Source organism: Mirounga leonina, unplaced genomic scaffold (assembly GCF_011800145.1).
Source record: "Mirounga leonina isolate KUSES-001 unplaced genomic scaffold, KU_Mleo_1.0 Mir_101609, whole genome shotgun sequence".
Classification (NCBI taxonomy): Eukaryota; Metazoa; Chordata; class Mammalia; order Carnivora; family Phocidae; genus Mirounga; species Mirounga leonina.
In genome coordinates, this window is record NW_023270164.1 from 2,265,713 (window position 1) to 2,337,801 (window position 72,089).

The 72,089-nt window shown below is 40.7% G+C and overlaps 1 protein-coding gene and 1 pseudogene across 1 annotated transcript; both read right to left on the minus strand.

Annotated features, from left to right (window-relative positions):
- Window positions 1-13,983: 13,983 nt before the first annotated feature.
- LOC118008573 lies at window positions 13,984-30,079 on the minus strand (annotated as a pseudogene).
- A 7,886-nt stretch (window positions 30,080-37,965) lies between these two features.
- On the minus strand, window positions 37,966-38,434 carry LOC118008575 (60S ribosomal protein L23a-like). Its single transcript, XM_035002153.1, has 2 exons — window positions 38,303-38,434; window positions 37,966-38,178 (listed from the first exon to the last, which is right to left on the minus strand). The coding sequence occupies exons 1-2, from the start codon at window positions 38,432-38,434 to the stop codon at window positions 37,966-37,968; spliced, it is 345 nt and encodes a 114-aa protein (XP_034858044.1).
- Window positions 38,435-72,089: the final 33,655 nt, after the last annotated feature.

Below are 72,089 nucleotides of genomic sequence, written 5' to 3' on the forward strand. Positions count from 1 at the left end.
GTTTTATGAAGGGAGAACAGTTAATTATGTCATGACAGGAGCACTAGCCTTCCTTTATTATTTGTGAGTCTTATGAAAGGCTGAACTCTGGTGATGATTTTTGCTGATTTATGATCATTTTGAAACTTTTGAATTATGGCATTCAGTATGACTTATGAAAATGAAATCTCCCATTGTTCACGTCCTGCCTGAATTTACTAAGAATAAGGACATTTGATTCTATGACTGTAATGCAGTTATCGACTTCACATCAGAAAACGGAGACATAAAAATCTGAGTTGTTCAAGGTCACAACTTTTCTTATCTGTAAAAAGAGGATGACAATGGAGCTTTATAAGTTTGTTATAAACTTAAATGTGTAATACTTACAAAGCACTGATAAAGTTTTATATAGTTGTTTTTTAAAAATACCTAAATCAGTTTCTTTTCTCTCTCTCTCTCTTTTTTTTTTTTTGGCTTTCTATTCATGTTAGATGCAAAAAGGAGCTATGACGTTTTCTACAAAGATATTGTATAAATTAAAGGACATTAATTTTTGCCTAAGGTGTATACTTTATGACATCATTAGAACCTTCCTTGATAACAGTCGTGAGGTACTGGCTGGTGTGTTAAGATGAGTTTGAGTACTGCCCTATTTCAATAGCTGGTTCTGTGAAATGCAGCTTTCCAGATTCTCATTCACATTGTCTGTCTTTAAATGCAGCCAAGTGCTTTAATGGAAAGAATACTAGATGATGACCTTGAGTTAGTCCTGTTCAGTCATTATTGGCCTTGGGACATCAGGAATTCTGTCTTTCTCTCAGTTTCTGTAGTCTCTGTGGAACTCTGCAAGTTACCTATAAAATGAACTGATAAATTCACAAAGATCCCTTCTAGCTCTAGCATTTGATGTTTTGTACCTGTGAGTTTTTGTGTTTTGGTTTGGTTTCTGTGTTAGTCGACTCAGGCTGTGATAACAAAATGCCATAGACTACTTAAACAACAGAAATTTATTTCTCCTAGTTGTGGAGTCTGGGGGAGGCCAAAGGTCAGGGTACTGGCAAGGTAGAGTCGATTTGAGACCTCATCTCTTGGCCTGAAGGCAACTGCCATCTCGCTACGTGCTCATATGACCTATTCTTTGTGCACACAGAGTGAGAGAGAGCAAGCTTTCTGCTGTCAGTTCTTATAAAGGCACTAATCAGGTCATGAGGGACCCATCATCTAACTTTAATTACCTCCCAAAGGCCCCATGTCCAAGTACCATTACATTTTGGGTTAGGGCTTCAACATATGAATTTTAGGGTGACATAAATTTTCAGTCTGTAACAATCTCTTATATGATTGATTCTGTACCCAGTTTATAAGCCTCCTTGGCCTTTTTAAAAATCAGTTTCAATTTACACCTCAATGGATTTGATAACATGTAATTAATGATGAGCAGCTCAGGTCTCTTGGCCACTTTGTATCTAGGTGCTCAGTCTTTACAGGGGTCTAGTAGCACACCAGGAGCTCACTTGTGGGGGGGGGGTTATTTTAGAGAAATAGTTCTTTGCTATATAGAATATAGTGTATTTTCAGAACTCTAGGGCTCTGCTCTGCAACTTTCCTATGGCGGGTTGCCAGAGACTTGACACAGTATCATTATCCATACTGAATACCTCTAGCATCATCAGATCCAAGTCATATGACCCAAGTGTTAATGCAACTTGTTCCTCACACTGAACTTGCTGAAAAGCCCTCTCTCAAAATGGACCCCACTCAAAACAGATGAGTCATCACATATATGGATAGCAGCAATGTCCCCAAGTCATGTATGTGCTGAAGCAACAACATGCAGTGCTTTGTCCTCAGTAGCTAGAATACACAGAAAGTAGCATTGGCCTGTTTCATCATCACTTTCACTGACCTACTTGCGAAATCTTTAACTCTGCCAGATTAGACTCTCCTAGTTTCCAGAGGGGGAATAAACTAACAGGGACATCATGAAGGAGGGGAATTGCCAGATTTAAGCATTAAGCTTCCCTTGAGGTTTTTCTTAGGGACACTGAAGGGTAATGAATTTGAAATATGAAACGAAGTGTCTTGTTGACAGAGAACAAATTTGAATTCTCAGAAGAGAGCAGCCTGTCAGGAATCTGTCTTCCTTTTTGTCCTTGAAGATCTTTAGGAAAAGAATTCTGTGCAGATATTTATATTACCATCAACACTGTTACATGTTGAGATGAAACAGAGGTATGGCTTAGCTATTGTGAAGTGACCAAGAAGCAAAAAATATCAAGGAAATCAAAGAGTATTAAAAGCATTGTGCGAATGGCCTTGTGATCTTGACTCTTTTAAGGGTTTTCTCTACAAGTCTGGATCCTGGTTTAGGGACAAGAAATAAACTAATTTCCAAAGTTTTTTTCAGGGCCAAATCAAGTTGAAACATTCTCTGGGGCCAGAGAGCAAATATAAATGTCTATTATCTTCTGTGTCATTTATTCTCAAACTTTAGTATGTATCTAAATCATGGATCTATTAAAATATAGGTTGCTGGATCCTACATCCAGAGTTTCTAATTCAGTAGTTCTAAGGTGATGCTGAGAATTTGAAATTCTAAAATGTTTCTAGGAGATACTTATGTTGCCAAACTGGGAGCCAAACAATGGAGGGGTAATATTTTATCTGAATCTAAGACATCATTTTAAGATCTATGATTAAAAGGATAAAAGTAAGGAATTCTCTTACTGAATATCCATGGGAGACTGTCAGAAGAACAAATGCGAAGTTTAGAACCAAGACTGTTCTAGAAAGATTTACAGTGGAGTGCTAGAATAATTGCCCACTTAGTTTCTTTGAACATTTGAAAATTATATTTTTAAATGGGTGTTTCATAAATAGCTAGCAGTTGCATTATGAATCTCTATAAATGGTCCATCTTACAGCAATTTTTTTTCTGCTACGCAGGCATAAAGTAAATCTTTCTGTAAAACTATCTGGGTGGATTAGCTGAAATATTTTTTTAAACAGCTTTATTGAGTATAATTGGTATACAAAACTACACATTTAATGTTTATGACTTGATAAGTTTGGAGCTGTGCATATACCATGAAATCATCACCACAATCTAAGTAATAGACATATCTATCTTTTGGCTTCCTTCTGTTCCATGGAGGGGGGAAAGGACGCTAAAGCATGTATGTACCTTTTTTTTTTTCATAAGACAAATCTGATTCCCTCAAGCATTTCTCTGAATATCTGTTGTGAGAAATCAAAGAGGCATTGAAAAATTGCTGTTTGGAATTATCAAAGCAATAGCAGCTGTATTGTAGGATTGGATTTGTCTTAAAATATAGACTACATATGAGGCAAATAGTTCTTTACTTCTATGATTCAAGGGTGTTAGGTGAAAATGGGCTAAGCCAATGGTGTGTATCTTGACTGCATATTAGGGCTTTTAAAAACTCCAAAATCCTGGCCCCATTCCAAACCAATTAAATCAGTCTGGGGATTAGACCCAGGCATCAGTGTTTTTAAAGACCCCCAGTGATTCCTATGAGCAGACAGATTGAGAATCGTTTATCTAAAAAGAAAACAGGTCAGTCTGTTTCTGGGGCACCTGGGTGGCTCAGTCTGTTAAGTGGTTGCCTTCGGCTCAGGTCATGATCCCAGAGTCCTGGGATCAATAGAGCCCCACATTGGGCTCCTGCTCAGGAGGGAGTCTGTTTCTCCCTCTCACTCTCCCTCTGCCCCTCCCCCTCGTGCTCTCTCTCTCTCTCCTCTCTCTCTCTGTCTCTCTGTCTCTCAAATAAATGAATAAAAATGGTAAAAAAAAAAAAAAAAAAAAAGTCTGCTTCAGGACCAGAGTGCCATTTTGCATGAAGACAAACTTTGACTTTCTAAAGAGAAAATGTTTCCTTAAATTAAAACAGCTTCACTAAATTTGTTGAAACACTTGAAAAACGCTGAGAATATATTTTCATAATGACCCATGGGGAGTGGAAAGATGTGTAAGAGCTAGGGACTGGGAAGTGGTGAGGCTCTACGTTCAGGCTTGTAGGACTTCCTCAGGATTGGGGAATAAAATAAGTAATAAAAAGAAAAGTCATGATAAAGAGATCAGTGGAGCTTTGGAGAACAGGTAGGCCCTTGAACGACTGTCTAGTTAGGAGTGAATGGCCACAATATTGAGGCATTGTTAAATTGCACAGGAACCCTGTTGAAACTGGGTCCTCAGCACCCCCTGCCAAGCCCCTAATTTCAAGGCACCTTAAATTTTGGGGGCCCTGGGGCTGAACAAGCACCTGAGGAGGACTCCTTTTCATCATAGCTGTCACTTCACCTAAAGATCTCTAGTAGAAGTGATGCATGTTTATGCTCTTAGTCTTCTTGTGGTCCACATCCAAATTCCCTGCTATGGATACTTCCATTGAAACCTCTCGGAAATCTATTTCCTAGAACAAGAAAATGGGTCTTTTGTTTAACCGACAGGTTGTCATGATGGGAGAGAGAGCCCAGCACCCATACTTCAAGCCACCTATGAGGTAGGGAGGTAGTGTGAGAATCCCCTAAACCAGGTAAAATCAAAGTACAGTCATTCTCTGTTTTCCTTTGCAAGCCCTCTGCTTTCCAAAGAAGAACGATCTGAAGTGAATTATTGGCTGGGTGGTATATGGGAGAGTTCCTGAGTGAAAGGATAGAAATTCAAGGATCTTGGGTGCCTGGGTGGCTCAGTTGGTTAAGCGACTGCCTTCGGCTCAGGTCATGATCCTGGAGTCCCGGGATCGAGTCCCGCATCGGGCTCCTTGCTCAGCGAGGAGTCTGCTTCTCCCTCTGACCCTCCCCACCTCATGCTTTCTCTCTCTCTCAAATAAATAAATAAAATCTTTAAAAAAAAAAAAAAGAAAAGAAATTCAAGGATCTTAAGCCAAAAGTTAGACTCAAATGAAATATAAAAACAAAAAAATGAAGGAGGGGAGGGGAAAGCTGATGTTGGGAGTTCCAGGATGGTGCATGGCTGGGGCCAGGGTTGAAAGGGGAGGCTGCATAGAGGGAACCGTGGGGCCCTGGGCTTGGTGATGTGGCCGGCTTCCAAAAAGGAATGTTGTGTCAGAAAAAAGATGTTTATGGGTATAAAGGACATTGTTTCCTGGGTGCCCTGCCATTTTAAGCAGTGGTGTTCTCTCCCTTCTTTTTCTTCATAGCAGAACCTGATTTCATAAAGGACTTTAGCAGTCATTAATATTGGGGGGGGATTTAATCTCAGAATGTTGGCTCTGTGAAGATTATATGCATGGCCACTCCTATCTTAAAGTTATAGAAGGAAATCTTCATCAGTTTTAAAGCAATTTTAATTGCCAATACACACTAGAAATGAATTTTGAGAGGAAAAGAGAAAATTTCCCAAATATCCATTACATTTCTCATCAGTTAAGAGGTTGTATGGATTAATTTTTTTAATTATTTTTACAAGGGCGCCTGGGTGGCTCAGTTGGTTAAGCGTCTGACTCTTGGTTTCAGCTCAGGTCAGGATCTCAGGGTCCTGGGATCAAGCCCTGTGTCAGGCTCCACGTTCAGGGGGGAGTCTGCTTGTCCCTCTCCCTCCCCCTCATCCTCACCCTCTGCCCCTCCCTCTTAGCCCCCCCCACACACAGTGTTCTCCTGCCAAGTTGTCAGATTAATAAATAAATAAAATCTTAAAAAAATATTTACAAAAAAAATGCACCTACAGACTTGAAAGTATGAGAACTGTTTGAAAAACCAAATTTATTTTTAAAAGATTTTGCTCTATAGAGGAATAATATGTAATGAGGTTATCAAAGAAGTTTTAATGTTCTCCCAAGAGTCAGAAAGATGTGGAAATTTGCCAGAAGGTTAGATATGTACACATGCATTTCTAGTTTTCAGTTTGGGAAAGCAAAAAAGTGATATGATCTACAGTCTTGTTAGAGTGATATCATTAGAGAGTCAGCCATTATTATAGATAAATAATAGGATTTTTAAATACTGTCATTTTTTTTTTAAATATACTTTTTAAAGTCTGCCCTAATCACTTAGGGCTCTTAGATTCACTAAGAATAAATTATAAAAGTCAAATTTATTTTTTTTGAAAGAACAACTAACCAGATACAAAATCACCTAAATATATGATTATTCAGCTTTAGTTTTACTGTTCTTTCTTCCCTAAGAGAATCAGATATATTACATATTCTGCATTTCATTAATCTAGTTGATGCCAACTGTGGGGCTTGAACTCACGATCCCGAGATCAAGAGTCGCATGTTCCACTTCCTGAGCCAGCCAGGTGCCCTTCATATTTTTGTTTTTTAATGCTACAGAGAAATAGTTTACACTTGAGGTCAGAACTGATTAAGGGTAGAATGAATTGCCCAAAGAGGTAGTGAGCTCTCTGGCATTGGCTGAAGTGTAGTTTGATTAAATCCAGACAGTGGTTATAAGAAAAATCAAGAAGTAACAACATGGCTTAATTAGCCGACTTTAAGGCCCCTTCCACTTTTGAGAATGTTAAGTATTTCTGAAGCGCCTACCATGAATGGGTCATTATTTCCATAGTAGGTGGATTCAAACTAGCATAGAGCCTTGGCCTTTAAATATCTCACAATTAAGCTGTTCCACCAGCGTACCCTTCAGAAGATATCCAGCATTTGAGCACTGCTCAGCACGTCCACCTTCACCAGCCTGGTCCAAGCTCCTCTCTGGTCTGAATTCCTGTCCCTGAACAGAGCTCTCCACTTTTTCCTTGTCCCCTTTAGTCTGATCTCAAGAAGGCAGCTTGCTTACTGTTCCTCCCAGCTCAGGACCTTTGCTTTTGCTGTTTGCTTTACCTGAAATGTTCTGCCAGATACCCGCATGGCTCCGTCATTTCTTCCTTCATGTCTTGACCAAAAGTCCCATCTTAGGGGCGCCTGGGTGGCTCAGTTGGTTAAGCGACTGCCTTCGGCTCAGGTCATGATCTTGGAGTCCCAGGATCGAGTCCTGCATCGGGCTCCCTGCTCGGCAGGGAGTCTGCTTCTCCCTCTGACCCTCCTCCCTCTCATGCTCTCTCTCATTCTCTCTCTTGAAAATAAATAAAATCTTAAAAAAAAAAAAAAAAGTCCCATCTTAGTGAAACCTTCCCTGGCCACCTGAACTCTCCATACTGACACTTAATACCCCCTCTTTTATTTTTCTCTTTAACAGTTAACACTACTTAATATACTACATATATTAATTTAAAATCCTACCTGTGTACATCCCCACCAGCATGTAAGTGCCATAATTTTTTATCTGTTTAGTTTTCTGCTCTATTCCATGTTTAAAACAGTGCCGGGCAGAGTTGGCAATCAATACATATTTGTCAAAGGAACAGAAGAAGTGATAAAAGTCCATAATGGGAACAGCCATGTTTATTAAGCACTCATTAGGGGCTTGACACAGAGCTAAGCACTTTGTATGCTAATGTGGCCCCGAGTCCTCATGACAACTGAGCCACAGGTAACAGGGAAGAAAACCAAGGTTCAGAGAAGTCAGGTAACTTGTTCAAGGTCACACAGCTGGTCAGGGCTAGGCCAAGATAATGTTCAAGGGTCCACAGCCCCATCATTGTCCAGCTCACACAATCAAAACATGTCTCACCTTATGCTTCTCCTCATCCTCAACTTAGAGGGGTGAGGCACGTGTCTTCTAGAGAGAACAGGCTATTGACCTTGATTCTTTTACAGGGGAAGATTGAAGGAATTTTCCAGCATGAATTTAGTAGATTTTACTTGGTGCTGCATCTCAGGGAGGTGAAGACCTTTGGGTTGCCATGGTAACGGAGAGCAGGTGCTTGTAAACTCATTTCCTGTGGAGTGATGATCCCTTCTCCTTAGTTTCAGCTGGGAACAAATCTGGTAATTTATGATGTGTCTGTCGCCGGTGCTGCTGGTTTTGTGTAGACCTATGTCTGATTTTTTTCTTTTCTCTTTTTTATTTTGAAAGTTAATTAACCACATGACAGAAAATTTGGAAAAAAATAAGAGAAAATTCATAATCCCTCAACCCAACACCACCTCATCATCATTCCTTCTTCCTTTTATTATTGAAATATAATTCATAGGTCATAAAATTCATCATTTTAAAGTATAGAAATGAGCAACTTTTCTTATATTCAGTGTATTTCTACAAGGTTCCGCAGAACATTTTCACCATCCCAGTGAGAAACTCTGTACTCACTAGCAGTCACTCCCCAGTCCCCCCTTCTCGAAGCCCCTGGCAGCCATGGATCTATTCTCTGTGTCTATAGATTTGTCTATTCTGGAAATTTCACATAGATGGAATCCTACACCATGTGGTATTTTGTGACTAGCTTCCTTAGCATCATGTTTTAAGGGTTCATTTATGTTGTAGCTTGCGTCAGTACTTCATTCCTTTCAATTGTCAAATACTCCATTATATGGATAGACCACACTTGTTAACCATTCCTCAGTTGATGGACATTTGGGTTCTGTCATTCATTCGGATGTTCATTTTTTAGAGAGCAATGCTGACTCCGCCATCTATTAGCACTTTCGCATTGGGAAAATGTCTTCATGTTTATGAGACAAAATAAATCTATTCAACTCTTAATGATACTAATCCTGCTTTCATAAGATTTTTGTTTAACTTTCTCTATTTTTTTTTTATTTCTGAGAATTAAATGAAACGAAGTATGCAAACAGTTCGGTGTGCAGTGGATTCCTAGGAATCCATATGCCTCCCCCATACATTGTCTTCTTTTCCATTAGTTTGTTCTCTGCCCTGCCACCCAACAAATACCACTGTTCCTAGTGAGCTCTCTTAGAGATACGTTTGAATTTTTAAATTTTCACAAGGTAGGATGTGATCAATAGACGGGCAGCACTGGTATACAAAAGCTGAATCTCTCCCCATGACCTTGGCTTCCCCAAATGCCATTCTCTTATAAAACCTCTGTCTCTTTGCCTTGTTAGTGCTGAGGGCACAGGGCATCTCTGTGTCTCAGAGCCAAAGCACCACCTGAAGCTCATGGGCCCATCTTGCCTACCTACACTAAATTTATCACTATTCCCTAGAACTCATTTACATATACAATTCCTCATGTCCTCTACTCTGTTCAGTCTCTTCAAAAGCTCTGAAAGCTAGCATCTCAGCTCTGTCCCTTATTAGCTGTATGAACTTCAATCTCTTTTTTCCCTCATCTGTAAAATATAGATAACAGATGTAAGTTCATAGCTGTTGTTAGGATTAAATGAGATAATGCACAAAAGTGCTCCACAGCAGGATGCCTGGGTGGCTCAGTCAGCTGGGCATCTGCCTTCAGCTCAGGTCATGATCCCAGGGTCCTGGGATCGAGCCCCACATCGGGCTCCTGGCTCAGCAGGGAGCCTGCTTCTCCCTCTGCCTGCCACTCCCCCTGCTTGTGCTCTCTCTCTCTGACAAATAAATAAATAAAATCTTTAAAAAAAAAAAAAGGTGCTCCACAGCATAGTTGACAAACTATGCAAGGAATGAACACCTGAAGCCTCAAGAGAGAATAGAAGGAAAATCTTACTTGTCTTCTCTCACTATTCACCCTTGTTTTCCTTCACTTACAGACTATTTTGCCTGCTTCTGTTCTTCTTTATACTTCTTTACAGAGAGGGAAGCCCTTAGACCATTCTCCAGTTTTTAGTCTCTAGTCATTTCCTGTATTCTATCATACACTCACATGCACACACACCCTATCTGGCATCTTATTTTATACTATTTGATAATTTCCTGTAAGTCTGGTTTTGTGTTAAGAAAATCTGTTCCTTGGAGCACCTAGGTGGCTCAGTCAGTTAAGCGTCCGACTCTTGATTTCAGCTCAGGTCATGATCTCAGGGTCGTGAGACCAAGCCCCACATCAGGCTCCACACTCAGCGGGGAGTCTGCTTGAGATTCTCTCTCCTCCTCTGCCCCTCCCTCCACTCACATGCTTGCTCTCTCTCTCTAAAACAAATAAATAAATATTAAAAAAAAAAAAACTATTCCTGGGCGCCTGGGTGGCTCAGTTGGTTAAGTGACTGCCTTTGGCTCAGGGCATGATCCTGGAGTCCCGGGATCGAGTCCCGCATAGGGCTCCCTGCTCAGCAGGGAGTCTGCTTCTCCCTTGGACCCTCACCCCTCTCATTCTCTCTCTGTCATTCTCTCTCTCTCAAAAATAAATAAAATTTAAAAAAATATATTAAAAAAACTATTCCTATTCATTCTTATTTAGCCAGTCACCTTTTGTTGAATAGTTTGATTGTTTTACCTTCATAAATGTTATTATGATGAACAACCTTGTAGCTAAAGTTTGTGCACATTCATAATTATCTACTGAGACTAAATTGTCAGATTCTAAATTTCTTAAAGGGCACATATATTTTTTTAAGTCTTTTGATAGCGCACTGAATTGCCTTTCAGAGAAATTGTACCAATGATCAACAAATAAGAGATTGTAACATCTGTCTCGTTCATCACCCACCAAAAGGGAGCAATGAAGTATTTGCTGTTTTTATAGGCAAATGTAATTAAATTTTGATATTATTCTATGCTTCATAATTAAGACTGAACATATCTTCATATGCTGATTGGGCATTTGCATTTATTCTGTCAGGAATTGCCCATCATTTTTAAACCCATTTTTCGATTGGGATATTTTCTCTATCCCTTTTTTTCCTAATAGATGTTAAAGATACTGAATACTGAACTCTTTGTTGGATATCATGCTGGCTTCTCTAGAAGTATCAGTGAATCAATATGCTGAGGATTGACTGGCTGCCTTCATTCTAGGGATTGTAAATAAGTTGTTCACAGGACAGGGTAGGGTATGTGTGAAGCACTTGCTGGTCAATAATTTTAGATCTGGAAAGAAAATGCTTTTAACAACACAAAGATAACATATAATTTCAAGCAAATTTTTTATATGAGTGAATTTTGACTTCATTCCCTTATACCAAAAATACTACACACCTTGTAGGTTACCAAACACAGCTCTTGGCACTGGTTGTCTTCAAGAACATCAGTCAAGCTCCCTCCATTTTTTGAAGCTTAATTCTAGTAGAGGCTCATAGTCCTCAGTGCTCACATACTTCCTGCTCTGTATCCTGCCCCAGTTTACTGATATCCCTCTCTTGGGTCACATCTTCATAGGATTTTTCTTTTCTTTTAAGATTTTATTTATTTATTTGAGATAGAGATAGAGAGCATGAGTAGGAGGAGGAGCAGAAACAGAGGGAGAGGTTGAAACAGGCTCCCTGCTCAGCAGGGAGCCCGAAGCGGGGCTCGATCTCAGGACCCCGAGATCATGACCTGAGCTGAAGGCAGAGGCTTAACCGACTGAGCCACCTAGGTGCCCCAGCATTTTTCTTTATGATCTTGAACTCAACACTGAATCCAAACTATAACATGCCTAAGAGCGTTGCCATTTCAAAAACAATTGATTCAGCAAATATTTATTGGGTCCCTGCTGTTTTCCAGTCTCTATATTATCATCTCTTTGTACCATGTATTTATTCCCACAGGGCCATCTACAAAATAATACTTTAACCCAAAGGGCATTGGTTGAAAAATTAAGGCAGGCTGGTAAAATATACTCAGATTGTGCAAATAGGGGAGCAGAGGAGGGTAAACTTTTTACGATTGTATTTTAAACCTCCTTACTTGGCATTACTTTATTTCACAATGGATTTCATAGCCCCTGATGCCGTATATCTCTTTGAGCTGGAGGACATGATGGCTATGATCAGTGACAGAGGAAGCAAATGAAATGATCATTTCTAAATTCAAAGAGGATTATGCCATTCCAAAATAAACAGGAGATCCAAAATATTCACATGGCATTTGTTTAAACTATGTTTGCCTAGTGTACAAAAAAAGGCAATTGTTGCCAGTAGAGTTATTAATCCCTTGCCTGAGACATTAACTTGAGGAATCATACTGTTACCAATCAAGTATCCATCTTGAAAATGCCTCCCCTGCGCTGAAATGGTGACATATAACACTGCAGGCTAAACTCATTCCACTGGCATTTGGGGTTCTGAAATCTACCAGACAGTAAAGATTTGATCCCAGCTTCTGTCCTCATAGAAGAGTTGATGAACCAGGAGCTTTTCTAATAATAGGGAACACCACATAAATGGAGTATTCACAACATAAGTTCTATTGTTGATAGAAGAAAATCACTCTGAATAAATAAAACTCTCCTATCATTGCTGCTTGAGCACTACCTCTTTTATGTGTTGAGGTTATAGTAAATTCGTATTGCTTTCAACTTATGTGGACTGCTTTCCTGAGAGTAAAAAAGTTATTCAGCATCCAGATTTTTTCTAACAACAATGTGAGTTTTGGCAGATTGTGAAATCATGTGGTATTTGTCTTTCTCTAGCTCATCCATGTCTTTGCAAATGGCAAGATTTTATTCTCTTTTGATGGCTGAATAATATTCCATTACACACACACCGACACACACGTACATACATATCACATATGCTTTATCCATTCATCCACTCATGGACACTAAGGTTGTTTCTGTATCTTGGCTATTGTAAGTAATGTTGTAATGAACATGTGGGTGCATTGATCTTTTCAAATTGTGTTTTCGTTTCCTCAGATAAATACCCAGAAGTGGAATTGCTAGAATATATGGTAGTTCTATTTTTAATTTTTTGAAGAACCTCCATACTCTTTTCCATAGTGGCCGTACCAATTTACATTCCTACCAACAGTGCTCAATGGTTCTCTTTTCTCCATATTCCTAGCAACACTTGCTATTTCTTTTCTTTTTGTTGATAACCATTCTAACAGGTTTGAGGTGATCCCTCATTGTGGGTTTTTTTTTAAGATTTTATTTATTTATTTGACAGAGAGAGTGAGCGCAAGCAGGCAGAGGGGCAGGGAGAGGGAGAAGCAGGCTCCCCGCTGAGCAGGGAGCCCAATATGGGACTTGATTCCAGGACCCTGGGATCATGAACTGAGCCAAAGGCAGACGCTTAACCCACTGAGCCACCCAGGTGCCCCCCCTTGTTGTGGTTTTGATTCATATTTCACTATTTGATTAGTGATGCTGAGCATCTTTTCATATATCTGCTGACCATCTGTATGTCTTCTTTGGGGAAAAATGTCTGTCCAGGTCCTCTGTCCACTTTTTAATTGGATTGTTTTTCCATCCCTTTGCTTTTAACCTATACGTGTCTTAACATTTAAAATGGTTTTCTTAGGACACCTGGGTGACTCAGTCGGTTAAAGCATCTGCCTTCAGCTCAGGTCATGATCCCAGGGCCCTGGTATTGAGTCCCGCATCGGGCTCCTTCCTCAGTGGGGAGTCTGCTTCTCCCTCTCCCTCTGCTGCTCCCCCTCCTTGTGCTCTCTCTCTCTAACAAATAAATACAACAAAATCTTAAAAAAAAAAAAAGTGGTTTTCTTATAGACAACATATAGCTAGGTCTTATTTTTTGATCCACTCTGACAGTCTCTGTCTTAATTGGTGTATAGTTGGATTAATATCTATCATGTCACTGTTTCTATTTATTGGTTCTTTTTGTCTTCCACTTTTTTCTGCCTTTTGTGATTTTAATTGAGTGTTTTATGTGATTCCATCTTCTCTTCTTTCTTAACACGTAGATTATACTTTTTTACAGTCTTTAGCTGTTGCCCTAGAGTTTGTAATATATATTTACAATTAATACAGGTCTATTTTCAAGTAACACTATACTGCTTCACATGTAGTACAAGTACCTTACAAAGACAAAATATTCTTGGAGCACCTGGGTAGCTAGTTAGTTAAATGTCAACTCTTGGTTTTGGCTTAGGTCATGATCTCATGGGTTGTGAGATCGAGCCCCACATCAAGCCCCACATTGGGCTCCATGCTCAGTGGGGAGTCTGCTTGGGATTCTCTCCCTCTGCCCCTCCCCCCATGCATGCATGCTCACGCCCTCTCTCTAAAATAAATCTTTAAAAAGAAAAAAAATTATTTCTAAATAATGGATCACTTATTTCATTAGGTTCCTTGTAAGAAATTTAGAACACCAGTTTGTAAGGGTAAACTCCACATGTGAGAGAAAACACAGAGCAAGGTAGCCCTGGAGCTGAGGAACAGCTTTGATTTTTGGTAGGATTTGCGAGTACACAGATTTCTGATCAACTTCGCACCGCTCCGTAATCTCTTATTTCTCTTTCTCTCTGTCAAAGATCTCACTTTCCTGGTGTCTGGGTTTATACATCATCATCATCTTGAAGTGAGAAGCATCAGTGAGAAGTTTGGGATTTTCACACCCCTGATATAATTTTGGTGGAGGTGGCAATGACAAATTTGTGTTGTGTTCCACACAGAGGAACTCGATTGAGGGCCAGAGGTCTGGTCCCAAGTAGCAAACCACTGCTCAGCTGCTTCAGGAAGACCGCCCTCTTGCCTCTGTGGTGCCCAGTGAGAATGGTCAGAATGGTGCCAGGAGTGATGCCATTTCCAGTTTCCTCACATGCTAACTGAACGTTTTGGTTTTTTGTTTTTTGTTTTTTTGTTTTTTTACTGTCATTCAACAGCTTTCGCGGCGCATCTTGAGTAGGATAAAACCCAGGCATTTTGTGAAGTTTAACCACTCAGGTTCCACTGTTCTTGTCACCACCAACTGGCTTTGTGACAGTAGCAAGAACTGGATTAATCCTGGATTGAACAGCTGAATACTTCCTCTTGTACATAGCCTTTCTGGAATACATAGCTGATTGGGAATATCTAATCTCTCTGACTAGGACTGGGTTTTGGCTGCAGTGGGGCTGCTCTTTCTTGGCGTTTTAGCCTTGAGGTTGCCCTTCTTAACCTTGGCACCAGTGTCAGCCTTCTTGGCTTCAGGTTTACTCTCCTTGGTATCTGACTTCTCAACTTTCTTACCTGCCACCTTGCAAGATGGGAAGGAAAATGAAATTTCTTAATTCCTCCCTCCAGTTCCTTGTATAATTGGAGTCATTTCATTTCACCTATATGTAAGCTTACATAATAGTGTGTGTGTATATATGCATACATAGTCAAATACACTGTTGCTATTATTATTTTTAACTGTTTTTCAAAAGATCAAAAAAATTTTTTAAATGTTTTTATTTTAGGGACACGTGGGTGGCTTAGTTGGTTAAGTGTCTGCCTTTGGCCCAGGTCATGATCCCAGGGTCCTGGAATCGAGCCCCACATAAGGCTTCCTGCTTAGTGGGGATCCTGCTTAGTGGGGATCCTGCTACTCCTTCTCCCTCTCCCTCTGCCTGCCGCTCCCCCTGCTTGTGCTCGCTCGCTCTCTGTCAAGTAAATAAATAAAATCTTTAAAAAAAAGAAAGTTTTTATTTTACCTTGAGGAACTGCCAAATTGTTTTCTATAGTGGTTGCATCATTTTACAGTCCCACTGGCAATGCCCAAGGCTTCTAATTTCTCTACAATCTCACCAACATTTGAAGTTTTCCTTTTTTTTTTTTTAATTTTTGTATAATAGCCATCCAAATGGATGTGAAGTGGTATCTCATTGTGGTTTTGATTTGCATTTCCCTGATGACTACCGATGTTTATTGAGCATGTTTTCACCTGCACATTGGCCCTTTGTATATCTTCTTTGGAAAAATGTCTGTTTAAATCCTTCATCAGTGGGGTGCCTGGGTGGCTTCAGCATCTGCCTTCAGCTCAAGTCATGATCCCAGGGTCCTAGGATCAAGCCCTGCATTGGGCTCCTTGCTCAATGGGGACCCTGCTTCTCCTTCTCCCTCTGCCTGCGGCTCTCCCTGCTTGTGTGCTCTCCCTTTACTCTCTCTCTCTCTCTCTCTGTCAAATAAATAAATAAAATCTTCAAAAAATAAAAAATAAATCCTTCATCAGGCTTTTATTTAGGCGTTTTTTTGTTTTTGTTTTTGACTTGTAGGAATTCTTTTAATATTCTGGATATTAATTCCTTATCAGATATATGGTTTGCAAATACTTTCTCCCATTTTATGACTTTTCACTCTTTTGAGACTGTCCTTTGCTATACAATAATAGTTGTTCATTTTGATTGGGTCCAATTTATTTTTTTTTTAAACCTGTGCTTTGTCATACCCAGGCAAATCTCTACCAAATCCTGCATCATAAAATTTTCTCCAACTTTCTTCTAAGAGTTTTATAGTTTTAGCTGTTATGACCCATTTTGAGTCCATTTTTATATATGATGTAAGATAAGAGTCCCGCTTTTTTTTTTTTTTTTTGGATGTCAATATCCAGTTTTCCCAGCAACATTTTGGTAAAAGATTGTCTTTTCCCCATTTAATGGTCTTAGCAGCCTTGTCAAAAATCATTTGACCATATATGAGAAGGTTTATTTCTATTCCATTGATATATATGTCTGTCTTTATGCCAGTACTGTTACTGAATGATGTATTACAGCTGTGAACCCAGGAAATGAACCAGTAAGCCCTGGTGCACTGCTGCGGCCAACTACTCCATCCCGGGAAATCCTGAGGAGGCTGGACAAATTGAAAACACAGCTCCTGGCTGGGCTTGCCAACACTGTTGCCTAACAAACTCAAATAAACTCATCACAAGAGAAGCTGATAACTCAAGAGATAAGAGTTTGGAAAAAAGAAGGGAGAAATTTATTTTGGGTGCCGACAGCTAGGGAAGGTGGCAGGCTCAAGCCTTAACAACCGACCTCTCTACCCACAAGATGGACACCTAGAGTTTAATAGACAGGGGTTAGGGGAATGTGCAAGAGAGCAGGTGGAGAGTGCATGATCATGGATGGGGGTCAGTATGTGTCCAGTGGTGATCATGGGCAGGGAAGGTGACATGTGGGGTGTCCTAGGCATTCCATTGCTATCAGGGCTTTTCTGGTCCGGTGGTTGGAATGTTCCAGTCATTGTCAACACCTCAAGAAACTGTGGTAAGAAATAACTGTTGGGGTCTATAGTCAAGCAAGAGGGCTTGCTAACGGTATCATACTAATTTGATTACTGTAGCTTTTTATTAAGTTTTGAAAGTAGGAAGTCTAAGTTCTTCAAATTTTTTCTTTTCAGCACTGTTTTGGCTATTCATGTTCCTTTGAAATTGCATATACATTTTAGAATGGGTTTTACTGTTTTTGTAAGAAAATCATGGGGATGTCAGTAAGGACACCATTGAATCTGTAGATCTCTTTGGGTACTATTGTCATCTCAACAGTATACATCTTTGAATCCATGGGCATAGAATATCTTCCCATTCATTTAAGTCATCTTCAATTTCTTTCAGAATTTTTGGTACTTTTCAGTATATAAATCTTTAGCCTCTCTGATTAAGTTTATTCCTAAGTATTTCATTCTTTTTGGTGGTATTTGATTTTTTTTGTAGTTTTTAATTCTATTATGTTATGTTAGTCACCATACAATACATCATTAGTTTTTGATGTAGTGATCCACGATCCATTGTTTTCGTATAACACCCAGTGCTCCGTGCAGTACGAGCCCTCCTTAATACCCATCACCGGGCTAACCAATCCCCCCTTCCCCCTCCCCTCTAAAACCCTGTTTGTTTCTCAGGTCCATAGTCTCTCATGGTTCATCTCTCCCTCCAATTCCCCCCGCCCATTTTTCCCTTCCTTCTCCTAATGTCCTCCATGTTATTCCTTATGTTCCACAAATAAGTGAAACCATATGATAATTGACTTTCTCTGCTTGACTTATTTCACTTAGCATAATCTCCTCCAGTCCTATCCATGTTGATGTAAAAGTTGGGTATTCATCTTTTCTGATGGCTAATAGTCCATTGTATATATGGACCACATCTTCTTTATCCATTCATCTGTTGAAGGGCATCTCGGCTCTTTCCACAGTTTGGCTATTGCAGACATGGCTGCTATGAACATTGGGGTGCCTATGGCCCTTCTTTTCACTACATCTGTGTCTTTGGGGTAAATACCCAGGAGTGCAATTGCTGGGTCATAGGGTAGCTCTATTTTTCACTGTTTGAGGCACCTCCACACTGTTTTCCAAAGTGGCTGTACCAACTTGCATTCCCATCAACAGTGTAAGAGGGTTCCCCTTTCTCCACAACCTCTCCAACATTTGTTGTTTCTTTCCCTGTCCATTGTTGCCATTATAACTGGTGTAAGGTGGTATCTCAGTGTGGTTTTGATTTGGATTTCCCTGATGGCTAATGATGATGAACATTTTTTCATGTGTCTGTTAGCCATTTGTATGTCTTCTTTGGAGAAGTGTCTATTCATCTCTTCTGCCCACTTTTTGACTTGATTATTTGTTTTTTGGGTGTTGAGTTTGAGAAGTTCTTTATAGATCTTGGATACCAGCCCTTTATCTGTAGTGTCATTTGCAAATATCTTCTCCCATTCTGTGGGTTGCCTCTTTGTTTTGTTGACTGTTTCCTTTGCTGTGCAGAAGCTTTTTAACTTGAAGTCCCAAAAGTTCCTTTTTGCTTTTGTTTCACTAGCTTTTGGAGATGTATCTTGAAAGAAGTTGCTGTGGACGATGTCAAAGAGGTTACTGCCTATGCTCTCCTCTAGGATTTGGATGGATTCCTGTCTCACATTGAGGTCTTTCATCCACTTTGAGTTTCTCTTTGTGAATGGTGTTCAAGAATGGTCGAGTTTCATTCTTCTGCATGTGGCTGTCCAATTTTCCCAGCACCATTTATTGAAGAGACTTTTTTCCATTGCATGTTATTTCCTGCTTTGTCGAAGATTATTTGACCATAGAGTTGAGGGTCCATATCTGGGTTCTGTATTCTGTTCCATTGGTCTGTATGTCTGTTTTTGTGCCAGTACCATGCTGTCTTGGTGATCACTGATTTGTAATATAGCTTGAAATCGGGCAACGTGATGCCCCCTGCTTTGTTTGTCTTTTTCAACATCTCCTTGGTGATTCGGGGTCTTTTCTGATTCCATACAAATTTTAGGATTGTTTGTTCCAGCACTTTGAAAAATGTCATTGGAATTTTGATCGGGATGGCAGTGAAGGTATAGATTGCTCTGGGTAGCATAGATGTTTTAACAATGTTTATTCTTCTGATCCATGAGCATGGAATATTTTTCCATCTTTTTGTGTCATCTTTAATTTCTTTCATGAGTGTTTTGTAGTTCCTAGAGTATAGATCCTTTACCTCTTTAGTTAGGTTTATTCTGAGGTATCTTATGGTTTTTGGTGCTATTGTAAATGGAATAGTTTCTTTAATTTCTCTTTCTACAGTTGCGTTGTTAGTGTATAAGAAAGCAACTGATTTCTGTGCATTGATTTTGTATCCTGCCACATTACTGAATTGCTGGATGAGTTCTAGTAATTTGGGGGTGGAGTCTTTTGGGTTTTCCCCATAAAGTATCATGTCATCTGCGAAAAGAGAGAGTTTGACTTCTTCTTTGCCAATTTGAATACCTTTTATTTCTTTTTGTTGTCTGATTGCTGTTGCTAGGACTTCTAGTACTATGTTGAACAACAGTGGTGAGAGTGGGCAACCTTGACGTGTTCCTGATCTTAAGGGAAAGGCTCTCATCTTTTCCCCATTGAGGATGATATTCGCTGTGGGTTTTTCATAGATGGATTTTATGAACTTGAGGAATGTTCCCTCTATCCCTATACTCTGGAGAGTTTTAATCAGGAAAGGATGTTGTATTTTGTCAAATGCTTTTTCTGCATCAATTGAGAGGACCATATGGTTCTTCTCCCTCCTCTTATTAATGTGTTCTATCACATTGATTGATTGGCGAATGTTGAACCACCCTTGCATCCCGGGGATAAATCCCACTTGGTCGTGGTGGATGATCCTTTTAATGTATTGTTGGATCCTATTAGCTAGGATTTTGTTGAGAATTTTGGAATCCATATTCCTCAGGGATATCGGTCTGAAATTCTCCTTTCTGATGGGGTCTTTGCCTGGTTTGGGGATTAAGGTAATGCTGGCCTCATAGAATGAGTTTGGAAGATTTCCTTCTGTTTCTATTTTTTGAAACAGCTTCAGGAGAATAGGTATTATTTCTTCTTTGAATGTTTGGTAGAATTCCCCAGGGAATCCATCAGGCCCTGGACTCTTGTTTTTTGGGAGGTTTTTGATCACTGCTTCAATCTCATTACTGATTATTGGCCCATTCAGGTTGTCAATTTCTTCCTGTTTCAGTCTTGGCAGTTTATATGTTTCCAGGAAGGCCTCCATTTCATCCAGATTGCTCAGTTTATTGGCATATAGTTGTTGATAATAATTTCTAATAATTGTTTCTATTTCCTTGGTGTTAGTCGTGATCTCTCCCCTTTCATTCATAATTGTATTAATTTGGGTCCTTTCTCTCTTCTTTTGGATAAATCTGACCAGTGGTTTATCGATCTTATTAATTCTTTCAAAGAACTAACTTCTAGTTTTGTTGATCTGATCTACTGTGTTTCTGGTTTCTAATTCATTGATTTCTGCTCTAATTTTAATTATCTCTCTTCTAGTGCATGGCTTAGGCATCATTTGTTGCTTTTTCTCTAGTTCTTTAAGGTGTAGAGTTAGTTGGTGAATTTGGGATTTTTCTATTTTTTTGAGTGAGGCTTGGATGGCTATGTATTTCCCCCTTAGGACCGCCTTTGCAGTATCCCATAGGTTTTGGACCGATGTGGTTTTGTTCTCATTGATTTCCGTGAATTGTTTAAGTTCTTCTTTGATTTCTTGGTTGACCCAAACATTCTTGAGCAGAGTGGTCTTTAGCTTCCAAGTGTTTGAATTTCTGCCAAATTGTTTCTTGTGATTGAGTTCCAGTTTTAGAGCATTGTGGTCTGAGAATATGCAGGGAATAATCTCAATCTTTTGGTATCAGTTGAGACCTGATTTGTGACCCAGTATATGGTCTATTCTGGAGAAAGTTCCATGTGCGCTCGAGAAGAATGAGTATTCTGTTGTTTTAGGGTGGAATGTTCTGTAAATATCTATGAGGTCCATCTGGTCCAATGTATCATTCAAAGCTCTTGTTTCCTTGTTGATTTTCTGCTTAGATGATCTGTCCATTGCTGAGAGTGGAGTATTGAGGTCTCCTACAATTAACATATTGTTATCAATATGACTCTTTATTTTGGTTAACAGTTGGCTTGTGTAGATGGCTGCTCCCATGTTGGGGGCATAGATATTTACAATTGTTAGATCTTCTTGTTGATAATGATATAGTGTCCTTTAAGAATGATATAGTGTCCTTCTGTGTCTCTAATTACAGACTTCAGTTTAAAATCTAATTTGTCTGATGTAAGAATTGCTACCCCAGGTTTCTTTTGAGGTCGCTGGCATGGAAGATGGATCTCCATCCCTTCACTTTCAGTCTGGATGTATCTTTAGGTTCAAAATGAGTCTCTTGTAGACAGCATATGGATGGGTCCTGTCTTTTTATCCAATGTGCAACCCTGTGCTGTTTTATGGGAGCGTTTAGGCCATTCACGTGGAGAGTGATTATTGAAAGATATGAATTAATTGTCATCATGTTGCCCGTGAAGATGTTGTTTTTATAGATTGTCCTCGTAAATTTCTGTTGTAGATCACTCTTGGGGTCTTTCTCCTTTTATAGAACCCCCCTTAATATTTCTTGCAGGGCCGGCTTAGTGGTCACATATTCTTTCAGTTTCTGCCGGTTGTGGAAGCTCTGCATCTCTCCATCCATTCTAAATGAAAGCCTTGCCAGATAAAGTATTCTTGGCTGCATGTTCTTCTCATTTAGTACCCTGAATATGTCTTGCCAGGCCTTTCTGGCTTGCCAGGTCTCTGTGGATAGGTCTGACGTTATTCTGATGTTCCTCCCTCTGTACATAAGGAATCTCTTCCCCCTAACTGCCCTTAAGATGGTTTCCTTGGTTCTAAGATTTGCACGTTTTACTATTACATGCTGGAGTGTTGGCCTATTTTCCTTGATCTTAGGAGCGGTCCTCTCTGCCTCTAGGACTCGAATGTTTGTTTCATTCCCCAGATTAAGGAAGTTCTCAGCTACGATTTGCTCAAATACATCTTCTAGCCCTCTCTCTCTCTCCGCTCCCTCCAGGATTCCAGTGATTCTGACATTGGAATGCCTCATGGTGTCACTTATTTCTCTGTGTCTATTTTCATGGATTCTGAGTTGTTTTTCCCTGGTCTCCTCTTTTCCCTTTTTATCTATTATACTGTCTTCCAGATCGCTTATTCTCTCTTCTGTCTCAGTTACCCTAGCTGTTAGATTATCTAGATTGGAATGGATCTCATTGATAGCATTTTTAAGTTCTGCCAATTCCCCTTTCATTTCTGCCCTTAGAGACTCTATGTTGTCATTAATTGATTTCTCCATTCTAGCCATTGTCTTCACAATTGCTAGCCTGAATTCCATCTCCGACTTCTTGGTTATATCTGCATCCATTTGTAAATCTGCAGCATAAGTCATAATCTCTGAGTGTTTTCTGTTTTGGGGGCTCCTCCTCCTAGTCATTCTGTGGATGGGTGTTTGAGGGAATGTATAGAGTCCAAATTATTGACCAGAACCCAAGCAAGATGCACCTGTTTTCTTGGGACCTTAGGGTTGCTGGCCTCTTGTTTTCCCAGCCTGTCTTCTGCGGGAGGGGCCTGCCATGCTGTTACTCAGGCAACCCTGTTTGGGTGGAGTTGCCCTGCGCCTCTGTGGCGGGGGATGGGCTCAGTGGGAATCAGTCTTTGGGGCTTTTGTTCTCTGGCGCCTTTCCCTGGTGGCTTTCCGCGTCTCTTCCGCGAGTCAGAGCAGAAGAGACCGTTTCCAACCCTCTGCCTCAGAGCAGAGAGACCTCAGTCTGTTCTTCAGTGAGCTCTCCAGGCCACACCGTCTCCGTTTCTGTCCGTGTCGCTATAAACTGCAGCGTCCTGGGTTGTGCGCCCCTCTGGAGCGCTCCCAGTCCTGCCTCCAGGTCGGGGCATGTCTCTGCCCTTTGTGCTTCTAAAACCGCCATCAGCTCCCAGTTTGCGGGCGAGACTCCGCCGCTTGGGGTTTCCACTCCCGGGGGTTGCAGTTCACCGGCAGGACCCCAGCGCACCGGGTTTCCGTCTTAGAGGCTGCAGTTCGCGTGCGAGTGACTGTCGCTCTGGTTTCTGGGGGGGGGGGGGGGGGGGGGGGGCTGCGGTTCGCATGCGTGGGACCCCGCCAGTCTGGTTTTCCACCCCAGGGGCTGCCCTAAAGTCCTTTCCCGATGCTACCAGTCTGGTCTGCGAGTCTGTGCCCTGTCCCCCGGGGGGGCGGGGGAGGCTGTCACTCACTGGCGATGTCGGATCTCCACGTCCAGGCTCCCTCCCGCTGCCGTTTATCCTCCAATATCTGCCGGCAGAATCACGGCTCCCCGCTTCATACCTCAAAACCAACCACCTGCGATATTCTGTTTGTAGACATCCAGATCTTCTTACATCTCAGGCTGGTTTCGTGGGTGCTCAGAGTGGTCTGGTAGATATCCAGCTCAATTCCGGGGACCAGTTGAAATAGGGTCCCCTACTCCTCTGCCATCTTTCCCCCTCCTTTGGTGGTATTTTAAATGGAATTGTTTTCCTTAGTTTCCTTTTCAAGTTGTGTGTTGTTAGTATATAGAAACACCACTGATTTTTGTTTGTTGATTTTGTGTTCTGTATTTGTTTACTAGCTCTAATGGTTTTTTGTGGCGTATTTAAAGTTTTCTACCTAAAAGATCATGTCATCTGTAAAGAGGGATAATTTTACTTCATCCTTTAGAATTTCGATGCCTTTTACTTCTTGCCTTTTTTCTGTGGCTAGAACTTCCAGTTATATGTTGAATACAAGTGGCAAAAGCTGGCATCCTTGTTTTATTCTTAACCTTGGGGAGGAAACTTTCTGTCTTTCACCATAGAGTATTTTAGCTCTGGGTTTTTTTCTTACATGGCCTTTAGCATTTTGAAGAAATTTTTTTCTATCTCTGTTTTTTAAATGTTTTTATCATGAAATGGTATTGAGTTTTGGCAAATGTTTTTTCTGCCTGTGTTGAGATGATTATGTGGGTTTTTTTCTCCTTTAACCTGTATTACGTTGAATTAAAATTCAACGTAATACAGGTTAAAGGAGAACCAAGGAACCAAGGAACCATCCTTGCGTTCTAGAAATAATAATCGGTCATGGTGTACCTTCCTTTTACTATGGTAGTAAATTCTGTTTCATACTATTTTGATAATGATCTTCGGATTAGTATTTTTTTTTTATTTTTTTTAAGATTTTGTTTTCTTTTTATTTATTTATTTGAGAGAGAGAATGAGATAGAGCATGAGAGGGGGGAGGGTCAGAGGGAGAAGCAGACTCCCTGCTGAGCAGAGAGCCCGATGCGGGACTCGATCCTGGGACTCCAGGATCATGACCTGAGCCAAAGGCAGTCGCTTAACCAACTGAGCCACCCAGGCGTCCCGCATTAGTATTTTTTATTGAAGTATAGTTAACATACAATGTTACATTAGGTCCATGTGTACAACATAGTGATTCACCAATTTCATGCATTACTCAGCACTCACCACAATAATTGTAGTCACCATTTGTCACCAAAGTTATTATAGTATTATTGACTATATTCCGTATGCTGTACTTTTATTTCAGTGATTTATATATTTTATAACTGTAAGTGCGTACCTCTTAATTCCCTTTATCTGTTTTGCCCATCCCCCCACCCATCTCCCCTCTGGCAACCACCTGTTTATTTTCTGTGTTTATGAGTCCATTTCTGTTGTTTTTCTTTGTCAGCAGAGATCCTTCAAAAGAACCAAAGTGTACAAAGTGTGCCCTTCTAGAGGTAGACTCTCTCCTGAAATTCTCGTAGAGAACCCAAAGTATTTAGGATGAACCATAAAAATCGTTATACTTGAATGATTTTGGCTGGGCAAATGGCTCTTTCTTATGATTGAATCTAATCCATTTCCTCTGTTTTCAAAACTTTAAAAAATAGTTCCATTTCTACCATTTCCAATGTTCCTCAACATACTTACTGTTTTAGAAAGCACAATAAAAAAAAATGGGCTGTGTTAGAAATGTGAGATCCCAAGCTGGAAAACAATGAATTAACATATTTTATAGGCCTGTGTGTGTTGGGGTATGGATAATTTAATGACATAGTGTGCTTTTAAAATAAATTTTCCAAATTCCACTTGAACAAACTTATATTGCTTTGAATCATCTACTGCTTGAAGATTATTTTAAACATGTGAATTTTAACAGTTAGAAAACTAGCAAGATTCAAATCAAAACAACCTAACCAACTAAATGTCAGTTTTTAAATTAGAAAAGGGTTACAGTCAGACCTGGACTTCCTACTGACTTCTTTTAAGATATGAAATAATTCCATCCATTCCTTTTCTCACAAGCAAGTGGGTTCCTTAAGACAGTTTTGTGGGAAAGGCAAAACAATTTTACCTCTATCCTTCTAGGGTCTTGGCTGAGACCCTGCACACACATGCGTGCGCATATGCGTGCGCACACACACACACACACACAAACAAACACAGTAATAAAACGACAGATTAACAAGAGAAAAAACAGAAGTTTAATACCTCCTGTATGCATGGGAGAGACCCAGGAAAACTGAATAACTCCCTGAAATAGGCCAAGCCACCACCTTAAATACCATCTCCAGCTAAAGACAAAAGATGTTGGCTGTAGGGAGTCCGTTATGGGAGGCTATCAGGAAAAGTACAGTCATCAAGGGTAAGGTTGTTATATGGATTTAGGTCCCTGCCTTCTCCATTGATAGAAGTTTCTGGAGTTCAAGTGGTCCTTCTCTTCCTGGTACAGAGAGGGAGATGCCCTTACAATTGCAGGTTTCTCTTGTAAATGTCTCTTGCAAGAGGGTAACTTCTACTAGGTTTTCAGAGCTTTTGCTATGTCTGCTGTTTCTTAAAAATAATCAGACTAGGGACACCTGGGTGGCTGAGTCAGTTAAGTGTCTGCCTTCAGCTCAGGTCATGATCCTGGGGGCCGGGGATGGAGCCCTGAATCGGGCTCCTTGTCCGCAGGGAGTCCGCTTGTCCCTCTCCTTCTGTCCTGCTCATTCTCTCCGTCTCTCTCTTTCTCTTTCAAATAAATAAATAAAATCTTAAAAAAATAATAATCAGCCTAAAATAGTCTTTATGCCCAAAAGGGATATTTTAGGGTGGCAGATTCTGCTCCCCTTCCAATTCTTCCCCCTTTTTTTCCCCTACACAGGTACATGAAAACAAACTATTCTCAAAGAAGTATCATGTCTCAACCATATTCATTTAAACATCTACAGAAGTAAGTACTGACTGATTCCACATGGACTCAGGTAAGCTCAGCTTTCTCCCGGGAGCTAAGAGTCCCTCTGTATCACCTTGTTCATCCTTGTTGACAGAATTGTGTGAATCTCCATCCCTGGTGTCAGCTGTTGATGAAAGATCACACTCTCTTCGGGTAGTAACATCACTGCCCTTCATATACTCTTCCCTTCCACATTCACATACAGACTTTGGCTTAGCGGTCAGCCAGAACTAGGGATTGTGTCTGTAGTTACCATCCACTCCCTGGATAGTTCAAAATGCCCAGTTCTGTCCTCCACAGATAGCTCAGCAAACCCATGTGGAGCTTACACAGGAATCTTTTGTTTCTGGTTTTAAGCATGAGAACAGATTTGACTTATCAGAGGGAAGATGACGAGAAGCATAAAATGATACAGTCAGTCTGAACTTGATGATTCCTGCATGTTCCCTAAATGCAAACTGGGGATAAGGATCTAACACAACCCCATCTCCTGCTACCTAGTGTGCTCCTGTGAATTTTGTAAATTGTTACTAAAACATTATGAGGTTGATATGTTCATGCTGGTTTTACAATTGAGAAAGCTGGGGCTTAGAATGCCAAGTACCAGAGGGGCATGAAGCATTTTTGAGGTTGATTTGTTCATTACCGGAACTGTGATGTGCTTTTACAGATAGACAAGTGTGCCAAAACTTCTCAAACTGCTTTAAACACATGAGTTTCTTGTGTGCCAGTTACACCTCATTAAAACCAGAAAAGACAAACAGAATGCTACATAGTACGTCCAAAGTAGAACAAACAGAAAACGGTACTTCTGTCTTCTCACCTCTGAAGCATGTTCTTACTCAGCCATGCTGCAGAGTCCTCTGGGAGGTCACTGGCATGGAAGGAGAGGGAATGAAGGAAGATAACAGGAATTTTGGTTGTTCTTAGAAGGTTAGCAGCTCCTCTTGATGTGCCAACCAACTTAAAGAGAAAATGAAGCCCAAACTACGGTATTTTGATTCCAAGTTGCCCAGTTGATCTGCTCCATCACTGTTCCTGGGGGTAGAGATGCTGGGAACACTGGCAGGTTCGCTCCCCACCCTGTGAGATCTCCTCTCAAAGGGAAAATTCTGTACCACAGCCACGGGTCACACCTTTAGTATGAAGGCAGCTGTTAGTCAAAGGAGATTAGGATGACTGTCGGACTTGGAAAAATAGAGAAATAGTGCAAACTCAAAACCGCTAAGCTGTAACCTCCCTTGGGGCTCCAGTTGTGAATGTCTTACAGTTCTAACCCCATGTGGCATATAGAAGATGCTCCATGATAGTTTTGGAATAAATGATTGAATGATTTGTCAACTCTAAAAATTAAATCCAAGTCACTCTTTTATCACTATATTTAGATTCCAAAGTTACAACACGATAGATATGGCAAAATATTTCATTTGGAAAAAAGTATAAATGAATACTTAAAATGTGGAAATGATCTAAAGATTTCAATTACCTTTGCTTCCCCGATGAGATAAAATTGTATCATTTACATCACAATCAACTATTATCTGTAACTGCATTTTGCAATAAACCTCTGCCTTTTATTAGGGGCAGATTTATCTGCATTAGCAGAAAAAAATAACATCACATTAGCTTTCAGGTTTTTCTGCTTCTTTCCCCACAAAACTGAGCTAATCATAACTCACCTAAAGAAATATTACTCCCACTTTTATAAATATTCATGATTAGTTATATTTCCATACTGACTGAAGAATAGTGGAAGTTTTAGACAGGCTACCTACATTATATGTTATAGGACATGAATCAAGTAAATCATGAGGTATGCCAATATAATTTTAAAAATGGTAAGAAAATTTTATTTTCTACTCTCCCACTTAAAACTGTTAATTTTTTTTAAGATTTTATTTATTTATTTGACACAGAGAGACACAGTGAGAGAGGGAACACAAGCAGGGCGAGTGGGAGAGGGAGAAGCAGGCTTCCCGCAGAGCAGGGAGCCCGATGCGGGGCTCGATCCCAGGACCCTGGGATCATGACCTGAGCCGAAGGCAGACGCTCAATGACTGAGCCACCCAGGCGCCCCAAAACTGTTAGTTTAAATTAAAGAAAGAATCATTTTATTCCTTAATGAGGGAGACTTACAGACATTTAAATGCTATTTATTTTCAGCAAAAGGCACAGATTTTTTCTTGTCACTTCTCCAGGCCACACCATGTTTGTTTGATAGATAGTATCAATTCACTGGGTTTGGAGATTTGAAGCTGTTAACTTTCAAAACCTCTCTCTTGGCGGACAAGTTCAATCAGTATAATGAGCACAGTGAGCCGTGGAATTGTTATGTTGCATTATGCGGTGATATAATTTATTCCTCGAAACACCAAAAAATGAACAAATACATTTCTGAGGCACAAGAACATGTATTCTACTTTGTAGGCTAAGATTAATTTAACATGACCAATAAGGTTTCAGAGTCATATTGGGAAAGTGCCCCTGTCTAGATAGCTCAGGTGTAAAGCTTATGATATTATGAGGGAACAGAGGATAGTCTGCAAAAGGTAGCACAACTGGGACTGCAATGGAGAATTTCATGGTAAGGAACCCATTGCTATAAAATTATTGAGCCCCTTTTCTTTTCTGTCTTTGTTGGGGAGATTCTGCCATTCCCTGAGTTCTTTTGTTTTAGAAATGTACTGATGGTAGAGTTTGAACTTCTGATTGTTTAAAAAAAAAAAAAAAACAACCAGCTAATTGGATTGTAATAATCCATCAAATTGCTTCTACAATCCTTTGAAGAAAGGCTTAAACTCTGTTTTCTTTATTTGTTGTCTCTGTTGAATAGTAACAATATTAGGCTTCTTGACTTGTGTTTTTTTTTCCCCTTTACCATTTTCCTACAGTGAGATTCTTTCCAACTTAATCCTCTAATCTGTAATTAGCAGTGGATAACATCTTGATTCTCTCTCTCTCTCGGTTTCTTTTGCATACACGAAACGATGTGATTAGTAATATGCATTTAGTAATCAATTTTTTTAAAATGTGAAATGTGGAAGAATTTGGTTTATTGTCCTGCCTGGCTTCCCTATACTAATCCTCCTACCTCTTACCAAAGGGGGAAATTAAGGCAAAGATAATTCGCTTTTGATCCTGAAGGGGCCAGAGTGTGCAGTGCAATGCAGTTTTAGGCCTTAGGCGGACCCTATTTGCATAGATGAAGCCATAGAAATGAGAAGGAAGGAGGGAAGGGAAAGGCGACCAGGAGAACCCGCTTCAAAAGCATTGAGAATGCAGTCGGGCGCTCTGCGGGTGTTGAGCACCCTGGGTGTTGGAGTCACCAAGAGGTCGGTGGAGGATGTGCACGGGCGGTAGATTTACGCAGCATGTGACGCTGATTAGAGAATAAGCCGGAAAAGAGGTAATTACAGCTGAGGATGACAGGTTGACGACCACAACCGAGAATGTGCAAACGCGCACACAGCGGGCCAGGGTCGCTCTCCACAGGCCGTGGCACCGAGCCTCGGGGGACTGGGCCCAGCTCGAGCCTTTCGGTCGGGTCTCGAAGTCTCATCTTGGAAACAGACAAGTTGCCACAGTCCCATCTTTCCCTCTGGAATTACTTCCACGGCATTAAAACGCAGTCGTGCTTGGTAAGGGCGGCGGTGCAGCCGGCGTCCCAGGCTCTCGCCGGACAGCTGCTTGCACGTCTCACGCGCTGATTGCGGTTGGCAGGTCCAACAGGCAACCGAGTTAGGGCCCTGCCCGCGGAATTCGAGCGGGAGCCTTCCGGGCTTCGCCCCTGCACCTTTGCGCATCCGGGCAAAGCATGCCCTCCGGGCCGAAGAGCGCCCCGTGGCGCGGCTTCTGGCTCTGGGTCGGCCGCGTGGTGAAGGAACTGGGCAAGTCTGCAGTTACGGTGGGTGCGCCCCATTTGCGGCTTCAGAACACGGAAAGGGAGGGATTTGCATCCTGCCCCGGGGAGAACTTTCACAAGACATCAGGGCACCTGCTCTAGTGTCCTTATGTCACCGGACTGGCCCACACTGGGGGGCTCTCCTGCCAACTCCAGTCCCCTGTTCTGCTCTCGCCCGTTTCGTCGGGTCTGGTTAGCACACCGCTTAGGAATTCGTAGTATCATGAACGTTCCAAAGTCTAACGTGGGTCTCTAAGATCTTAAATCTTTTTATTTGGCTTTCTCTCCCTAGTGAAAAAAAAAAGTCTATTAAAATAAGAATCACACCAAGTATGAAAATATTAGATATGTGTATGAGATATATGTGTATATATTTTATATATATGACGTATTTAGAATATATACATGTATATATCTACAGTACGTGTATATGAAAGCCCCACTATGTGAAAAGACCTTTAGTAGGTATCTCAGATAAAATTAAGATGCATGATAAAGGTTTCTTTCTTACAGGAGTGTAAAATTTATCTGGAAATGTACTTAAATACTTAAATTGAGAATTAAGTGATAGGGTAGTATGAATGATAACAGTAATTATTATTACAATAGTACACATTTTTCTTTATAAATTGCCTTTGCTTATTCATATATCTAGGGAAATATTGTTAACAGACTACCCCTTTCTTAAACGAGTGCAGCGACCATGAATATTTTGTGAGTTATTTCGAGTTTTATTTAACAAGAATGAAAAAGCAAATCAAAATAAAGGCATCTTTTGTCCCTTGCAAATTGGTGTAAAACCTTTTCAATGAACCCATCATTTTAGTGAACACAGGCTATCTCCTCCTCTATAGTTGTCTGAAATACTAGGACAAGTTCTAATATTGTGCATAACATGTAGCTGGTTTAGGAAGCTGTTTTGTTGTTGTTGTTCTAAATCACAAGTTCTTGTAAAAGCCATTAAACTTTAAAAACCAAGGTCTCCAGGATATTTTCCAGAAGAAAACCTACTTTTTGCTAAAGGAGAAAAAAATTACCAGTAAGCAGGGAAAGGGGTATAATGGCTGTGCATAACCTGGAAGGGCATAAACCGGAAGGCAGAACTGACCCTGTCCTGAGTTGGCTTGCTATGAAAAAGACCAAGGACCAGAAGGTAGGATCCAAGGGGGGTTGTGGTTATGTCTCCCGGAGTAACTTGATTTGCCTTAAAGAGTGAACAAGTAGTCATAAGTAACCATTGAAAGGGGTTTATATTACAAACAGGAACAAGTCCTATTCCTGTGTTACTTCAAGTGATCCATTTATTTTTTGATATTGAAGATTAGCAAGGAATATTGATCATTTGACTCCCAAAAAGTATAATTTAGATTTTACCCGTAACATTTTTCCAGCTAGTAAAATATACGAAATCTTTAATTTTTTTTTTAAGATTTTATTTATTTATTTGACATAGAGAAAGAGAGAGAACACAAGCAAGGAGAGAGGCAGGCACAGGGAGAGGAAGAAGCAGACTCCCCACTGAGCAGGGAGCCCGATGCGGGACTCAATTCCAGGACCCTGGGATCATGACCTGAGCTGAAGGCAGACGCTTAACCGTCTGAGCCACCCAGGCGTCCCTGAAATCTTTAATTTTTTTATAGTGCTGTGTAGGTATTTATAATAGTACCTGAAAATCTAGAAAGTCATCCATCCAATATTCTATTTAGAGTAGACTTGGTTAAAGAAAACTTAGTGATGTAAATTTGATAGACCACAAACTTCGGCATTAGGTGACAGAATGTAACTTGTATTGTCTTTCCACAAATTGATTTCTATCACAGCGTACTCTACCCCACTCCCTTGTGCTCTCTGATGTAATAATGGTGACATTATTATTAATAGGATCTTACCATCATCTCCAGATAAGCCTAGTTACTTTGGTGATTTCTCAGTCATTTAAGCTTTAAGTCAAATTCAGGATTTGGACTCCAACTCTTTGGGATTGATGTTTGACCCTCCTGGCTTACACAAATGCTACTGTGTCACTGGTGGGGAGGCAGCATTTGTTTCTCCATCTTGTTCTCTGTTGGTCCCCTGCTGGCATCTAAAGTGCTAGAACTTAGGAGTCTGGTCTTTAAGTTTGTTTCCTCTCACCTTGCCATCAAGGAGAAATTCACAAACTCAACTGAATCCCAGAGCAAGTCCAAACTGCACCCTTTGTTGCTTCATTCCATTGGACTAGCTTTGACATCTCCAAATCTGCCAGCAAGTTCTCTCTCAACTAATGTGCATGTTCTCTTGGGGTACCACTTGAGCTTTTGAATGCTCTCTGTTATCTGTTTGGAACCATGGCCAATTAAGAGGGAAAGAGGAGAGTCGTTGCCCCTTATACCTGGAACATGCCACGCCACCATTTCTAAATCTCGTGATTCTTCAGGGGAATATCTACAAAGATGTTAAGCATCTTTTTATGTACCTCTTGGCCATTTGAATATCTTCTTTGGAAAAATAACTATTCAGATTCCCTGTGCATTTTTAGTCAGATTGGGTGTTTTTTTGTTGTTGTTCTTTGTTTTGTTTTTGCTTTTCCTTTTAAGTTGTAGGAGTTTTTTGTATTTTAACCCTTTATCTAATACATTCCATTCCATGGGTTCCATTTTCATTTTGTCTATTGTTTCATTTGCTGTGCAGAAGCTTTTTGGTTTGACATGGTCCCACTTGTTTGTTTTTGCTTTTGTTGCTGGTACTTTTTGTGTCAGATCCAAAAAGTCATTGCCAAGACCAATGTCAAGGATCTTTTTCCCTATGTTCACTTCTTGAAGTTTTATGGTTTCAAGTCTTGTATTTAAGTCTTTATTCCATTTCAAGTTAATTTTTGTGACTGGTATAAGATATGGGTCCAATTTCATTCTACTACATGTGAATATCCAGTTTTCCCAGCACCATTAATTGAAAAGACTGTCCTTTTCCCATTGAGTATTCTTGGCTTCTTTGTCAAATATTAGTTGACCATATATGCAAATGTTTATTTCCAGGCTCTCAATTCTGTTACATTAGTCTGTGTCTATTTTTTTTTTAAAGATTTCATTTATTTATTTGGCAGAAAGAGACACAGCGAGAGAGGGAACACAAGCAGGGTGAGTGGGAGAGGGAGAAGCAGGCTTCCCATGGAGCAGGGAGCCTGATGCTGGGCTCGATCCCGGGACCTGGGATCATGACCTGAGCTGAAGGCAAATGCTTAATGACTGAGCTACCCAGGCGCCCTTGTTTCTATTTTTATTTTTTAAGATTTTATTTATTTCACTTGAGAGAAAGAGGGAGACAGAGAGAGCGAGCCTGAGTAGGGGGGAGGGGCAGAGAGAGAGGGACAAGCAGACTCCCCCCTGAGTGTAGAGCCCAATTCAGGGCTGGATCCCAGGACCCCAAGACCATGACCTGAGCTGAAATCAGACGCTTTACCCACTGAGCCAGCCAGACGCCCCAGTCCATGTCTATTTTTTATGCCAGTACCACACTGTTTTGATTACTGTAGCTTTGTAATATATTTTGAAATCAGGAAGTTCAGTGTATCCAGCTTTGTTCTTTCTCAAGACTGCTCTGGCTATTCAGGGTCTTTTGTAGTTTCATAGGAATATTAGGATTGTTCCTCTATTTCTGTGAAAAATGGCTTTGGAATTTTGTTAGGGATTACCCTGAATCTGTAGATGACTGTAAGTAATATGAACATTTTAACAATATTAATTTTCTGAATCATGAACATGGGCTATCTTTCCATTTATTTGTATCTTTTTTTTTTTTTTAAAGATTTTATTTATTTATTTGACAGAGAGAGAGTGAGAGCAGGAACACAAGCAGGGGGAGTGGGAGAGGGAGAAGCAGGCTTCCCGCTGAGCAGGGAGCCCGATGTGGGACTCGATCCCAGGACCCTGGGATCATGACCTCAGCCGAAGGCAGACGCTTAATGACTGAGCCACCCAGGCGCCCCTATTTGTATCTTTTTAAATCTCTTTCCTCAGTGTCTTATTTTCAGTGTGTGGATTTTTTTTACATCCTTGGTTAACTTTGTTCCTATGTATTTTACTGTTTTTGATGCTATTATAGTTAAGATTGTTTTCTTTATTTCTTTTTCAGATATTTTAGTGTATAGAAATACAACTGATTTTGTGTGGTGATTTTACTGACTGCTTTGCAAGAGAAATACCTTCCTTTAACTCTGTTAGGGATTCTGAGGCTTGCTCAGATCTTTACTATGGCTACGTCTACTCCACACTTCTTATTTAAAAATACTCTTAAGATTCTATACCTTTTATCACTCCTGCAGAGCCAGGCTGGGTGCTAATAGCCTCCTGGTTGCTCACTTCTCAAGCATGTTATTTTATTATATCATGGATCACCTCATGCTATATCTGGATGGAAAGTCTTCTTCTTCCCCCACTGGACATGAGCTCCTTTAAGTTAGGCTTTTGTATTCTTCATCTTCATACTCTAATTTTGGACAATTCCTGGCACACTATTGCAGCTGATCTGTAATTATTGATGAAATAAATAAAATGAAGATTCAGAGTTATAAACAGCCTCAAACCCACAGATGCATTATCATATGGGGATTTTTCAGAAACCTGTCTGTGGCATACATTCATTACTAATGGAGTACATACTGATGTTAATTTTCTGGAATTCAGTTTTGAAGTATATATCAAGAACTTTGAAATATTATTATTCTTTTAGCCATAAATTCTGCCCCTAAAAAGCAGTCTTCAGAAGGAAATCATTAGGGGCACTTGGCTGGCTCAGTCAATAGAGCATGTGACTCTCGATCTCGGGGTTGTGAGTTCGAGCCCCACGTTGAGTGTAGAGATTACTTAAAAATAAAATCTTTAAAAAAAATCATGAGATGCCCAAATAAGGTTTTTTTTTTTCAGTTTTAAGTGATGACTACTCAACCCTAAATAATTCAAGCAAAAAGTGGAAATGTGGCTGCTCCTAAAGTTAGAAAGAATACTAAGGAAGTTCACAAAATTGAAGGAAGAGTTGCAATACCACCAGGGCCCAAGGTCAGGCAGTAATAACCAGAATATGCCAGGACTGTCCTGGACTCCATCTATCATTTTACTTGACTTCATTCTTCAGATGGGTTTCCTCGCAAGAAGAAAACATGGCCCCCAACAGCAGCAGAGTCCCATCCTCCCTGCTTTAGCAACTCCAGAGGTAAAAGAGCATTTCTTCTCCTATTCTCCTAACATCTCTCTATCAACCCAGAAAATGTCTTAGATTAACCTACTTAGGTAATGATAACACCTCTTGACTAATCACTGTTTCTAAGAGAGTGTGATGGAGACTGTTGGTGAGCCAAGACAAGGATAGTAGATGACTAAAAAGATAAATATACTAATAAAGCATATATCTGCTATGAATCAGAGAATTATGTTGCAATACATGCACTACATTACAATATTTAAAAATGTTAAAAACAGATTCATAACTATAGCGAGATAGTTAAATAAATTATGTATTGCTAGAATACAATAAAACATTATATAAACAATAAAATTGATTTTACAGAATGCTTAAGGATATGAAAAGATGGTCATGATAACGTAGCAAAAACAAAAAGATATAAAATATTTGTAGTAAACACACAAAAATAAAGTTCTCTGTAAAGTATAGAACTCTAGGTTATCTTACTTGTTTATCGTTTTCTAGATTTTCTGAATTTTCTTTTTTTTTTTTTTAAAGATTTTATTTATTTATTTATTGGAGAGTGAGCGAGAGAGAAACAGCATGAGAGAGGAGAGGGTCAGAGGGAGAAGCAGGCTCCCCGCCGAGCCGGGAGCCCGATGTGGGACTCGATCCCAGGACCCTGGGATCATGACCTGAGCTGAAGGCAGTTGCTTAACCAACTGAGCCACCCAGGCGCCCCTCCGAATTTTCTATACTAATCATCAATTTTACAAAAAAAGCATTTTAAAATACATGATAAGTATCAGGAAATAGAGTGTCCTGGCTGATCTTAGGGCTGTAAAATAAGAGTTTGTAGGCCTGGTAAAGAAGCCATATGGAAATACAGTAGTGTTTGTTTTACTACCATTTTTTCTTGTAGTTCCAAGTGTTTGAAGCTTAGGGTTTCAGGAAGGGTCTGTTTATGCAAAGCCAGATGGAAAATGGAAGAAATCATGTGAATACTTCAAGTCAAGAAAATACCATAGCCTCCATTTGTTGGATATTTCAGATAAACAGTATTTGAATTCCACAGGTGTGGAATTGCCTCATTGTTCCGTTTGTAGCTCACTTGGGGGAAGAGATAAAGCCTCAAGTTCTCCTGATGCCTATGATCCTTACGAGGTGCTTACTGAACATAATGTCTTTACTTATTTTGATTTTTTTTCTTCAGGTTTAAATAACATAAGCTGAATAATGGGGAATAAAGTGGTGAAGAGCCAAATATGTAAAAGCACTTGACATCAAATAATCCCAGGGAATTAACTAGCACATTAAACTAGCATCTGGAATTTGCTATGACAAACATATGCCACTTTCCTGTGGCTGTGTGACTGTGTCTTTCTTAAACATATGATATAGAAGCTGTTTTTAACATTTGTATTTCTGATTGACTGTGTCTTTCTTAAACATATGATATAGAAGCTGTTTTTAACATTTGTATTTCTGATCACACGTTGGACATTGTGCTTCAGATGATCAATGAATGCTAAATGAAAGAAATTAGTGGATCGTTTGGTCCTTTTTTGTGGCTTTCAAAAGACTAGAGGGATTTTTTAGCAGTATGTTACCCATAATACACATATTCATTAATTTATTCTCACAAGAAAATATTAGAACGACCCAGAGAACATTTGGTATATTTAGCCTCTGTTTTTTTCGCGTGCTCCCTCTTCCAAAAACTTTTTAATGATAAAATCACCAAGATGGAGACCATGTATTCTAAGGCTTTAGGCTAATGTTTCTTAAGCATCCTTCAAATCTACCTCAAATAAGCCCCACTGGATCTAGGGGGAATGTGTAGACATAGATATTGGCAGCTCTGATCCTCACAGAAGAGGAGCGAGTCCACTGCCTCCACCTGCCACAAAGGAAGGCTCCTGCCAGTCTGCTCTCACTTCGGGAGACCTGCCCTCACTTCTCGGGGGAAGAACAGATCATATGGTTAGCTCATCTTACACATGAGGTACTTGATAAGGCCATAAAAACCTAGATCTACAGGGTTTCATTTTCATAATTACCAAACAAGTCCCTTTAATAAAGGAAGAGAACTCTGCCTTTCTGCAACTTGACAAGTAAAGCTTTATTTTCTCATCTTTTACTGTCTCCAATGTGCTTACCAATGGAAAGACGGAGCTCAAGTGTGACTGTCACAAAGGCCAGCCTCGGGCTGTGCTGTAATTACACTGGCTAGTGGGCCAGTGTGTGCAGGGCAAGGCTAAGGGCTCGCTTTGGAAGCCATTCAAGTTTCACATTGTAGCATTTAGAAAGGGAAGCTAGAGATACAGAGACATTTTAAAGGCCGTTAAAGAGAGCAAATGTATGGGGAGAGGAATACAGTGCGCTAAGAATTGTAAAAACCTTTGGTCCTTTTAAAATTTGCACAGTTTTTATGAGAGAGCAGTAAGAGAGGGCAGGAAAGAAACACTGCTTGTTCGGCAGCAGGCTTTAGCATGAACGCTGAGTCTGCAATACCACTGCTTATTCTCTGAAGGGGACTCTGGTAAGTCTTCCACTTGGGCACATCTTTTTTTTTTTTTTTTTTTTTTGGTCTAATGAAAAAGAACAAATGGTAGTCCCCTGAAGAATAAAAATAAGATGTTATTTTTATTTTTTTATTTTATTTTATTTTTTTTTCCATTTTCTTTTTCTTTCTTTTTTTTTTTTTTTGTGGTGAAAAAATTTAGATTTAGCCAGCTGGTCTCAGTTTAGATGATCCCAATTTTGTTGGCAACAGCCAAAGCATCGTAGTCAGCAGCCAGTTGAACATATATCTTCTTCTCTCCATCGGGCCTGATCAGGATGTTGACCTTGGCCACATCAGGGTCATAGAGCTTCACAGTATCTGTGATCTGGTGCTTGTTGGTCTTGACATCCACAATGAACACAAGTGTGTTGTCTTCTATTTTCTCCTTGGCTGACTTGGTAGTTGGGTGGGGGGGGCTTGATGATGGCATAGTAGTCAAGCTTTTTTCTCCTTGGGGTGCACTTTCAAGGATATTTGGGCTGCCTTTGGAGATGCAGGGTCTCAGGCTGTGGGAATACAGGTGACGTGCGGATCTTCTGGTTTTTGTAACTGTGGACGCCTTTCAGCATCCCTTTTGTGGCCTTCAAAGTCTTTGCTTTGGTTTTGGCTTTGGGAGGGGCCAGGGCTTCCTTCTTCACCTTCAGTGCCATCTTCATGAAAGGGGTATTGTTTTCAATTTCAAATTATGCTACTACTGGGGTGCCTGGCTGGCTCAGTTAGAAGAGCATGCAACTCTTGATCTCAGGGTCATGAGTTCAAGCCCCACATTGGGGGTAGAGATTACTTAATAAGTAAAAATGTATTTTAAAAATTTATGGTAGGGGAAGCCTAGGTGGCTCATTTGGTTAAGCATCTGCCTTTGGCTCAGGTCATGATCCCAGGGTCCTGGGATAGAGCCCTGCATCAGGCTCCTTGCTCAGCGGGGAGCCTGCTCTCTCTGCCTGACACTCCACCTGCTTGTGCGCTCTTTCTTTCTCTCTGACAAATAAAATCCTAAAATAAAATTAAAGAGGTTTCTGTTATATAAATAAATAAATAAATAAATAAATAAATAAATAAATAAATAAATAAATTTATGGTAATATTTAAGTATTTTCTTTTAGGCTCTAGTCATCCTTAACCTTTTACAGACTATAAAAGCCAAGAAATACTACTGTTAACTTATCCAGAAAAATCAGTAACCTGGTGTAGTGGTGTATAAGTGAGTTACATACAGTCTTTGAGGTGAGGGTATGAGAAAAGGAAAAATAATGGAGGCATAAGAAAAATGAGTTTTATTAAGTGGCCTGAGAGATAGCTCAGAGTTGTTGCATTTTTTTTGTAAGCAGGTGGTCTGTCTGTGTTGTCAAAATACAAAGGAGGTTCATACACATCTCAACCCCTGCCCAGACAAGGAGGACAATATAAAAACAAAGGGAAATAACTGAGTAAAACTTCGGAAGCCAAAAAATTAATAAATATTTTGAAGAATAGTACAGAGATCTCCTTATGCCTTGGTACCATGGAGCCTGCTGACTTAATGTAAATCACAGAAGGTTGCTAGGCAATGCATGTCCTGGTGTCTGTCAGGTGACTCTTATTCTTTATAGAGTGCCTATCTCTGCCTTCTGAGACAATTGCATTTTGTTTTTCAAGGATGCAATAATAGTTTTTGTTTGTTTTTTTTACCATTTTAAGGCTGTGATGTCTCAGTCTACGTACTTTTTTTTTTTAAGACTTTTATTTATTTATTGACAGAGAGAGACACAGAGAGAGAGGGAACACAAGCAGGGGGAGTCGGAGAGGGAGAAGCAGGCCTCCCACCGAACAGGGAGCCCGATGCAGGACTCGATCCCAGGACCCTGGGATCATGACCTGAGCTGAAGGCAGATGCTTAATGACTGAGCCACCCAGGCGCCCCAGTCTACGTACTTTTCTTGGGAATTACATGTGTATTCCTATCAAAAACTAGACCATAAGAAAAGATGATAGAGAAATGTCACTATTAGAGATGTTTTTCCGGGAGTTGATGAGGGAAATGGGGATTAATCCTGATGTTAATGTAATTTATGTGCAGAACTCCTCCTAACATATATCCCTGGCATCTTCTAAAGTCACATGGTCTGCAGGGGAAAAACACCATTACTGAGAACATTTCAAATTGCTTAGAACAGAAACATAAATGAATGCATGGAAAACTGACCCTGAAATTGCATTTTCATATTGAGCATCACCTTACTTTTCCTATAACATTATGCTTATATTCCTTTATAACCTATATTCTTTCTTCACTGGTCTATCTATACCTGAATGTCAGCTCCCTGAGTTTGGTGGTTTTACTCTTATGCATCTCTGCATTAGTAGAGCACAGTGGCATGTTTCACACATAGTCTAAATCATATAAATGTTTGCTGGAACCAAATTCACACAGACGCAATTATAGTGGCATAAATTTAGTGCAAATGTACTTTTATTTTACTTTTGCCTTATATGTTCTCAGATATAAAACTTTCTTCCTAGAAATATTTTAACTTTGAATATTAATTTTATGAATAGGCTAGAATAAAACATATATTTTATATTTGACTTTCATAGATATAAGTAGCCTAGTCTATACATAGAAATGTTTGCCCTTTGTTGCTCCTATTCTTATAAGAATAAACTGGACAAACTGAAAATTAATGACTTTTCTTGGGCCCATCAGAGGACTGAGATCACAGAGCAAACTGCTACCTCAAAATCTGAATAGACAAGCATATCCAGAGAGACACATCCAAGATCTGTTTACCTGGAGAAGAAGTTAATGGGAACCATAACTGGTAGGCAGATGTCAATAGCAACTTCAATGAACAGCTGGAGGCTGGGTGTGGATTAGCATGAGAGAGAGAAATTCTTGGAGGGCCACAGTCTTAGGAGACCCTCTACACTTTTATGGGCTTTGTCTCCAAGAACATTATCAGACTGTAATGGTGAGATTCAGTAAAGATCCCCTTGTGGCTCTGGCAAGGAAAAGAGAAGAGTAACCATTGTGAAATCTATTCTAAGCCTTCTCCATAACAAAATTCTACAGGGAAGGGGACTTTCCAAAGCCTTATCATAGCTAAGAGGAGGGAATTACTCCCATCCCAGCCTCCTCCAGTCTTCCTGAGTCATAAAAGGCAGTTGGGGGGGGGGGGCGGGTAGGAGAGCACAGTCAGTAAGATTCAGGACTTCAAGGAAATCAGATGCAGCCAGGGAAGGCAATATGGAGCTGAGGGGGTGAGTGGAAACCTGTACCACTGGAGAAATTCTTGCAAAGGCCACAATACACAGGGCTGCTCAAAGACAGATTTAACCAAAAAACTGTAGAATATTCTACCATTCCCATGTTACTGCTTCCCCAATAGAGCTCCAGTATAATAAGAGTCTATAACAATTGAAAGAGCCACAAGACAGACTCCCCCTGAGGAAGTATACTTAGGGAAACTGAAAATCAAGAGGAGAAAAAAAAGTAAAGACGTTATAAGAGTTAGAAATGTCTGGCAACTACAACTACACCAAACATTAGGTACAGGTGAACTCCTAGGAAGATTAACCTAAAAAAACCACTAAATGCAAATAAAACACACACACACACACACAAAATACCTGTTTACCTTACTTCCCATTACCTGATACAACATATCCAACTTTCAACACAAAATGAAAAGGCATGCTAAAAGATAAGGGAAAGCAGTCTGAAGAAATAAAACAAGTGTCAGGATGAGAATCACATATGACACAGATGTTGAAATTATTAGAAAGGAAATTTAAAAATAACTAATATGTTAACAGTGGTAGTGGGGGGAAATGACAATATGAAAGAATGGGTGTAGATGGGTAGAGTAAGCAAAGTGATGAAAATGCTAAGAAAAAATCAAAAACAAATGCTAGAAACAAACAAAAAAACAGTATCAGAAATGAAGAAAACCTGCAGGGGCACCTGACTAGCTCAGTCGGAAGAGTGTGCAACTCTTGATCTCCAGGTTGTAAGTTTGAGCCCCATGTTGGGTGTAGAGATTAGTTTAAATAAAATTTTAAAAAGAAAAAAAGGGGGATTGCCTAGTGCAGTTGGTCAGGCATCTGACTCTTGATTTCGGCTCAGGTCATGATCTCAGGGTCCTGGGATCAAGCCCCACGTCGGGCTCCGTGCTCAGCACAGAGTCTGCTTAAGATTCTCTCTCCCTCTCCGGCTGCCCCTCCTGGTCGTGTTCACTCTCTCAAATAAATAAATCTTAAAAAACAGCAGCGAAAAGAAATGAAGAAAACCTTCAGTGGCTTATCTGTAGATAGTGGATACCTCTCAAACTTAAATGCAAAGAGAAAAACTCAGCATCCAAGAACAGACATACAATATCAAAAGGTATAAATTATGTGTAATTGGAATGTCAAAAGCAGAAAGAAGAACAGAACTAAAGAAATATTTCAAGTATTCATGGCTTAGAACTTGCCAAAGTTATTGACAGACACCAAACCACAAATCTAGGAAGCTTAGAAAACATGAGTCAGGATAAACACTAGAAGGAAAACAAAAACAAAAGAAAACAACAACCATGTGCAATTTATTACAGGCATGAAGGGCTGGTTCACATTTGAAATCATCAGTCTTAATCACCATATCAACAGGCTAAGGAAGAAAACTCGTATAGTTATATCAGTTCCTGCAGAAAAAGCATGTGACAAAATACGACATGCATTCACAACAAAAACTCTCAGCAAATTAAGAATAGAGGAGAACTTTTCTCACTTTTATAAAGAATATCTACATGGTGATTAACATAACAAACAAACAAACAAAGAATACGGGTGCCTGGCTGGCTCAGTTGGTAGAGCATGTGACTCCTGATCTCCAGGTTGTGAATTTAAGCTCCATGTTGGGTGTAGAGATTATTTAAAAATTTTAAAAATCTTAAAAAAAAAGTATCTCCAAAATTTATAGTTTATAGGTGAGAGATGGGGTTCTTCCCCCCATAATAAGGAACAAAGCAAGGGTATCCCCTCTTACCACTCCCTTTTAACATCATTCTGGAAGTTCAAGCTAGTGCAAAAAGACAAGCAAAAGAAATAAAAAGTTATTCAGATTATAAAGGAAAAAATAATACTGTCTTTATTCACAGATTTTTTTTAAAGATTTTATTTATTTGAAAGAGAGAGAGAAGGAGAGAGAGCACAAGCGGGCAGGGCGGGGGTGGGTGGGGAGGGCAGAGGGAGAAGCAGACTCCCTGCTGAGCAGGAATCCTGATGTGGGACTTGATCTCAGGACCCTGAGATCACGACCTGAGCCGAAGGCAGATGCCCAACGAACTGAGCCACCCAGGAACCCCTCACAGATCTTTATCTAGAAAATCTTCAGTCTTCTGGGAAACTCTTGGAAAAAAAAAACAAATCCTGGAACACATGGGCAAATAAAGCAAGGTTTCAGGATACCACGTCATTATACAAAAGTCAATAAGCAATGAAAAATTGAAGTCTGAAATTTTTTTAAAAAAACATTGTTTACAATGGCACCAAATAAATAAACTTACATAGAAATCTAACAAAATATGTTCAGTAATTTTTGCAGAGAACTACTTAGCATTTGTGAAAAAAAATCAAGATCCAAATGAGAGCTAACCCATGTTCATGATTTAGAAGAGTCAGTATTGCTACAATTTCTATTATTCTTAATTCAATCTATAGGTTCAGTTCAATCCCACCCAAAATCCCAACAAGCAATTTTGTAGGTATTGGCAAACTGATTCTGAAGTTTATGTGGAAAGGTGAAACACCTAGATTAGCCAATATAATACTGAGAAAGGGCAAAGTTGGAGAATTCACACTACTTCATTTCAAGATCTGACATAAAGTTATAATGATCAAGATACTATATGGTACTGGAAAAGAACAGCTATACAGAGCAATGGAATGGAAGAGAATAGAGAGCCCAGAAATAGATACCCACAAATACAGTCAACTGGCCTTTGACAAAGAGGTAAAAGCAATAAAATGGAGAAAGATAATCTTTTCAACAAATGGTTCTGGAACATCTGGACATCCACATGCAAAAAACTGAATCTAGATACAAATCTTGTAATCTCAAAAATTCAAAATGGATCATGACCTAAATTTAAAATGCAAAATAACATAGAAAATCTAGGTGACCTTGGGGTTGACAGGGACTTTCTAGATACAATACCAAAGGCATGACTCAGGAAAGAAAAAGTAAGTTGGACTTCATTAAAATTTAAAACTGCTTGGGGCGCCTGGGTGGCTCAGTCGTTAAGCGTCTGCCTTCGGCTCAGGTCATGATCCCAGGGTCCTGGGATCGAGCCCCGCATCAGGCTCCCCGCTCAGCGGGAAGCCTGCTTCTCCCTCTCCACTCCCCCTGCTTGTGTTCCCTCTCTGGCTGTGTCTCTCTCTGTCAAATAAATAAATAAAATCTTTAAAAAAAAAAAATTAAAACTGCTCTGTGAAAGACACTATTAGCAGATGAAAGCCACACACTTGGAATCTTTGCAAAACATATATATGATAAAATATCTAAAATATACAAAGAACTTTTAAAACTCAATAAGAAAACAACCCAATTAATGAAATAGGCAGAAGATCTGAACAGACACATCATCAAAAGAAGATATATGAGTGGCAAGTAATCCTATAAAAATATGCTCTTAAAGTTTGTGCCAACTATACTTCAATAAAAAAGTTTTTAAAAATATGCTCAGCATTGTCTCCTTGGGAAATTGCTAAATACTACATACCTATTACAATGACTAAAGTCCAAAACACTGACAATACCAAGTACTGGTGAAGAGATGGAGCAACAGGAATTTTCATTCATTGCTGATGAGTGCAAAGTAGTACCGTCAGTTTGGAAGATTTTTACGAAAATAAACATAGTTTAATCATAAGATCTAGCGATCATACTTCTTGGTGTTTTCCCAATTGAGCTGAAATCTTATGTGCACACAAAAATGTTTATGTTTATGGCAGTTTTATTCATAATTGCCAAATCTTGGAAGCAACCAAAATGTCCTTCAACAGGTGAATAAACTGTGGTACATCCACACAATGGAATATTAATCATTGCTAAAAGGAAATGAGCCATCAAGGGGCGCTTGGGTGGCTCAGTCAGTTAAGTGTCTGTCTTCGGGTCACTTCATGATCCCAGGGTCCTGGGATTGAGCCCTGCATCAGGATCTCTGCTCAGTGAGGAGTCTGCTTCTCTCTGTCCTCCTCCCCCGACTCATGCTTGCGTGTGCACACACCAAAAAAAAAAAAAAAAAAGAAATGAGCCATCAAGCCAGCAAAAGAATGGAGGAAACTTAAATGCACATTGCTAAGTGAAAGTAACCAATCTGAAAAGGCTACATACTGAATGATGCCAACTAATGACATTCTGAAAATAGTGGAACTATGGAGACAGTAGAAAGATCACTGGTTGCCAGGGGTTCATAGGGAGAGAGAGAGGGGGCTAATAGGTAGAGCATAGGAGATTTTTAAGAGCAGTGAAATTATTCTGTATGGTACTGTAATGCTGGATACATGTCATTATGCATTTTTCAAAACTCATAGAGTGTAAAACATAACAAATGAATCCTGATGTAAACTATGGACTTCAGTTTTTAAAAATGTATCAATACCAAAAAAAAAAAAGTATCAATACCAGCTCATCATTTGTACAAAATGTACTATACTAATGTGAGACATTAATAGGGAAACTCTTGGAGGCAGGAGGTTGAAGAGATATATGGGAACTTCTGTCTTTTGTGTTCCATTTTTCTGTAAACTAAAACTGCTCTTAATAATTTTTAAAAATAAAAGGAATTAGGGGTGCCTGGGTGGCTCAGTCGTTAAGCGTCTGCCTTCAGCTCCGGTCATGATCCCAGCGTCCTGGGATCGAGCCCCGCATCGGGCTCCCTGCTCCGTGGGAAGCCTGCTTCTCCATCTCCCACTCCCCCTGCTTGTGTTCCCTCTCTGGCTGTGTCTCTCTGTCAAATAAATAAATAAAATCTTTAAAAAATAAATAAATAAAAAATAAAAGGAATTAACTATCAAGACACACAGAGACATAAAAGCCTCTTAAATGCACATTGCTAGGTGAAAGAAGCCAGTTGAAAGGCTACATGCTGACTGTTTCTATCTATATGGCACTCTGGAAAAAGTAAAACTGTAGAAATGGTAAATAGATCAGGATTGCCAGTAGTTCAGGGTGCGGTGAGGATTAAATATGTGAAGCAAAGGGGATTTGAGGAGGCAAGGAAACTCTTTTGTATGATAACCTAATGGTGGGCATATCACATTTTTAATTTGTCAAAACTCATGGAACTTTGCTGTAGAAAGAGAGAGCCTTTATGTGTGCAGTGAATGAACTGAGGGGATGCTGTTTGCTGCCTTTTGTAACACTCTTTCTATAGGTGAACACACTGTGAATAAAACAGCTAACTTAGAAATGGAGTTTGGGGACTTGATGTATTTTTAAGTTGGAGTCTGTCTATATTTGGATTTTTCATTGAGTATTGGGGTTAACATAGACAGCACTATAAATGTGCAGCACTTCAAAGAAATTTCAATAATAATAATAATAATAATAAAGAAGCCAGACTGTAAAGATTTGGAACAGCAGGGGCTTAGAAACTGCCCTCTACCTCAGTCATCAACTTGTTCCATATGTCTCTAGATTTATGCCTATATAAAGCCAATCACATCCTTGGTTCAGTTTTTTATCCTGTTTGACACTGGTGTTCATGAGAGAAAGAAGTGTTTTCATGTGCCTTGTTTGCAGTGAAATGATCCCCTTTGCCCTGGAAACATCTGAACACGGTATTAAGCCAGGTGACCTATAAGGTCGCAGACTCACCTTCCAGTGTGTCATCCCCACCAGCACTGCTGCACGTGTGTGAACATGCGCACACGAGTGCACGCGCACACACATCACTTACTTCAGACCCATGGTCTGTATTCAGTTCTTTCAGTGCTGAGAGCCCTCAGACCTCCGAGTATTTGGCCATGCTGTTCCCCCGTTAGGATTTCTTTTCCTCCTCCGCCTGGAGGCCCATCTTTCTGGCTAATCCTTACCTGTCGCTCAAGAATCAGCTGGCTTGATGCTCACCCTTCCTCATAGGCATCCTCACCATCCTCAGGCGGACTCAGCGAGGCTGGGTTTTCATCCCACCATTTAGCACTGCAATGGCCGGTTTTCCTCCACATGTCCCCTTCCGTCTGCTGGGCATCGTGAAAGTCAGGGCTGCTCGGTGCCTGGTCTTGCCTGGGAACTAAATGAGGGCGTGACCCCATGATGCTGCACAAGAGGCTCTGGGTGAAGGGTACGGAAAACCTTCAAAGTGCTCCTGGGTGAAGGCACAGAAAGTACAAGAAGGAAAAAGCCGGCAGGAAACTAAGAAATGTGCTTGGGATGGTCCACTAAACTTCTATACCCTTTTCAGAAAAAAAAAAGGGGGGGGGAGGCTTGATTACACAAAAGCATAAATTGCTAGAATTGATGGGCCCAGATCCCATTTTATTCCCCAGGAAGAGAGTGTTAAATTTCTTTGTAAGAAAAGCAGTGGGGAGCCCTACCTGCTGGTCATATTTATGGGGAGGTTTTTGCAGAGATGTTCTTATGACTTATCATTTATCAGTTGCTTCTTATGAGCAAGCAATTCCCACCCTAACCAGGCATCAACGGCCTGGTGGTTGGCAGCTGAAGATAGGGTCACATCTACAAGTCTGAGAAGGAAATGGGCTGTCTCTGTTTCCCCGTAAGGTCACCGGGACATTTGCTACCGGGGGCTGCCGTACCTGATGTGTGGTGATCAGTAAACCACGCACTGAAGTCACGAGCTTTATCTCCTCATGGCACTCACAAATGACTCATCTTTTCACAACCACCTGTAGCAAATCAAGGGTAAAGTTACAGCCTCACTGGTAAAACCACTTAGGATTACCAGGGAGAAGAAGGGTTTCCCTTGGCTGCAGGAGATACTTCGAGAGGGCAGAGTTGAAAATCGTAAGGCATTTACACATTCGACCTGTATGACATTGTTTTCTCAGCACAAGCTCCTGGAGGATGTTTCCAGGATGCAGAAATCAGTATCTCACGTTACATCAGCCTTTGATGAGCTGGGTCAAACACCTGTCATGCGGAGGTTTACTTTTTTAGTGCACAGTATTGTCATGCAAATCCCTCCGCACATTGTGCGGCTCACCATTTCAGATCATCCCCCTCTGGTCAAATAAACCAAAATGCTATTTCTGGGATATTTTTCCCCACCATCAAGATTTCTCCCATCTCCTGCTACATTCTCCACTGATTTTTTAATTGCTTTAGAGTGAGTGGAAAATATTTCTTTCTTTCTTTTTTTTTTTTTTAGATTTTATTTTTAACTAATCTCTACACCCAATGTGGGGCTCAAATTTACCCCAAGATCAAGAGTCATATGCTCTACTGAGTGAGCCAGCCAGGCGCCCCCAGAAAATAATTCTTTTGAAACGGTACCTGTAAATGTTCACATTTTGCTTTAGCACCAAAGTGACATTATATAAGAAGAGAGATATCTGCAATCCATCATATGAAGGAAGATTAAAATGAATGCTGTATAAAACATTCTATAAAATGAGATAAAATGCTCCCATGTGCCAGGAGGGGATGTAGTTTTCTCCTTCCTGTGGAGAAATAAGTTAACAAAATTTACCTGAATAGATGCTGAGGCATAAAATATCACAAGCAAAATTCAGCCATGTATTAGAAGGAGGATTAGGAGGAGGAGAAAATGGCAGGGTACAGGCAGTAATTTTAAACCCAGGACTTACAGATGAATAGTGTTTCAAGGAAAAAATGATCACTTCCAGGTAGAAAACTAGGTATTTACTCCAAACAAGGCTGTTTTAAACTCTCTCTTTGAAAGGAAATAATACATGGGTGAAAAATGATTGTGAGAAATGCCACATGGAGTAATATTGGAATCCATCCACACCTTTTTGTTTTGCTTAACTAGCAAGGCCTAGGGGGAGCGGACTTTCTTCGAAATTTATTTTGATCCAACAAAATACTTATTCAAAGCATATGCCCACAGTTCAGTCATTTGCACTTCCACTGGAACAAAGGGATTCTGGTGGAGGCTGCCATTCACAGTCGTGCACCTTCCGAGACACAATGGCGGGTGTAGACCCAGTGCCAGGCAGTCGGAGCGCCTCTCTGGGACTTCAGCTCTGCTCAGCCCCTCTCTGATGGTGAAGCTATGAGGACAAGAGCCTTCAGAGCCAGACTGATATGAAGTGAAATCCTTTTTTGTTGTGTTAAAAAGCACATAAAAGATTAAAAATCTAGGGACACCTGGGTGGCTCAGTCACTTAAGCATCCAACTCTTGATTTCAGCTCAAGTCATGAACTCAGGGTTGTGAGATGGAACTCCACGTTGGGCTCCATGCTCAGCACAAAGTCTGCTTGAGATTCTCTTTCTCCTCCCTCTGCTGTCCCCCCAACTCGTACATGTACTCTCTTTCTCTGAATAAATAAATCTCAAAAAAATTTAAAATCTTAACCATTTTTAAGTGTACAGTGCGGTAGTATTAACTGTAAGTACATTGCTGTGCAACAGATCTCTAGAAAATTTTCATTTTGCAAACTGAAAATCTATACTCTTTGAAAGGCAACTCCCCTTTTCTCTATCCCTGTGGCTCCTGGCAACTACCATTCCACTTTCTATTTCTCAGAGATTAACTAATTCAGATACCACCTATAAGTGGAATCTTGCACTAATTGTCATTTTGTGACTAGCTTCTTTCACTTAATGTCTTCAAGTTTCATCCATATTGTAGCACATAACAGGATTTCTACCTTTTTTTAAGGGTAAATATTTCATTGTGTGCATATATCACATTTTCTTTATCCATTCATTTGTGATGGATATTTAGCTTGCTTCCACCTCATGGCAGTTGAGAATAATGCTACAATGAATATGGGTATCCAGATATTTCTTGGAGATCCTGTTTTCAATTCTTTTAAATATATACCTAGAAGTGGGATTCCTAGATCATATGATAGTTCTGTTTTTAGTTGTTAGAGGGGCCTCCATACTGTTTTCCATAGCAGCTGCCCCATTTTACATTTCTACCAACAGTGTACAAGGGTTCTGATTTCTCTACATTCTCACCATCATATGCTATTTTCTGGCTTTTTTTTTTTTTTTTTGATAGAAACTCGTTGAGCTTCTATAAGACCATTATTTTGATTCTTTGTCAGTTAATTCATAGAAGTCTGTTTCTTCAGGGTCAATTTCTGGAGATTTGTTTCCTTGAGCTGTATTTCTGAGTCTTCATATGCCTTGTTATTTTTTTGCTGAGATTTGGGTATTTGAAAAAACATCTACCTCTTCCAGTCTTTATGGACTGGCTTTGTACACAAGACTGGCTAGAGATTCTGGGGGCTCTCAAACATTTTCTGAGGATGTGTTTTCTCTGTGTTTGCTCATGTAGTTTCCCAACTATACAGATTTTCCAAGTACTTTTTCAGGAGCTTAGAATTTTTTGTTCCTTCTGGTGTCTGTTACGGCGCTACAACAGGCCACTGAGGTCATCTTTGCTCTCAGCGGTCCCCAGACTTGGAAGGTCAGCTTGTTCCACTTTAGCCCTCCGAGTCAGGTGTGACAGGATCCAGTCCCTGATGGAACATTGGATGTACGCTCCTTTCTTCTCTTTCCTTTCCAAGAAAGAAGCACTGAGTTGAGTGTTTTCTTCCAATCACAACAAGCTGTGCTGGCTTCAGGGAAGGCCCATGATGGGTGAAATGCAGCAACTTTTTTTTTTTACCCATTTCAATGAGGCTCTTCTTGGCTTTGTCCTTTTCTGGGGTGCTGAGTCATCTTAACTGGTTTCTGAAATTCTCACAAAGGCTCTCTGGACCATATATTGTTGTTAAGTCAGTGTCTCTGTGGGGAATAAGGTCTGAGGTTTCCTATTCTACCATCATGCTGACTTTACCTCTAAATCTCCATTCATGTTTTATGATAAGGATCAAATCACTGGGAGAAGAGAAATAAGTTTTATATACTGAATAATTATAGTAGCTAACCTTGAATGCTTACTACGAGTTTGACACTGTGCTTATTATGAGCTATGATATGTAATGAAATTCTCACAACCATATCAACAAGGAGTCCAAATACCACTTCTCTCCCCTAATTTACCAAATAAGAAAACGGAAAGAGTTTAACAAGGTGGCCTAAGGGTGCCTTTCTAGTCAATAGTAGGAGAGGGATTTACAAAGTAATTTAAGTCCATGGTCTATGGGTTTAACAAGTTGCGTCAGTCTTTGGTATACGAAACTGTAGGATTTGATAAAAGTCAAAATCAAGCAAACAAGCAAAACAGAAACCAAAAGATTAGTAGAGTTAACACAAATTGTATTGCTTAACATTATAGAAAACCAAACAGGTCACAACTAATAAAGCATTAAATAACATAATATGATAACACGTACAGTATATTTTCAGAAGCTCTCACTTTAAAGGAGGAACAATGTTTAGCTTCAAGTTGATTTAAACCTGGCAAGTGTATCATCCAAAGAGAAATGGGTTTCTACTAGTTTCTGCATGGGATTATAGTTCTGCCTCTGAAGTAATGCTAGATGCACATTAAGAAATCCTGGATTAAAGTGTATTAACAAGCCCTAGATCTCTTTAGTCAGAGGAAACCTCCAGACATGCTCCAGGTGTCATTTTCCATATCCAATCAGATAGAGAGATTTATGACAAATTAGCTCCCCCCACCCCGGGAGGTCATGTTAGACTCCCAGAAAACCAGCAAAACCCTACAAACTGATTCCATCCACCTCTCACTAATCTTTCGTTCAACTTTCCCATGATGCACAGTTCGTGGAATGTCTTCTAACACCTTTCAATCTGTGGAGTATCTCTCCTGATACTCAAGATTCAACTTCTATATATTCTCTTTATTGCAAGTCATGTGAACAATTTCTAAGGTAGTTTATGTGAATAAATTGTCTTCAGCTACCTACTTTTTCTATATTACTCGTTTTGCTTTCTCTTTTTGTGGTGGTGTTTTTGTGGTCAACACTTCCTATGGATGGGAGAGAAGACTGAAGGGCATTGACCAGATATTTTTGTCAGATATAAATTTTGTTCTAAAATTCCAGTAGTTAGGAAATACTGATATTTTAGAAAATGTCACTGATGTTTTAGAATATACTGATGTTTTAAAAAAGCCAATAAGTGGCGCCTGGATGGCTCAGTCGGTTAAGGGTCTGACTCTTGGTTTCGGCTCAGGTCATGATCTCCGGGTTCTGGGATTGAGCCCTGTGTCAGGTCTGTGCTCAGTGGGGGAGTATGCTTGATATTCTCTCCCCCTCGCACTGCCCCTCCCCTCTAAAATAAATAAATAAACCTTTAAAAAGAAAGTCAATAAAGACTAATTCTGGGCCAGAATTTTAAAAAACAATATTGTTTCTTGTTTATAATTTATAACTTTCTTGCTTATCACTCACCAAGGACTTAACTGATTCACAAATTAGTGGCCTCCAAATTAACCCTCCCTGCCTACAGCTTCTTCCCTTCCAATCCTTTAAATTTAAATTGCATCAAGTAGTAACTGTTGCTAAAGGTAAAATAATAAAAAATTAAAACAGGTTCCCTAAAGCACAATTTCTAATAAACACAGCATATATGAGAAAGCAAATTTAAATGAAAGGTACAAATGCAAGAGAAAAAAAATCAGCAATACAGCACAATTTGAGTAGAACTTCAGACATTATTATTCACTATTGCCACTGTCAGGGCTCATTAGTTCTAGAGAAAAGTAAGAATATGCAGAAGGGAAAATAGAGTTGGTCAGTTCCTCATAATGCTTCCTATTCCCTTTGCAAATATTGCCATTTCTCTCCACTTAAATGGATAATGCTTTGTATTGGTCTTTGAAAAACTCCCCTTATGCATTGAATGTCACGTAATTTGCCCTCATTACCTCTGTGAAATACTTTACAGGAATTTATTATTAGTTTTAATATTCCCGGGTAGGACTGTGGCTAAGTAACTTGTTTCCAGGTTACTGAGAGGCTGTCAAAGTCTTAAGAGTATTCCAGTCTTGGGCGCCTGGGTGGCTCAGTTGGTTAAGCGACTGCCTTCGGCTCAGGTCATGATCCTGGAGTCCCGGGATCGAGTCCCGCATCAGGCTCCCTGCTCGGCAGGGAGTCTGCTTCTCCCTCTGACCCTCCTCCCTCTCATGCTCTCTGTCTCTCATTCTCTCGGTCTCAAATAAATAAAAAATAAATAAAAAAAAAAAGAGTATTCCAGTCTTCTCCTTGCTGAAATAATCACTCAGCAATACAAAAAACAAAATGATAATTGTGGATATGTCTACATGATAGCAAAATAACAGACTGACTTATCTGGAGAAACTATATGCACATTTCTGGAATGATATATTCAAGCAAATGTGAACTGACAGGTTTTTCATATTTGCATTCTAAATTGGGTGCTGTGAAGATACAGCTGAAGTGTGACATAGTCCAAGATCATAGCTGAAATGCAGAGCAGTCGACTTTAGAAATAATCCATACATACTGTAATTTTGGACACATATTAGCAGAATTTGTTTCCTGTCAGTCATGTTCATCCTTTTAGTGGCCATCACCATCAGGCATTTCCTCCGCCTGAGACACGGCAGAGTGTGAAGGACCCCCTCATTTCTTTAGATGTAGTACTTTCAGAGCAATGCATAGAGCATAATGAGGATCTTCATTTGGGGTCATGGCGACAGCTTGGCTCTCTTCCATTGCATGAACATCTAAACTAGGGCGAGTGTGATGTCAGGGAAATATAAATCAAAACCTCAGTGAGATACCACCTCACACCAGTCATAATGGCTAAAATTAACAAGTCAGGAAATGACAGATGTTGGTGAGGATGTGGAGAAAGGGGAACCCTCCTACACTGTTGGTGGGAATGCAAGCTGGTGTAGCCACTCTGGAAAACTGTATGGAGGTTCCTCAAAAAGTTGAAAATAGAGCTACCCTATGATACAGCAATTGCACTATTGGGTATTTACCCCAAAGATACAAATGTAGTGATCTGAAGGGGCACCTGCACCCCAATGTTCATAGCAGCAATGTCCACAATAGCCAAACTATGGAAAGAACCCAGATGTCCGTCAACAGATGAATAGATAAAGAAGATGTGGTTCATATATACAATGGAATATTAGCCATCAAAAAAATGAAATCTTGCCATTTGCAACAACATGGATGGAACTAAAGGGTGTTATGCTAAGCGAAATAAGTCAATCAGAGAAAGACAATTATGATCTCACTGATATGAAGAATTTGAGAAACAAGGGGTGCCTGGGTGGCTCAGTCATTAAGCTTCTGCCTTCAGCTCAGGTCACGATCCCAGGGTCTTGGGATTGAGCCCCATATCAGGCTCCCTGCTCAGCAGGAAACCTGCTTCTCCCTCTCCCACTCCCCCTGCTTATGTTCCCTCTCTCGCTGTGTCTCTCTCTGTCAAATAAATAAATAAATTCTTAAAAAAAAAAAAGAATTTGAGAAACAAGACAGAGGATCATAGGGGAAGAAAGGGAAAAATGAAACAAGAAGAAACCAGAGAGTGAGACAAACCATAAGAGACTCTTAATCTCAGGAAACAAACTGAGGGTTGCTGGAGTGGAGGGGGGTGGAGGGATAGGATGGCTGGATGATGGACATTGGGGAGGGTATGTGCTATGGTGAGCGCTGTGAATTGTGTAAGACTGATGAATCACAGACCTGTACCTCTGAAACAAATAATATATGTTAATAAAAAATAAAATAAAATAAAATACATATAACATAAAAAAAAAAGAAAAGAAAAGACACCTGGCTTCGGTGATGAAATAAGTTGTCTGTGACCCAGCTCTGCCACCGACTTAGCAGAGGAACTTGGAAAGGTCATCTCTAGCCCTTTTGGCCTCACCTCTCTCAGCTTGAGAAGAAGGGAGAGAGGGAGGGAGGAAATGAATGAGGGGAGAAGAAAGAAGTATGGCAAGCGAAGAGAAGGGAAGGAAATAAAGAAGTAATGGGGAGAGGAAGGATACAATAAATAAGAAAGGGATACAATTTTAGAAACATGAGTGTGGGCGCCTGGGTGGCTCAGTTGGTTAAGCGACTGCCTTCGGCTCAGGTCATGATCCCGGAGTCCCGGGATCGAGTCCGCATCGGGCTCCCTGCTCAGCGGGGAGCCTGCTTCTCCCTCTGACCCTCTCCCCTCTCATGCTGTTTCTCTCTCGCTCGCTCTCTAATAAATAAATTTGAAAAAAAAAAAAAAAAAAAAAGAAAGAAACATGAGTGTTATTACATATGCCCGGAGAATTCATATCTCATCTCCTGGCCTCATTCCGCGCTTCCACTGAAACAGAGACATTTTCGTTGTGTTCATTCTTTCAACAAATGTGTATTAAACATCTACCATTCGTAAGTGTTACACTTTGTGCCGGGGACAGAACAATAAATACCACATCATGCCTCCGTTCACAGTTTGCAGGGTGCCATTAGGGTAAAAAAGACAATTATATCGCTGTCACTGCAGTGAATAAAATCAGTCACAATGAGGATGATATTTTTTCCATCAGAACGTGTTTTTTTTCTGTTTTCTGTTCTGTTTCCTTTCAGCGTTCTTCAGGTATCACTTCTACGTTTTCTGACAACCACACTCTTTTTAGGCTTTCCTGGATCTGGAGCAGACAGCAAAGCAAATCAGGAGGTAGGCTCTCCTTGGCTGACATAGGATCCCCTTAGTGTCTTGCCAGGATCAAGTTGAATTTTGCAACTTCATCTTCCAGTTATTCTATTTTATTTCCCCTGTTTTTCTCCCCACTCTCTCAGGTTTTTCTCTCATTATATGTCAATCTAGTGGTAAGGAGGCTGCCCTAATGATTATCCTGACAGGGCCATTTCTCCTAAACCTTCTCACCTGCTTTGTTTGGTGGGCCAGGACCAGGAGCTGGGGCTCACCACACAGATTCATGTGCACCTGTCTTCCTACTCCCAGGAATTCATGTGAAGAGCCAAGAAGAGATGGTTTGGGCCAATACCTAGGTCATCCTACTGCTAGATCCAGTGTGATACATCTATCCCCTGTTTTACCTGCAAAGTAATTAAACTGGAAACAAATTCTCTAGGTCATCAGAGCTTTTAAGGTCCAAACACTCTTGCCATCTGTGTTCCCTGAAAATTATTGGGTGGCAGATTGTTCCTGGCAGGCATTCTCTGTTCTCCTAACAGGTATTTATAACAAATTTGGTACTTTCAAATTCAACACTTAGTAAACATCACAGCTCATTTTATAGGTGTGGAAGAATGTTGGTATTTCTATGGGCAAACTCAGAAATACTTTGGGAAATGTTTTTACGTGCTTTCCTGCCAAATCCCCCAGTAGACAAATATGCTCACTTCCTACTCATTGCCAAGCTGTGTTCCAAAGGCAGGACCAGGATACAGACTGTTTGCAGCCCCCAACGGAAGGAGGGTTCAACTATTAGAAGGCAAATACTCAGGTAAATAAGCCCTGTGATCTAAATCAATTTGGTCACGCGTGTTTATTAAGTTATTTTTGATAGATATACAAGAGCAGTCAAAGAATTATGCCTCACTTCCAGGTTATAATAAACACCAGCTTCAGACCAAATTCTAGCATATATCCATTTATTAATTATCTTTTTTTAAGTGTTCATAAAGCAATTCATGCAGCTTGGGAGTGGCATCTGATAATTACATTTTTAACAGGTGTCCTTGAGGATCCTGAAGCGCACAGAGATGTTAAAACCACTGCCTCAAGCTGTGCATACATCAGGGCTGATGTCTGCATTAGCCGCCTCCCATTTTGTCTTTGGGGGCTGGAAGAGATCAGGAAAACTGCTGGAAGGACGCCCAGGGAAGGCAACATTTGAGGCTGATTGCATGTGCATTACACATGCTCTTCAGCTTTGTTTATTTTATAAAGCATAGAAATTATCTGTGTATAATTAAATACAGAGGCGTGGAACCTAATAAGGGCCTGGTGAAACTGCATGCTTGCTATGGGAGAATCCTATGTATTTTGCAAAAGCTCTGTGGTTGAGTCTGATGGACAGCCTTGTTTGTCAATCATTGCTATTGAGCTAGCGGGAAGCCACTTTCTATTTCTCCAAATCAAGTTTAGAGTTTCCAGCAACAGAAAAACACTACACTTTCTGTACCTAGAGTTCCTATTAATTAGCACTGTGATCTCAGATGTGTCACTTAACATATGAGAACTTTGGTTTTCTCACATCTGTAACAGATAATACAGATAAACTGATAAAATGTTATCCCATGCCCAGCCATCCAATTAGCCACAAGTCCTTGTTACAAGTATGGCAGGAGGCAATATTTTGATAATAACCAAGGTTTATCTGTCTCCAATTATTTTTGATGATCTTGTGCACTCCATCCATTGGGTTAGTGGTACTCCTTGAGTCAGGGGAGGGCTAGCTCAGCTGAGAGTAAATAAATCAAATGAGTTCCTGAGTAGATTTTTTAAACTCCTGGACAAACAAAAGTTGTAAAAACCTGGCTTCCAGTAAACTCAACCTCAAAGAAAGCAAACCTAGAGTTTATGCCATATGCATTTAACTCAAAAGGCCATGTGAGGAGGATGTGAGAACAATTTCCTGACCCTAGGCATGTAAAGAACCCATGTATTTGCTTTAGGGAAAGCAAAATATTTGGCAGAGGTGATCAAAGGAGTTAAATTGTAGATTAAATGTCTCAGGATCATGTTCTAGGGTTTGGTGTGCGATAGAAATCTAGACAGGATTAGTGGGACCCAAATATAAAGAAGGATTAGTGAAAGTCCCCTGGAGAAGTCCGAAGCCATTTTGGCCTCTGAAATCTAGATTAGCAAGTTCTGAGTGCACATCCCTCAACGTGATTGGTGGGGGAGCATCCAAAAGTGGCCTATTCCCTTCAGAGGGATATAAAAATGACTGAGAGTGGGCTGGAGGCTCAAAGAACCCTCAAGGGCCACCGGGTGGCTCGGTTGGTTAAGCGTCTGCCTTCAGCTTGGGTCCTGATCTTCAGGTCCTGGGATGGAGCCCCACTGTCAGGCTCCCTGCTCAGCAGGGTGTCTGCTTCTCCCTCTCCCTCTGCCCTTGCCTACCTCGTGCTCTCTTTCTCTTTCCCTCTCTCTCTCTCAAATCTTTAAAAAAAAAAAAAAAACTCAAAATGATAGGAAAATGAAGATACACATTAGTTTGCAATAAACTGGGCATCACAGAGCAGAAAGGACATGGGCATTTGAACCACAGAAGTAGTGGATAGATGTCAATCAATAAAATCAGTTAAGATTATACATGTCAGGGGAGTCTGACTGGCTCAGTGGGTGGGGAATGCAACTCCTGATCTCAGGGTCATCAGTTAGAGCCCCACACTGAGCATAGAGATTCCTTAAAAACATTTTTTTTTAAAGATTTTATTTATTCATTTGAGAGACAATGAGATAGAGAGCATGAGAGGGGGGAAGGTCAGAGGGAGAAGCAGACTCCCTGCTCAGCAGGGAGCCCGATGCGGGACTCCAGGATCATGACCTGAAGCGAAGGCAGTCGCTTAACCAACTGAGCCACCCAGGCGCCCCAAAAACATTTTTTTTTTCATTAAAAAAAAGAAAAGTTACATGTCAGTCAAAGCCAGCACAGGTTCTTGGTTCCAATGTTAAGTTATACATGATCAATCTGTCTCATCCATCCATCTCTCCATCCATCCCAAATGCCAGTGATTTGTAAATCCTCCCGGAACAGGACAAATAGAAGTGTTGGGGAGGGAGAAATTCCCTCACTCCCCTCCCAGGGTTCTTCTAGCTGGTTAGGAATTAAATTAATATGAGACAGATTAAGAAGAGAAAAAGCCAAAACTTTATTACATGTACATGGAGGCCCCAAAATGAAATTGAGTCCCAAAGAAATGACCCAGGCAGGTTTTTGTTTTTTTTTTTTTAAAGATTTTATTTATTTATTTGACAGAGAGAGACACAAGCAGGGGGAGGGGAGAGGGAGAAGCAGGCTTCCTGCAGAGCAGGGAGCCCGATGCGGGGCTCGATCCCAGGACCCTGGGATCATGACCTGAGCCGAAGGCAGACGCTTAACGACTGAGCCACCCAGGCGCCCTGACCCAGGCAGGTTTTATACATTCTAGACAAGGAGAGAATAATTTTGTGAGGACTTGACAAGATAAAACAAGTAAAGCAGAATTTGGGCTGAAGTAGTAGATTAGTAAAAAAGTAACAAGGTTTATTTCTACAGCTTTCTCAACAGTGAAGTCCCTATCTCTGGTGATAAGGGTATCTTTTTTACTTCTTAGGAAAAGGAGAGTGCCTTTCATATGGGAGATTTGTTTCCAGCGTTCAAGGAGACAGAGGAGGATCTGAGTGTCCTTGTACCGATTGCTTCCCAGATATCTTCAATTCAAAATAATCAGTATGCCATTGTGTTACATTTGGAGGCGGCCTGCCCTGGACCCCTATAGAAGGAGAAAAGTGACAGGAAATTCCTGAATTAAGAGAGTGCTACTTTAAAAGATTGAATTTCAAACCAGAACTTACTGAATGTACCTTTAATTTGGAAGATTAGATTTTCTACCACAGAGCTGAAATGAAAATTCAAGATCAAAATGTAGTTTCAGAGGCAAAAGATAGGGACTTGTTTGCCCTCCTGTGGTTGGTGCCTGTATCCAATAAATATTTCTCAACCTAGGACAATTTTGCTCTCCTGATTAGAAACAAACTATTTACAGATTACCTAATAACTCTACCCTTTGATGAATGTGGTAATTAAGTCTCTCTCCAGAATTTAGCATCCTAAAATAGTGACTGTCTGTCTTACACAAAACTGCTCACGGTTTGATGGATAGCAAATTACATATATAGCACCCACTGTTAGCTGACTTAGGCCGACATGGTCTCACATAATCCTTAGCTTATTTTTGATAAACAGTGCTGCCCAAAAGTTGGAAATTTCTCTATAAACTGTTCTGTCAGGATGAATTAAATCTTAGAACAAATGCTGACACATACACAGACCTAGGTTAATCAAACATTGACTATCGAGCAGACCTGAAACAGTTCATAAAACCTATTCAGGGGTTATCCTAACTACCACTATATATCCTCTCAAACTATTGGTTTTCAACCTTGGCTGCACACTGAAATTACCTAAAAAGCTTTCAAAAGCACTAATGCCTTGCCTACTTCCCCAAGGATTCTCATTTTATTGTCCTGAGGTGTGACTTGAGCATTTGCAGCTTCCTAAAGCATTCCAAGTCCATCTAATGTGCAGCCAAGTTTAAGAACTGTATTCCTGAAGCAGTATCAGGCCACACAACTGTTTAGGAATCACACCTTGGCCTCCATTCCAAAGGGTAAAGTCTACCAACCTCATTAGATTCTTAAAACCTCTTTGTGCGGAGGTGGGCAGTACCTCTTAGACTAGGTTCTCCCAGTCCATAAACCTTAACTACTTTTTACTTCTCTTTGAGAGTCCATTTACAAAAATCACTGCTGTAGGCAACACACTTATTTCACCAATAATAATCCATTTCTGGCAGTTTGCCGACTGAAAAACAAGGAACAGAAGCACTTTAAGTAGCTATCTCTGGACTTCCTACTTGAGTGCCCACCGACCATGCTTAAACTGTGCCTTGTTCTTCAGTGTGATATCTGGACCCAAGTTAGTGTTTGAAATAACTATTGAAATAATAGGCATGTTGGGGTGCCTGGGTGGCTCAGTCGTTAAGCGTCTGCCTTCGGCTCAGGTCATGATCCCAGGGTCCTGGGATCGAGCCCCGCATCGGGCTCCCTGCTCAGCCGGAAGCCTGCTTCTCCCTCTCCCGCTCCTCCTGCTTGTTTTCCCTCTCTCACTGTGTCTCTGTCAAATAAAAAATAATAATAATAGGCATGTTATATATGGGTGTACATCTCTGTGTGGTGTGTGTATGTAGAATTTTAAATATAGACCGTGTAACACTCTTGCTCACTGCCATCATATAGGTAACCCAGATCCTGGGTGCCGTTTTCAACTCCTTCTATTGAAGGATATGTTCTCCACTTCTTCCATTGGGAGTAGATATTTATTTCTCCCAGAAGTCTGCATCTTCTCTGCGCCTCCTTTGTCTTCCTCTTACCTCCACAAAGAAATTTTAATTCTGGTGATAGTAGTGCTTGGTCTTAAATAACATTGCAAAAACATCATAGAGTGTTGTCTTTGTTTGGGACGTGCACATAAAATGGTCCTATTCCACAACACAAACCTCTGGCCATACTTTCTTGTTTAGAGGAAAGTCATGGTTTGTCTTTTGGCATTAACTAGCTCCAAAGAAACATAGGTAAGGACAACCCTCAGGCTCTCTCAGTAATAGGGTGACCCTACTCTTGAAATCTCTTGGGCCTCAGCAACCTCCTAATCCTGCCTTACCTTCCATATTACTGGCCATGTTTTCTTAATGGTTATAGTTTATTACATAATTTTTTGGTTTTGCTTTAATTTTTTAAAAAAAACAGAATAGAATTCTTGTGCTATAATGAGGGCTTTAGCTGTCATGGAAATGCTCTAATTCCTGTGATATTGTAATTTATAATAAATATGTATATATTTGGTCTTCCATTTCTTTTTTTTTTAAGATTTTATTTATTCATTTGACAGAGAAAGACACAGCGAGAGAGGGAACACAAGCAGGGGGAGTGGGGAGAGGGAGAAGCAGGCTTCCTGCCGAACAGGGAGCTCGATGCGGGGCTCGATCCCAGGACCCTGATATCATGACCTAAGCCTAAGGCAGATGCTTAACAACTGAGCCACCCAGGCACCCCATAAATTTCCAAACGTTTTAGGAGCTCTATGCTAGAAATGGGAGGGGGGCGCCTGGGTGACTCAGTTGTTAAGCATCTGCCTTCGGCTCAGGTCATGGTCCCAGGGTCCTGGGATCGAGCCCCGCATTGAGCCCCGCATCGGGCTCCCTGCTCGGCAGGAAGCCTGCTTCTCCCTCTCCCACTCCCCCTGTTTGTGTTCCCTCTCTCGCTGTGTCTCTCTCTGTCAAATGAATAAATAAAATCTTAAAAAAATGGGCGCCTGGGTGGCTCAGTTGGTTAAGCGACTGCCTTCGGCTCAGGTCATGATCCTGGAGTCCCGGGATCGAGTCCCGCATCGGGCTCCCTGCTCGGCGGGGAGTCTGCTTCTCCCTCTGGCCCTCTTCCCTCTCGTGCTCTCTCTCTCTCTCATTCTCTCTCTCAAATAAATAAATAAAATCTTAAAAAAAAAAAAATCTTAAAAAAAAAAAAAACCTTGGAAATTTCCAAGTGGTGAGACCCATAAAAGGTGTCTTTTGTTATGTTAATAAGGCAACTTTTGGAAAGCACCTAAGAATAGGAGCTGGTTGGTAACCAGCCCCTTACTAGAGGGTTGGGACTTTCATGCCCACTGACCTTTTTCCCCTCACTGACCTCCAGGGAGGGGAGTGCGGCTAGAGGTTGAAATCAGTCATCAGTGGCCAGTGATTGAATCAATCACCCATACAATGAAGCCTCCATAAAAACCTAAAAGCACAGAATTCAGAGGGCTTCAGATTCGTAAACACGTGGAGATGTGGGGAGAGTGGCGGGCCTGGAGAAGGCATGGAAGCCCCACACCCTTCCCACATACCTGGCCCTGTGCATCTCTTCCATCTGCCTGCTCCTGCATTCTGTCCTTCTATAATAAACCGGTGATCTAGTAAGTAAGATGTTTCTCTGAGTTCTCTGAGCCACGCTGGCAAACGATATGAACCCGAGGAGGTTGTGGGAAGCTCCAGTCTAGAACGGGTCAGTCAGAATCACAGGTGACAACCTGAACTTGCAACGGGCATCTGAAGGGAACTGTGGGGAATCTTGTAAGACTGACCCTTTCACCTGTGGGATCTGACACGCTCCCAGCAGATAGTGTCAGAGTTGAGTTAAACTGTAAGATGCTTAGCTGGTGTCTGAGAATTGCTTGTCGGTGTCGGGAACCCCCCAGCAGACACACACCCACACATCGGATTGGTGACCAGAACCTTTAATTCCCCACCCTGCGACTGATTTGGCTTTTTAGCTCAGGGGTGGACCCCCACTTTCTAGGAAGCCCATATTGTTAGACACACTTATACTGAGCTAGAATCGCCTTGTCCTTTCTCAGAAGAAGTTTATTACTTGCAGGAGCGGCTCAGAGTTCACATAGAAGCATTCATATTTTTCCATGGCCATCCATAACTGTTTTTCCTTATGCTGACATTCCTGTGTCAGCCCAGGGGATATGATGGATTATGCAATATTCTTACACTCAGCCTCTCAGTCTCGTTACAAGAGGGTTAGTGTTAGTCCTTGAGGCAGCTACACACTGCACAGAAATTCTTCGGAAACTCTGATCGAGTCCCCACTTAGCGCACCGCACCAACTGAAGCTGCATGATCTCATGTACAAACATGTAACGTGTTACGTTTTAGCAAACTTTACTTTCCATTTCCCAGTTTGCTGAGGAAAGGAAATAAACACTTAGGGTAAACTCAGCCGCTTCTTGATTTCTCTCAGTATTATTTGGTAAGTAAATTCAGGATTTCCACTTTTATCATCTTTTTCCCTCTGAGTTACTTTTACCGTGAATGGTGAAGGGGGAGAGCAGTCTTTGCCATCTCAAAATATGCGTCTTTGGCATAAGGATTTTTTTAGGCTGATTTTTTTTTTTAAGACTTTATTTATCAGAGAGAGAGAGAAAGCACAAGCAGGGGGAGTGGCAGGAAGAGGGAGAAGCAGCCTCCCCTCTGAGCAAGGAGCCCCACACGGGGCTCAATCCCAGGACCCCGGGATCATGACCTGAGCCAGCCAAAGACAGACGCCCAACCAACCATGCCACCCAGGCGTCCCTAGGCTGATTATTTTTAAGAGACAGACAAAGGAAAAGTTCTAAAACCTGAGAAGTTATCCTTTTGTAAAATAAATTTATATATTTAAGGGAAATTTCCATTTGTAACGGTGTCTCCCTCTCTGTACTAGAAAGAGAATGACTCAGTCTCTAGAAACTTTTATCAGTAGAGAAGGCATGGACTTAAGTCTGCATAACAAACTTTCCCTTGATTAATGTGCTTTCCGGATAACCTCTCATAACTAGCTCCACACCCCCCAAGCAACATCTTTTGTCTTTAACTGGAGATAGTATTTAAGAAGATGGCTCTGGGCATTTGGAGAGTTACTCCGTTTTCCTGGGTCTCTCAAATGTATACAGGAGGTATACATGTAATTAAACTTCTGTTTGTTTTTCTCCCATTAATCTGTCTTGTACTACAGGTGTCTCAGTCAAGAACATAGAAGGGTAGAAGGAAAATTATTCTTCCTCCCCTATAGTGGATTACTTTATATTGCCATATTAGGTTTTATATTTTGTCCACAGCACTTTCTGTACACAGTGGCCTCTGCGGAGATACCTCTGATTTGGTCATCAATCCCATGATGACACGATGATGTCTGCCCTCTGATGCCAAATCTGCAAAATCTGATGCCAGATCTTCCTCATCTAAAACACTGAGTCCCGGGGTGCCTTCATCAATGACTCTCTTTCTGTCTCCCAGTTCTCTCTCCTCTTCCAAGAGAGAATGGATTGTATCTGCTTGGCTACATAAAATGCTAAGGCTTTTGTCTTAGTAGTCACTTTAGCTGGTGTCTGTGATACACATTGCAGTTTGGTTTATTGCATATTCATAATAAAACTATTGTCTTTCTCTTCTTTTGTGGAGAGGTTTTCTGGGTTGGCAGGAAATACTGTTTCTAATCATTTCCTCAATACAAAGGGCCCACCTCATATGGTCAGAAGCCTTGGATATCAAGAATATTTTGTCTGAGTTTTTAAATTCCACAGAAAAGGAACTAATTGTTCCTTTGTTTCATGCAAAAAAATTCTGTAATTATTTAGATGAGTCTTCCCACTAAAAACAACTCAAAACTTTGGATAAAAATTTAAAAACATCACTTTAAAAACATCAAAGAGCAAATAAGACTGGAAAAAATCCAGGCCAAACTGGTACTCTAAAGTAAGAACTAAAAAAATAATAAAATAAAAAATAAGAAAATAAAATGAGAACTAAAATGGAGCTTAGCAGGGATGGCTGGCTGGCTCAGTTGGAAGAGCATGTGATGCTTAATCTTGAGGTTGTGAGTTCAAGCCCCATGTTGGATGTAGACACTATTTAAATAACCTTAAAAAAATAAAAATAAATAAAATGGAGCTTAGCAGAACACAGAAAAATCAATCGCACCTTCCATTCCCTCATACTCAAAGACCGAGCATCTTTCATTTTGGAGGTCTAGATCTTTTGGCTAGAGTAGGGAGGAGGGTGTTTGGACAGAAGAATTGTCCCTTCTAGGTTGTTTAGTCTAATAATGATATCGATATAGCATAGACTAAAGGAGAAAAATACATTTAATTGCATATGTACAAGAGCCCCACAGACATGAAACTCCTGGGCAGTCAAGCAATTGAGGCTTCTATACCATCTTGAGGTAAGGAGAAGGGAGTAGGGGTCTGGGCTTCAAAGAGGAGGAAGACAATTGACAGGAAGATGTGAAGAGCAACATTTGGTGATCAGATGTTTGCCAAGCTGTGCAGATAAGTCTTTTTGATGAGGTGCCTGGGTGGCTCAGAAAGTTAAGCATCCGACTCTTGATTGCAGATCAGATCATGATCTCAGGGTCATGAGATAGAGCCCTCCATGGGGCTCTTCACTGAGCATGGAGCCTGCTTAGGATTCTCTCTCTCTCCCTCTGCTCCTCCCCTGATTGCGTGCTCTCTCTCTTAAAAAAAAAAAAAAGTCTTTTTGATATAAAAAGTTATCTCTGGGGTGCCTGAGTGGCTCAGTCAGTTAAGCATCTGCCTTCGGCTCAGGTCATGATCCCAGGGTCCTGGGATGGAGCCCTGCATCGGGCTCCTTGCTCAACAGGAAGCCTGCTTCTCCCTCTCCCTCTGCCTGCCGCTCCCCCTGCTGTGCTCTCTCTCTCTGTCAAATAAATAAATAAAAATCTTTTTAAAAAACCCTACTCCCCTACATTTTTGGTTTTTTTTTTTTCATTAAGCTATATGTGGAAAATAAGAGAAATTTAATAACAATGGTACCTTGTTTTAAAACATAGACCCATTTCTTGTTTGGACTTTAAAAATAAGTCAAAACAAAATGACCGGCCCTGGAAAACAGAAGACTGTTCTACCAGTTATAGGAATGTTCATCTTTAGGGGCACCTGGGTGGCTCAGTTGGTTAAGCAGCCGACTCTTGGTTTCAGCTCAGGTCATGATCCCAGGGTCCTGGGATGGAGCCCTACATCAGGTTCCTTGCTCAGCAGGGAGCCTGCCTCTCCCTCTCCCTCTGCCTGCCGCGGTGCCTACTTGGGCTCTCTCTCTGTCTCTCTGTCAAATAAATAAATAAAATCTTTAAAAAAAAAAGTTATCTCTTCCTCGTGCAGGACCCCAATCTAAATTCTTTTAAGTAGTTAAGGGGAAGGTAAAAGCTTTTCCTGAGTCTACTGGGTCTTATTTGCCTTCAGCTCAAAACAATCCATGTGCCAAAGTGGCACATTTGGGGATAGCATATTCTGCTCCCCATCAAGGAAAAGAAGGAAGGAGGGGTACAGAAGTCAAGACCCAGGGCCTGCCTCCATCAGAAAAGTCTAGAATGCAAAAGGGCTACAACCTTAGTGTTAAAGTAAACCAGAACTAATCTCATCTCCAGGGTTACAGGAAAGTCATTTTGGTGTTGAGCAGAGTGGGAGAAAAAAGGAAAGCAAAAACATATCATAACCCAGGGTGGCTGGCTGGCTCAATCAGTAGAACATATGACTCTTAATCTCAGGGTTCTCGGGGTCATGAGTTGGAGCCCCATGTTGGGTGTAGAGATAACTTAAAAAAAAAAAAAAAAAGATGGCCATGAACCAGCTCTACTATAAATTAGTACAAAAAAATTTACTAGAGATAAAGAGAATTGGTTTGTAAAGATGAAAGGCTCATTTCATTAAGGAGATAAAACAGATTAGATAGATGGATTGGTCAGTTAATAGATTGATCAGTAGATCCAAAAAATGTAAAATTATAAGAAATAAACACATCAAGGATTGTGGGAGATTTTAGCATATGCGTCTTCTGGTAATCACCATGCAAAAAAATCAATTAGATATAGAAGATTGGAACACCATTAATAAACATGGCTTAATGGTTATGCATGTATGTGTGTGTGTGCATGTAAGTTATTTCACCCAACAACACAGTACACATTATTTTTTGATCATACATAGATTACTTACAAATATTGACCATAAAATGGACATAATTATTATAGCAGCAAAAAAAGGAAGTGATTACCATGAAAGAGAAGGCTTTATTCTGATAGGGGAAGCTGGGTTGGGGGAAGAGGTTGTGATCAGTAGGTAAATGGGATGGATATACAGGTATTCACTCCCCATATTCCATTAAATTATGCTTTGACGTTTTATGGATTTTCTATATGTTTGTTACATTTAGCAATACAGTTAATTTAGAAATAAGGACAATTCTTTTACCATCTTCTTAGATAATAGCTTATGCACTTTAATTAGTCTCATCCTAACATATAATGCTGCTTTGCATTTAATTCTGTTTATAAACCTATTAGACATTATTAGTATTTGAACACAGTCAACATAAATCTACATGTATATTTACTATTTTTTGGTTTTCCTCCCTTCTTGCCTTTTGGACCTTCCACCTGGAAGCTTTTTCCTTTCTGGCAGAAGATACCTAGACAGTAACTGTTCTGGCAGTGTTCCAGTTTTGACTAGATGTTTGCATTTTGGTTATTTGTTAAAATTTACATTTATGTACTTTTTTATATGATAATAAAATTAAATTAAATTAAGAATATTTTTATAAAAATTAAATATTTTTAAAAGAATAACTTCAGATTTTATGCCAAATATTTTTGGCTATACTGGTTTTACTCTGGTCCCATGGCTGGCTGACTATGCCATACATATTTTCCTGTAGACTTCCTCTCTAGTCTGTATTTTGTCTCACAATGAAAAGAATTTGTTAGCAACTTATGATGCTTTCCTTAGACACCACAATATCCAAGGAGACACATAGAATTGGTCAAGAAAATGTGATGTCTTTTTGAGGATCATGGATTTGGAATTGAAATTTTAGGTTCAGATCTGGATGCTACCATTTTAGTAGCTGTCTCACTTTACCAAAAGGTCCGTATTTATTCTCACTTTCAAATAATTCATTGATAAATGAAGAAAATAAGACCCTTTCGCCCTTTTCACAGGACTACTGAGAAATACTAATGGGACGAAATATGTGAACAGGCTTTATAAAATGGTTAAGTAACCTGTGACTTTAAACTAGTATTATTTATGTAGATATGGAGAGGAAAGAATAAAAGTTAAAATGTTTTATGTAAAATGAAGATGAGGATGTATTTAGGTATGTGGTGAAGCATTATAGTACAACAGAAATATTGGGTATTTTGAGTCAGATATTTGGAATGATTTAAGTTTCTACTCCGCTGCCTGCTAGCTCTAGAATCCCCTGCAAGTTAACTTTCCTGAGTCTCAGTTTCCTCATCTGTAAAATGGAAATAATAATGCCTCACTGATGCCTCATTTACTGTGAGGCTTGAATAGAACACTATGTCTGTAGCGCCTGGAGCATAGTATGTGTGCCATCAGTGTTAGTCTCTACAGTGCAAATTCAGTACAAAGAATGATGAGAATCGGGGCACCTGGGTGGCTCAGTCGGTTAAGCATCCAACTCTTGGTTTCGGCTCAGGTCACGATCTCAGGGTCCTGAGATGGAGCCCCGTGTCCGGCTCCACACTCAGCATGGAGTCTGCTTAAGAGTCTCTCTCCCTTGCCCCTCCCCCTCCCTCACTCCATCCCTGGCCTCCCCCATAAATAATTCTTAAAAAAAAATGATTAGAATAGAATGTGATTATGATGTTGATAGAAAGTGGCCTATTCAGATGAGATTCTCCCCCAGAAGTCAAAGGGAACTGATAAGACTGAATTTCAAAATAATAGAACGGTAAACTAGAAGAATCATTGGGAGTTTTTAAAAAACTGTCCCTAAGCCCAACTCTGACCTTTGCTGAAATTTGGTTAACAGCTTGGTCCAAGATTAATTTCCTTTTCTCTCCTCTGGCTCCTGCTGGCTTGACAGGAAACATTACTACCCATAGATTCAGCCTAGAGAAGATTTACATTTGAGCTCACAGGGGAAGAAGTGATGAGGAGGCGCATTGTTTGCAGGCAGCTCCTGCCTCCAGGGGTGAGAATGCCCCAAAGTCACAGATCTGAGTGCAGAACCCAATTTGGGACTAAGAGATCCAGAGCCTGCTTCTACCTTACAGCCTTCTGGGAATGCCTCCTTTTGACTCTGCTCCACTCCACCTCTCATTTGTACAAGGAGAAAATTGTCCATGAAAGCAAACACACAAAACCCACAAATTTCCTTCATCACTTCTGTTTTCCATTAGTTTTTCAACCACACCCTGCCTACCCTTCATGTCCAGCTCTGCTTTGAAAAAACAAACCAATAAACAGTCTAAATAAGCAACAGCAAAAAATATCATGAGATCTGCAAGCCTCTCAAGTGTTAGGCAAAAAGGAGTTTTCTTTCATGGGGAGGAATAAACAAGGCTAGAAATAATTAGGGGCAGCGAAGTGGGTTGAGCGGAAAGATTGGAAATTACATGTGAGAAATTTTTACTCTGAGGCCATGCTCTCTTTTTTTTTTTTTTTTAATTTTATTATGTTATGTTAGTCACCATACAATACATCATTGCTGAGGCCATTCTCTTGACAGGAGGCATTATATGTTGGTTCAGGCTGAGGTGGGTCAAAGTTCAGAGACCAGGGGGAAGTAGAGAAGCTTAACTAAAGTTTGGTTAAAAAGCATTTTGTTCCCATTGATCGGTAGGAATAAGAAGATCAGCTCATCTTTTGTGAGACAAAGAATAGAAATTGGAATGTTGTGTGTGTCTGGCCTTGTCTTAGGTAAGCAGAGCATCTAAGTCTTTTCTAAGTCATATGGAGAAGGGTGTTTCTTTGCAGTAAGCCATTTCTTTTGTCAACCTAAAATTGTCAGGAGGCAATAATTAAGCAAAAGAGTTTATTTGGGATCAAAGAATTGCAATTCAGAGTGCACAGATTTGGGCAGCAACCCAAATAGTGTCCCACTAGGAAGCAAAAATCAGAGGTTTCTAAAGACAAAAAAACCCAATGCTTATGTAAGTTGTTTACAAAGAATTCTGCTTGTTATTGGTGGCAGAAAACTAATCTTGGTTAAACATAATTGGTTGCTAAGGCTATCACTAAGCAAAGGCACATTACTGTAGCAAGTTGCAGGTGTTCCTGCAGAGTCCTCGGAGTATTTGCCGTCTGGCCCAATCCAGAAGTTCATAGTTATGCCCGGTGAGGACGCGCATAAGGCCCACCTCCTCAATGGCCTCCCGGCTCCGCCTTAAAACCCTTTGACATCGTGACCCCATTTTATTTCTCCTCTCACACCTTAAACACTAATGGGTGGGAGAGATTCCTTTAACCATTGTTGCTTTCCCAGAGCATAGGATTCAGGTAAAATTCAACATAATTAAAACCAAAACAAAAAGGCAAAACAGAAAGAAAGTGTAGGAGTTTCTTTGTTTCTTCTTCTCCGCACTGGGCTACTCAAAGGCTGGCTGCTATGAGGGAAGCGGACTGGCCCAGGAGTGAGAGCGAGAGGAGCTGGGAGCCTCCACAGCTCGAAGGAGCGTCCCCTGTCACGAAGGGGGAAGACCCCCGTGGCACCCGAAGCGCGGGGACAAAGTGGCCAGTGGGAACCAGGGAACGGGATGGGCGATGCGATCCGGGGCTGCCGACGGGAGAGGGTGGAGGAGCGTCGGGCGTAGAGCGTCCACAGCTGTGACACACGGGGACCGGGTAGGTGACAGCCCTGGGCCCGGGGACAGTGACTTCGTGCACGCTTCACCGCGTGCCTGGCAGCCGCAGGGCGCGTCACGCATGTCTTCGCTCCGTAGTCCCTCAAGCATCGTATCGTTAAAGCACCATTTTGCAGATGCGGTGACGGAGGGCCGCAGAGGTTGCGTCCCGGGCGGGGCTGTAGGCAGCGGGGGCTCCGTGCCAGTGCGGGCTTGCAGGGGTGAGGCCCGGAGTCGGTTCACGCGGGAGCCGTCCGCGTATCCGTCCGCAGGTGAGCTGATCGCTTCTCGGCCTTTTGGCTAAGATCACGTGCGGTGATTCCCTGTGTCCCGACGGTGAGGTTCTGCTGCAGAATGAGCAGGTTATGTCCGCTTTCCGAAAACAGACCACAACTTACAAAGTTTCTTCATAAAGCAGGGTTTAGGGAAAAACAGAAATCTGCCTCCAACACCAGCCATCCGAACTTACTGTTTTCAGTAATTTAGCCTTCATTTGCTGAAGTCGGACGCTGAAGTCATGGTCTCTCTGTTACATTTGTTAGCCTGTGTTTTTGCTCTTGTGTGTGTGTGTGTGTTTCTTCATGTCACAGTTGAACCCTGGTTGTTCCCAACAGTGAGGATAAAAGGAAGTAGCAAGTTCGCCAGTGGAGTTTCTCTTTACCTTTCTGTTTCCGAGGCTAGCCAGTTAGTCAGCTGACACCTTGATGCCCTTGGCTAGGATGATCCTTAGGCCCAGAAGGAAAAACACCACCAGGTCCCTGATTCAAACTGCAGGGTTCTACATTTACTTTTATTCACCGTGGGATGTAATCAAGCACAGTATAACAAAAGCCAGTGTCTGGTTGTCATGTCTTTGGCAGGCAGGCCCCCAGGGAATCTCATGGAAGGCCTTGTTCTGTTCTGAGTTGTAGACAGACCAGCAGGCAATGGGACTTGGGGGAGAACTCGCAGCAGGTGGCCATAAGCCTGGGTTTCTGGCCAGGACACCAGTATTTAGTGAAGGAAATAGCAGGAGCCCCCAATTCCATGAGGGGCCTCAGTATTTGTAGGCAGTCGCTACAGGAAGGTAGAGGCGAGGAATAAGACAAAAGCCCAGGTGGCAGCAGGACAGTTAACTGGATTCTGAGCCCCGTGTGTTAAACTTTGTTTTCCCCCAGAGAAGGCAAAATGACTCTACTTCTGTTATTTCATCAGCCTTAGAGTAGTTGTCGAATGGTGGCAGAAAGCATAAAGAACAAAAGCAGAACTCAGCAGTCAACACTGGTTTTGTACTTACCGTTGTAGAAGAATCTGTGTTTTGTTTAAAAACGAATTCGTTAGAGTCACAAATTTATTT

Excerpts from the sequence above, each read along its gene's own strand:
- LOC118008575 (XM_035002153.1), bottom strand. The coding sequence starts at position 38,434 with ATGGCACTGAAGGTGAAGAAGGAAGCCCTGGCCCCTCCCAAAGCCAAA. Across the intron at positions 38,179-38,302 it reads AGAAGATCCGCACGTCACCT|TCAGCCAAGGAGAAAATAGA; the intron begins GTATTCCCACAG and ends CCAACTACCAAG.